Genomic DNA, 72,089 nt, shown 5'->3' with positions numbered 1-72,089 from the left:
GGCGCAGACGCCCACGCCCACGCCGACCGCCTCAGAACCCCGTCGATCTGGATCTACAGAGATGGAGAGGCTTCTGTGGTCTAGTAGGGACTCTAACATCAGCAGTCCTGGCACAAAAACTCGCGCGGACAGGTATCGGACTGAGATTGAAAGACATGCAGAAAACATCACAGCACAGTTAACGCAAAATAAGAGCGTCACGAAATTAAATAAGGGAAGCATAACAAAATCTGTGGAAGCAATCCTTGAGGCCACCCGCAGATTCACTAGCGAGCTGGAGGTACTTGGAGTTGCACACGTGGAACCCGACGTGATGACAGCACGTACACCAGGACCTGCTCTGGATCCAGTCCAATTGAAGAATGATATTATTGCTGGAGTGCAGGTAGAGCTAACCAAAATGCGAGCCGAACAACAGGCAATAAATGACAAGGTTTTAGCGGCAATTAATGAAGACAAAAGAGAGGAGGTTGGGTCAGAAAAAGAGACTTTTGCTACGGTAGTTAGTAGGAAAAACAGAATGAAGTACAGATCAGAAGCTGCGGCTGTGGCTGCGGCTGCCGCTGCGGGCAGAACCATCGAAGAAGACGACTTGACTTCGCCCGCAGTGGGCAGGCCGTACAAGCCGAAACCCAGTCGCACAAATGCACCACCGTCAACAAACTTTGTCGTTGTCTTAGAATCAATTGACCCAAGACAGGAAGGCAAAGATGTCCTCAAAGTAATTAAAGAAAAGGTTGATGTTGTCGACATTGGAGTCGGAATCAAAAGCGTCAGAGAAACTAGAAATAAAAAGGTTATAATCTCTTGTGATTCTAATGAAGACAGGCAGAAACTCAGCACTGCAATAAAGACACAAACAACAAACATTACGGTTGGCATACCAAAAATGCGGAATCCGTCACTGCGGGTCATTGGTGTCATCCCGGAATACGCAAGTGCAAAGATCGAAGACGCAATGATCAAACAAAATATAAGATTGCTGGACGGCATAGCTGATGAGCACAAAACAGTCAGGTATGTACGAACAGTCAAGGGCCGAAACGACTCCGTTAGAAATGCCATTGTGGAAGTCAGTCCTCAAATGTGGGCTGCAATGCAAGGACAAAAGGTACGCATCGGATACCAATCTGTCATGGCTGTCGACCAGTCTCCAGTATTGCAGTGCTTTAAATGTTTCGGGTTTGGGCATCGCGCGTCAGAATGCAAATCTGATGCGAGGTGTGCATACTGCGCAGAGCACCATGACACGCGAAGCTGCAATAACCGCGAAACGGTGTCGCGCTGCGTAAACTGTGTAAACAGGAACTGCAATGAAAGGGACTGCATGCATTCTGCGTTTAGTCAGACCTGCCCAGAGTGGATCAAATGGGACCGTATAGCCCGAGCGGCTATACGTTACTGCTAAGGGCGTCCCAACTGGAGTAAATAACAGGATAAACAATATAAAAGTGGTGCAATGCAACCTTGGACGCGGATATCCTGCAACACATGAACTCATACAATGTGCCAAACAAAATGAATATGATGTTATGTTTATAACTGAACCATTTGTAGGCAACAAAACCACCCTGAGCAGCATTGACGGGTACGATATATACCAACATTCCGACACCAGTAATAGAACAAAGGCTTGTATCGCGATCCGGAAAAAGCTAGGGAACTACATTGGTATCACACAGTATATGACAGCAAATTTCTCTCCCGTACTGCTCACTTTTGGAAATAAGAAAGTACTATTATCTTCGGTATATATCGAACCCGGTGAAGATCCGACCAACACATTAAACCATTTAGAACATGTACTGAGGGTGTACCCGAACATCGAACACATTATTTGTGGAGACATGAATGGGTGGCACACCTCGTGGGGGTCTGTAAGAAATAATGACAGGGGCAAGGACATATACGATCTGATAGTCACTAACGATCTTGCGATCACCAATGTAGGCAACGAGCCTACCTTTGAAAAAGTTACACATGGACAAATCCGATACTCTATAGTGGATCTAACGCTTACTACTATCGGTATTGCGAGAAACATCGAGGAGTGGAAAGTTAATCACGGAATAGTGCCCTCCTCGGATCACCATGGAATAGAGTTTCAAATTAACTTAAATATTGAAAGAAATAATAAGAAAGTCTCACTATCCACGTACAAATACAACACGGAACGAGTTAAATGGGAAAACTTTGTTGAAAAATTAAAGGAGAACATTCAACGCTCTGAAATGGAAAACATAGATATAGATAACCTTAATCCTAATGATATAGACATTTACATCGCAAATTTAACTAAATGTATCACTAAAACTTGCGACAAGGTATTATGTCGCAAGAAGCCACATATTAAGATTCCATGGTGGACCGAGGAGCTCACTAATATGAAAAAGAAAGTGATTCGCTTACATCACCGCCTCCAAGATTTAAAACGCGGCAGGAAAGATCTGACTAATATACTACGGGAGCTTTCTGAAGCTAGAACAGAATATGCCCAACTCATTAGAGCTACATCTAACAATCACTTTCGTGACTTCTGTACAAGTCAGGGCAAAGATGACGTGTGGACAGTTACGAATCGCTTGCTTAAAAGTGCTCCCCAACCACAACCTCCCTCAACCTTAAAAATACATGGAAACACCTACACACTTACCACTCAGGATACCGCCGCTAAACTCGCTGCTAAATTCTTCCCCGATGATACTGCTGCCCAGGATACCGCTCACCACCTGCAACAAAGAAATAACGCACAAGTAATTAATAACATACAAGAAAATAATAATATAATAGATGAACCCCCTTTCACTACACCTGAATTAATCGAAGTCATCAACAGTATGAGTCCAAGGCGCGCGCCAGGAATGGACAGCCTGACTGCTGATATCTGTAAACATGTAATAAATACTTATCCGACACAAATGACCAAACTTTATAACAGATGTCTTCAACTTAACTATTTCCCAATTTGCTGGAAAGTAGCCTATATAAAAACCATACCAAAACCAGGTAAAGACAGTTATACAGACATTTCTGCATATAGACCCATTGGACTAATTAATGTACTAGGAAAAGTTCTTGAAAAACTTATCGCCATTAGATTGACATATTTCATGCGCATTAACAATATCTGTAATCCACGACAATTCGGTTTCAAGGAGCAGTGCTCCACGACTGACGCGCTGAACAGAGCAGTAAATAACATAAAACACTACAAGTCCAAACAAAAGCTAGTTGTCGCCATCTCCCTTGACATAGAGGGGGCTTTTGATCACGCTTGGTGGCCTGCTCTGTTGACCCGTCTGAAAGCTGTTCACTGTCCCAGAAACATATATAATATTATATACAGTTACCTTACTGACAGGAAAGTCGTCCTCAATTACGCAGATGCCACGCACACCAAGGAGCAGTCCCGGGGATGTGTCCAGGGTTCTGTTCTGGGACCCATATTCTGGAACACAATCGTGGACACATTACTGGAATCTCCTTTGCCTGAAGGATGTCACTTGCAGGCATATGCAGATGACATCCTGTTAATCTGTTCTGGAGATAACATAAACCAACTTGAAATAAATACCAACACTATACTAGGAAATATTTACAAATGGGGGGAAGATAATAAATTGAAATTTGGGGCACATAAAACAAAAATGATCACGCCAACTCCAAAAGCCAAAGCATCTAAAATTATAATGAATCACACACCTATCACCTTCAGTGAGCATTTTAAACTGTTAGGAATAATATTAGATCAAAATTTAAATTTCATTAAACATTCAGAATATACAATAAAAAAGGCGCAAAATATTTTCAAAAGGCTATGCATCTTTGTTAAACCTACCTGGGGAGTACATTCAGACAATATAAATGTCATATATAGGCAGGTGATCGAACCAATCGTAACTTATGGTGCGGAGATTTGGTATACTGCAGTAAACTATAAAAAAGTGCAAGAATCTCTAATGAGGCTTCAACGCAGTTTTGCAATTAAAATTATTCACGGATTCAGAACTCTGCCTACCATTGGATCTATTGCGTTGGCAGGATTAACACCATTACCACTTAAGGTCAAAGAGGTCGCATCACGAGAGATTACCAAACGCACCAGAATAACCAAATACTTGCCGGAAGATATATTATACGACAAAAGGGTTCCCGTGGAGGAACTCTTGCATCCTGCCAAGAGAACTAACATCACTATCGCAGAGGTACTCACGCAGGAGGACTTAGACCCGTTCTATTCCGCCGATATGAACAGGATTTTTACGGATGGCAGTAAACACGACGATGCTGTTGGCGCTGCTGTGGTCATATATCACCCTGATGGTCGAGAAACTACGCGAAAATACAAACTCCATAGCAGTTGCACTGTGTTCCAGGCTGAGTGCCTGGCTATTGAACAAGCATGTCAGCTGTGTCTCACGCTTGGCCTGGAACAATCAACAGTATTCTCGGATTCTAAATCAGCCCTCAACGAACTCATGTGTCGCAGTAGTACTAATACCACTATCAATAGTGCACAGAAGGTAATTGCACAAATTATAAATCGTGGACACGAAATCAGGTTTTCCTGGATTAAAGCACATGTCGGATTACTAGGCAACGAAGCTGCTGATGCTGCTGCCAAACATGCGGCTGTGCTACACAAGAAACCTGATTTCCATAAATTTCCTTTATCTTATCATCTTAAAAACCTTCGAGCAGACACTTACTTAGCGCATGACCAAATGTACCAAAGCAGCACCACAGGTTTACATATCAAAGCACAGGCACCCACGCTGCAACACATCAGAGAAATACGCAAACACACACCCTTAACGTTTCAACTTACTCAAATCTTGACAGGTCACGGGTACAATAAAGTCTATTTGCACAGACATAAAATAACTGATGACAATGCTTGTCCATGTGATAGCACAACTCCGCAAACAATTAAGCACCTGTTGGAAAGTTGTCCTAAATACTCCGTTAGACGGCTTGAGCACGAAATCATCTGTAACATGCATAATATTGATCCGTACGATCTTGGACAAGTAATCCAGAAGGAAAGCACGCTGGAAACCTTCATAAAGCATATAAATCACATTGTAAACACTTTAAAGAAATTTAATAACACTTAGTAAAAACAATAATGGACATAAACACATAATAGTAACTTAATAACACTTAGTATAAACAACAATTGGCATCAACACAAAATAGGAATAAATAATAATAGAAAAAACACTGTAACTGAAGACTCATAGGTTGCCCGTATCCTCAGCGGGAACCTTATAAGTAACGTCCAACGGTCGCCCGTACCAATAGCGAGGGCCGTTGGCACTATTTGATGTTAAATATAAAAAAAAAAAAAAAAAAAAACCTAACCTAACCTAACCTAACCTAACCTAACCTAACCTAACCTAACCTAACCTAACCTAACCTAACCTAACCTAACCTAACCTAACCTAACCTAACCTAACCTAACCTAACCTAACCTAACCTAACCTAACCTAACCTAACCTAACCTAACCTAACCTAACCTAACCTAACCTAACCTAACCTAACCTAACCTAACCTAACCTAACCTAACCTAACCTAACCTAACCTAACCTAACCTAACCTAACCTAACCTAACCTAACCTAACCTAACCTAACCTAACCTAACCTAACCTAACCTAACCTAACCTAACCTAACCTAACCTAACCTAACCTAACCTAACCTAACCTAACCTAACCTAACCTAACCTAACCTAACCTAACCTAACCTAACCTAACCTAACCTAACCTAACCTAACCTAACCTAACCTAACCTAACCTAACCTAACCTAACCTAACCTAACCTAACCTAACCTAACCTAACCTAACCTAACCTAACCTAACCTAACCTAACCTAACCTAACCTAACCTAACCTAACCTAACCTAACCTAACCTAACCTAACCTAACCTAACCTAACCTAACCTAACCTAACCTAACCTAACCTAACCTAACCTAACCTAACCTAACCTAACCTAACCTAACCTAACCTAACCTAACCAAGCCTTTCGCAAATACCCTTAACATACCCGTATTCACCCCATTTTCGGAATATATGCTCTCCTAATTTTTCTCCTTCATTTAAGACTATCCCGACCTCCGGCACCCTTCTGGTTCCGGAGATATTCCCATTTTCCTCTTTTCTGCTGAATCTTCTAAAATTTTCAAATTTAAAAAATTCATATCTTTTACCTAATTGTCCTATCTTCTTCTTTTTAGTGTCTATCGGTTCCTTTTAATTGTTTCTTCTTATTTTATAAAAGTTTCTGTACATTTGGATATCTTTTTCTTTCAAAATTTTCAAAATTCACTTTTTGGCCCTTTAAAAACTTAGCTTCAAAAATTTATATCTCCAATCTGGTCTATCCTATATTTTATCTGATTACATTTCCTAATAGGGCTTCATAAGCTCTATCTTTCCTTATATCTGTTTTTCCTTAGCAACGTCTTGTTATCTAATAATTTCAATTTTTCCTACTCTTTTTTCTACATCTTTAAAATTTTCAAACTTCAAAAATTCATTTCTTCTGTCCTATTTATCCTATTTAGATTATCATTGATTTCTATAGTTTAGAAAAATTATCTCTATCAATCCTAATCCCATTTTTGTCCTAAATATCACTGTTAGAATTAAAGTTTAAAAATGAGTTTGGAAAGTTTGGATGTAAATTTGGAGGACCTCGACAACCTCTATTTCTCACCGCCGGAGACACCTGCCCGGCGCGAACAAGCACCATCGCCAGATCGCGATGCAAACTTACATCCAGTTTTAGAGTTGCTCGAGGAACTCGCCGGCGATATTGGATTTGAAACTAAAAACATACTTGACAATCTTGAAACCACAAAAACCCACAGAAGCGTCACAATAGAAAATAAACGTGAAATCAAGACCTCGGCTAAAAATATTGCATCCATCTTCGACAGTTACGCTGCACAGATGCGTACACAAATTCGTAACATCCTGTTACAAACTCCCACCCCTACAGATCAGTCGTCGAAAGGAGTTCAAACCGACCCTGACGACAATCTGCAGGAGCAAGCGAACAACGTCGTGGCGACTGTCCAGGCGGAACTTGACCAGATTCGGGAGGAGCAAAGAGCCCTCAGCGAGCTGGTCAAGACAGCAATCTCCGAAAAGCAATCGGACTGCATCGAAGAGATCAGACGCCCCACTTACAGCGAGCAGCTCCGCAAACCTCCGACCACCAAGCCCAAAACCAACCCCGCACTAGTTGCGACGGTTGAGACCGCAAAATCAACAGCTGAGGCATTGGGCACCTTCAGGCAACAAATATCATTTAAAAACCAAAATTTCGCACCAACAAAATTGAAACCTCTCACTGCCACAAAAATCCGTATCGAGTTTGAAATAAACAGCAGCGTGACGAAACACTGCTCAGGCTTAACAACACCACCATCAAAGCTGAGCCTGCCAGGACCCTCTCGCCGATGGTTATTCTGAAGGGTATTTACAAGGATACCCTGAAGGATGAACTTGTCGGAATAATATCCTCTCAGAACCCATCGGTGAGAGCAACCCTGAGTGATGATAACAGGCTCGAGCTGTGTTTCGTCACAAATAACCGCAACCCCAACCTTTACAACGCGGTTTTCAAGTGTCCACCCTAACATGGCGAGCAATTATGGAACTACAAAGGCTCAATATAGAACACCAGCGTGTACACGCTACCGAGCACTCGCCATTTAAGCAATGTCTTAGCTGCTTGCAGTTTGGACACACACGTGTCCACTGCAAATCAACCATCAAACCATGCTCCCATTGCGCCGACCAAACACACAACTACAAAACCTGCCCCAACCGAAATATAATACCCAAATGTTATAACTGCCACAATCATAACTTAAAATATAAAACCCAGCACGATACCAACCACACGGCAATAAATCTAACCTGTCCCCGTCTCGCTGCAGCAAAATCCAATGTAGAAAGCAGAATTACATACGAGTAAACTAGTAATTAATGGCGTCTTGACAAATAATAGAACAACATACTAAATTATATCACATCGTCTCATACTTGTAATTTCATATCACATCATCCAAATTCCTAAAGTAATACTGTATATTCCGAGAAATTTAAAAAACATACAATCAATTATTATAACAAAAATCTTATTTAAGGATATATGGCCGCCCGTATCTCTGCGGGGACCATATGTCCACATGTACAACCATAAACAAAATCAGATTTTTATATCGTGCATCACTATCTCATAGATAGTGATGACAAATCTGATATCAGAAAATCATAATTACCTATCGCATATGTCACCGCGGACACAGGGTCGCCCGTATCTATAGCGAGGGCCCTGTGTCTTCATCAGACACTTAAAATCCTTTTAAAAAAAAAAAAAAAAACCTAACCTAACCTAACCTAACCTAACCTAACCTAACCTAACCTAACCTAACCTAACCTACCTAAACTAACCTAACCTAACCTAACCTAACCTAACCTAACCTAACCTAACCTAACCTAACCTAACCTAACCTAACCTAACCTAACCTAACCTAACCTAACCTAACCTAACCTAACCTAACCTAACCTAACCTAACCTAACCTAACCTAACCTAACCTAACCTAACCTAACCTAACCTAACCTAACCTAACCTAACCTAACCTAACCTAACCTAACCTAACCTAACCTAACCTAACCTAACCTAACCTAACCTAACCTAACCTAACCTAACCTAACCTAACCTAACCTAACCTAACCTAACCTAACCTAACCTAACCTAACCTAACCTAACCTAACCTAACCTAACCTAACCTAACCTAACCTAACCTAACCTAACCTAACCTAACCTAACCTAACCTAACCTAACCTAACCTAACCTAACCTAACCTAACCTAACCTAACCTAACCTAACCTAACCTAACCTAACCTAACCTAACCTAACCTAACCTAACCTAACCTAACCTAACCTAACCTAACCTAACCTAACCTAACCTAACCTAACCTAACCTAACCTAACCTAACCTAACCTAACCTAACCTAACCTAACCTAACCTAACCTAACCTAACCTAACCTAACCTAACCTAACCTAACCTAACCTAACCTAACCTAACCTAACCTAACCTAACCTAACCTAACCTAACCTAACCTAACTAACCTAACCTAACCTAACCTAACCTAACCTAACCTAACCTAACCTAACCTAACCTAACCTAACCTAACCTAACCTAACCTAACCTAACCTAACCTAACCTAACCTAACCTAACCTAACCTAACCTAACCTAACCTAACCTAACCTAACCTAACCTAACCTAACCTAACCTAACCTAACCTAACCTAACCTAACCAAGCTTTCGCAAATACCCCTAACATACCCCTATTTACCCCATTTTCGGAATATATGCTCTCCTAATTTTGCTCTTTCATTTGAGACTATCCCGACCTCCGGGACTCTTCTGGTTCCAGAGATATCTCCATTTTCCTCTTTTTCAGACTATCTTCAAAAATTTTCAATCTTTAAAAATTCATATCTTTTCCCCTAATTGTCCGATCTTCCTCTTCTTAGTGTCTATCGTCTCTAATCAATTTTCCCTTTCTTATTCTTTTTAGTTTTTGTAATTTTAGCTACCCCCCCCTCACAAAAATTTTCAAAAACCCTTTTTGGCCATTAATTTCTTAACTTTAAAATTTCATTTTCTAATTTTGGTCCACGTAAATTTTGTTTTGTCTTCGATTATTTATAGATCTTAGCTAGCGCTATCTTTTTCAGTATTTGGGCAGACTTGCCGACGTCTCCTTACCGACTAAATAAAATTTTCTTTTCATTTGCAAATTTCAAAATTTTGCTTTTTTACGATTATAATTTACTTTGATTTAGATCTTAATTCATTGTTAGCGTAACTATTGGAAAATTTTAGTATTAAAGTGTAATCTTAAGTTTAAAATATAAAATATCAAAGATGAGCTCTGAAAGCCTCAATCTCAACATGGAGGACTTCGATCAGCTCTACACCTCACCGCTGGGCGCTCATGCTCAGCGAGCACGTTCCCCGTCGCCGGAGCGCGACAATAACATCCATCCGGTGCTAGAGCTGATCGATGAGCTTGCCGGTGATTTGGAGCAAGAATCGCAAATAATCCTCGAAAATCTGGAAACCACACATAATCATCGCAGTGTTACAGTAGAAAATAAGCGACAAATAAAGACCGCAGCGAAAAACGTCACATCAATCTTTGCGAGCTACGCAAGACAAATGCGAGCTCAAATTAGGACCATATTAAATGCGTCACCCACCCCCACTGACCAGTCGTCGAAGGGGATTCAGACAGATCCCGACGACGGACTACAGGACAGAGCTCGGGACGTCGTCGAGTCCGTCCAGCAACAACTTGACCAGATTCGTGAGGAGCAAAAGACTCTTAGCGAACTGGTCAAGAACACCATTGTCAGAACAGAGTCGGGCTGTTCTGCCGAACAAAGTCGCCCTTCCTATAGCGAACAGCTAAAAAAGCCTGCTCCCAATAAACCTAAAAACCACCCTGCTCTGGTAGCAACGGTGGAAAATGCAAACTCAACAGCCGAGGCATTAGGCACTCTCAGAGACAAAATCTCATTCAAAAACAAATCATTTGCTCCATCAAAAATAAAACCTCTTACTAAATCAAAAATACGTATCGAATTCGATAATGAACAGCAGCGTGACGAAACACTGCATAGGCTGACCACCTCGAACATCAAGGCCGAGCCAGCTAGGACACTTTCGCCGATGGTAATTCTGAAGGGGATTTACAAGGATACCCTTAAGGAAGAACTTGTCACCATTATATCCTCTCAGAACCCATCGGTGAAAGAAACCCTCAGCGATGACGCAAAAGCTCGAGCTGTGTTTCGTCACCAGTAACCGCAACGGGAACTTATATAATGCGGTATTTAAGTGCCCGCCAGCGACATGGGGAGCCATTATGGCACTGGGCAGGGTCAATGTCGAACACCAGCGGATCAACGCTACAGAGCACTCCCCATTCAAGCAGTGCCTCGCCTGTCTGCAGTATGGGCACACTCGCGTCCACTGCAGATCAACTATCAAGCCTTGCTCCCACTGTGCTGATATCACTCATTCCTACAAAAATTGCCCACACAAAAATTTAATTCCTAAATGCTACAACTGCCACAACAACAACACGAAATACAATTCCAAGCACGAAACCAATCACACAGCCGTAGACCATAAATGCCCATTAATTACAGCAGCAAAATCTAACATTGAAAGCCGGATAAAGTACGAGTAATAATAATAACTTTATGATTAACATTAAATAAATTTAAATTCATTTTAAATTCATTTTGTAAATTCTTCCTTAAATTACTTCTTTATCATAACACATTTTATGTAAATTTCCGATTAAAAATTTCCTGATAAAAACAAATACTAACTAAATTCAAATAAATTCTGACATAAAGTCGCCCGTATCTATGCGGGGACTTTATTTCACTAGCCCAGCCATATTTCAAAATCAGATTTTCATATCGTGCATCTACTACCTCAGGCAATAGATGTCAAATCTGATATCAAATATCATAAAAGAAATTCGCATATGTCACCAATGGGCACAGGGTCGCCCGTATCATTAGCGAGGGCCCTGTGTCTTCAATTGACACAGCTAACCTTTTAAAAAAAAAAACCTAACCTAACCTAACCTAACCTAACCTAACCTAACCTAACCTAACCTAACCTAACCTAACCTAACCTAACCTAACCTAACCTAACCTAACCTAACCTAACCTAACCTAACCTAACCTAACCTAACCTAACCTAACCTAACCTAACCTAACCTAACCTAACCTAACCTAACCTAACCTAACCTAACCTAACCTAACCTAACCTAACCTAACCTAACCTAACCTAACCTAACCTAACCTAACCTAACCTAACCTAACCTAACCTAACCTAACCTAACCTAACCTAACCTAACCTAACCTAACCTAACCTAACCTAACCTAACCTAACCTAACCTAACCTAACTCAAAACCTAACCTAACTCAAAACCTAACCTAACTCAAAACCTAACCTAACACAAAACCTAACCTAACATAACCTAACCTAACACAAAACCTAACCTAACTCAAAACCTAACCTAACTCAAAACCTAACCTAACTCAAAACCTAACCTAACTCAACTCAAAACCTAACCTAACTCAAAACCTAACCTAACTCAAAACCTAACCTAACTCAAAACCTAACCTAACTCAAAACCTAACCTAACTCAAAACCTAACCTAACTCAAAACCTAACCTAACTCAAAACCTAACCTAACTCAAAACCTAACCTAACTCAAAACCTAACCTAACTCAAAACCTAACCTACCTCAAAACCTAACCTAACTCAGAAAGGGGAGAGAAGACTACCCACTAAACCCTCTGCGGCGTTAGACCCTCCTGCCGGTTCGGGGAGCATCGTGGGGTCGCTAGCATTCTTCCACGGTGCTCCCCCAACCTAACTCAAAACCTAACCTAACTCAAAACCTAACCTAACTCAAAACCTAACCTAACTCAAAACCTAACCTAACTCAAAACCTAACCTAACTCAAAACCTAACCTAACTCAAAACCTAACCTAACTCAAAACCTAACCTAACTCAAAACCTAACCTAACTCAAAACCTAACCTAACTCAAAACCTAACCTAACTCAAAACCTAACCTAACTCAAAACCTAACCTAACTCCGAACCTTACCTAACCTATGTATTGCCCAAATGACGAGGTGGTTTGTGGAAAAATCTTAACAGCGCGTTCTATCATGGGAGTAAGCGCCATCTATCAGATTTTGTAGATTTCTGTTTTTTTTTTTTTTTTTTCATAATAACTATCGGACAAAATTAATGGTACATTTCGATACAAGTGTGAAAAGTAGAAAATTCGCAATGAGTTACGATAAACTATAATTAATACATTAAGATACAAGTGCGAAAAGTAGAAAATTCGCAGCGAATGGTGATAAATTTAAACACGATCGAAGGCAGTATTAAAATCTACATGAGTTGCGAATTACCTTTTCGCATGTGTATTGTACGTTTTACAAAAATAAAATAAAATTTATTTCGTGAAAAAACACGTATACAATTGTTACAAGTGTTGAGCCCTCCTAGTAGGTAGGTATGAAGACACCTGTGTCAGGAAAACTCGATCTTCCTGTTATGGTAAGTACATTTGGTTTTTTTTTTTTTTTTTTTACCCACTCGTTTTATATAAAATGAACTCACTTATTATATAAGATTATCTTACTAACTACTTACGTATGCTTTTACAGTATATAAGCCTTTAAAATTAGCGACATACCTACGTATAGTCCTAGATACTTTGGTGGTCATAATTGTAGCCATTTTTAGGGTTCCGTAGCCAAATGGCAAAAAACGAAACTCTTATAGATTCGTCATGTCCGTCTGCTTGTCCGATTATGTCACAGCCCCTTTTTTCCGAAACTGTAAGAGCTATACTGTTCAAACTTGGTAAGTAGATGTATTCTATAAACCGCATTAAGATTTTTACACAAAAATAGAGAAAAAAAAAAACCATAAATTTTGGGAGTTCCCCATACTTAGAACTGAAACTCAAAAAATCTTTTTTTCATCAAACCCATACGTGTGGGGTATCTACGGATAGAAAAAAAAAAAAAAAAAAAAAAGTCGATAAGTTATGATTAGTTAAATCAAAGCGAACTAGATGGCACTAGTTGGTCTCAATATCAGTGTAAACATTGCCAATATTTTAACTTTCCCGTAGCTTCACAATTCCGAAACATACCTATGTGTTTACTAGTTTTTTTATGTAAACATAACGTATGTGCAAATCAAGTCCAATGTAAATTAAATAACCCTAGTTCGTAGGCAATCTTTAGTTCCTCGCGTCTTCACCAGATGGCATTAGTGGTACTCAATGTTTATACTTTTTCCTACTCCTCTACTGTTATCTGTCATTTATGCATTCATTAACACGAATATAAGAACATCCATAAAAGATTTCAAGAAAAGTCTATATTGTCTATTCCTCATAAAAGCTCTTGTGCTTTTATACGCTATAACGTTACTGCGATTAATGGCTACCAACCTAACAAAACCAAAACGAATACGGTTTTAAACTAAGTGCATTGATGCCAACTTACAAAATATTCATTTGGTTGCATAGTAAAAATAATTACTTCATAAGTCAGAAACACGCATGTGACATCCGTAATATAGCAACACCCATAGAGTACGAAGACCGCTTAGCGTTGCTTGTTAGTCTCCGTAGGCTACGGTGGCCAAAATTGAGAAAAAACTGTCCAAAAAATTCATTTAGCAAGTAGCAAGTACCAGGGCCTCATGAGTTACGAGAAGGTGTCGCTGACTGGCCGGCCGCGGCCCGGGGCGGGCCGGGCGCGTAACAAGGTATGCTCGCGCGTCTTGGCTATATACTTTTGCTGTAATTTGTTTACCTAAATAAAGATTTATTTTTGTTGACTCGTAGGAAAAATATTGTATGCAACGTTGTATAAGTAGGTCAAAAAATTCTCGTGGCGTTTTCCTTTACAATGTTCGCCTACGCCTTCGGCTCCGGCTCACATTGTAACTCACGCCACTCGCCTTTTTTGACCCTTCTTATACAACTGTTGCATAAAATACTATAATTTCAATGTTCCCGAAGCTTTAAAATTATGTAATCTTGCGGTTCGTATTGTTTGTATTTTTATTTAAGCTTAGCAAATATATAGATTACTGTAACCTTGTGTATATATAATTTACCTACGTGCACAGATATGGTGTTAATACGCCTATTATTTACTGACTTTTGAAACCTGTAAAAATACAGAACATCCATGTAACATGTTCCTAAAAATATATTGAATGTACCTAAATAGTTTGATATATAAAAAACGGGCATGTTGGTGCAATTTAACTCTTTACCAAATATCTTGCTAGATGTCACTATACAGTGCCCATAGAAAACGTACATCGCGGTGGTTTTTACTTGCGTTACTACTGCCGCTAAACAGGGGCATTTTTAGGGTTCCGTAGCCAAATGGCAAAAAACGGAACCCTTATAGATTCGTCATGTCCGTCTGTCTGTCCGAACTGTTCAAACTTGGTAAGTAGATGTATTCTATGAACCGCATTAGAATTTTTACACAAAAATAGAAAAAAAGCAATAAATTTTGGGGGTTCCCCATACTTAGAACTGAAACTCAAAAAATCTTTTTTCGTCAAACCCATACGTGTGGGGTATCTACGGATAGGTCTTCAAAAATGATATTGAGGTTTCTAATATAATTTTTTTCTAAACTGAATAGTTTGCGCGAGAGATACTTCCAAAGTGGTAAAATGTGTGTCCAAAGTGGTAAAATGTTGAACGAGATCTAGTAAGTAGATTTTTTTTAATACGTCTTAAATGGTACGGAACCCTTCGTGCGCGAGTCCGACTCGCACTTGGCCGCTTTTTTTTTAATTTACAGCGCTCGAATGTCACCATTAATCTAAGATTAGTGGTTAAAATGTACGTGTGGAACTGTGGATGCGAGATGGGATTGATAGTCCGTCTGGACAGACCCTAAGTTATGTCGAAACATCAAAAACGAATCAAAATAAAAAAAATTCGCGACAGACCCACATAAAATATTTTATCAAATATGTACATGTATTCGAAACTATAAAAGTATTAAATGTTATATTGCACACTACGCAAACCCAAAAAAAAGTACCTACGAAATGAATTGCCAGAGTGGCAGGATAAAAATGGTAGATAATCCAGCACAAACTACACAGCAGGTTGGCTACATATGAAGAATTCAAAACGGAACTCAAACATGTCAATTGACGAAAAAATCAGCGGTCTATTTAACTTTTTTTTTTTTTTTTTTTTTTTTTTTTTCACGCAGGGGTAAATACATTTACGTATCTCACCCCCGGGCTGCGAAAGCCCGTTGGGGATGGGGTGGTATGTGGGACTCGCTCCTCCCATAGCTCCCTCTGCTATCCAGAGGGAGGGGAGGAGAATACCCACTAACTTCCCCTGCGGCGTTACCCTCTCTGCCGTTATAGGGGAGCATCATGGGATCACTAATATTCTACCATGATGCTCCCCCGGCGGTCCCGGCTGATCACCGGGGGCACCCTCGCGCCGAAGGAGGAGGGATTGTGTAACGCTACAACCCCTCCCCAGACGTGTATAGCCTTACCTGCGGGTCCCCACCCCGCGGCTTTACTGGGGAATCAGGGCATTGACAAATTGTCGCCGCCTTATTCCCCTCCGTCTGCGCCGAAGCGGGTGCGCATCAGCGCTCTCTTCACGCGCCCGCTCCGCTGCTTCTTTCTTCAGCATTACTTTTTCGCAAAAGTTGCTGAAGGCCTCCCAGGATCTCTCACTGCTCAACATTTTTGCTACAATGTTATGCAGCGAGAGATCATCCTCATTTAGGGCCCTTTCTAATTCCCATCGTTCTGGGGCCCAGCTGGGGCACTCTACCAGGGTGTGGTAGGCAGTGTCATCATCGTCTCCGCAGTGGTGACAGGTCGGCGAAGGCTCCCGCTTTATATGATGCAGGTAATGACCGAAGCAGCCATGTCCAGTCATTACCTGCACCTGCCTATATGACAAGACCCCCTTTTTTCTGTCTAACCAGCTGTCAAAGGACGGAAGGAGCGCCCCTATGGCGTACGTACCATAGGGCTCGTCCTCCAGCTGGCTCTTCCAGCGATCCCTCTCCCTTTTTTTTGTGGCCTCAAGCCGAGCCTCCAGCTCCTGAGGAGCCAACCGCTCTTCGGCAATTCGGAGCTCCACCCTCTGTTCGTAGCGCTCGGCCAATAATCGAGCATCCAACTCCCATGGCAGGGTACCAGCGAGGGCACATGCCGCTGCGTGTCCGATTGTGGAGTATCCTCTGATTATACGCCGCGCAATAACCCTCTGAGGCCTTCGGAGGAGGGCCCTGGTTTCGTCGTTCAGCCTTCCAGCCCATATCGGCGCCCCATATAGCGCCATGCTGCGAGTAACGTTTGCGTATAGGCGCCGACATGGGGCTTGGGGGCCTCCGACGTTGGGCAGTAGTCGGCTCATCGCCGAAGCAGCTCCAACGATTCGGGGAACCAGGCTAGCGAAATGTTTCCCGAAGTCCCACTTTCGGTCCAAGATGAGGCCCAGATATTTGATGTGGGCCCTTAGAGGGACCGCTTCACCTCCCACCGGGATCACCTCGTTGGGCCGCAATCGCCAACCTCGCCCCCCGAAGACTACAGCGTCCGTCTTAGTGAGTGCCACCGTAAGCCCCAGCAGGTTAATGCGCCCCACCGTGAGCTCAGTTGCTACAGCAGCTCTCCTCAGGGTTTCTTGATATTGCCTTCCCCTCACGGCCACCAGTGTGTCGTCCGCGTAACAGATGGTGACCATGCGGGGAAGTTGCGCCCCTCGAATTGCCCAGTCAAACCCGATATTCCATAGCAGGGGCCCCAGTACCGACCCCTGCGGAACACCGCACTCCATTTTCCTCTCAAAACGTCTCTTACCTGCTTCATAGAGCACTACCCTATCTGAGAGATAGTGCGCTATGGTTTTCCTCAAGTATAGAGGCACACCGTGGTACCGGAGTGCCTCTGTTATGACTCCATAGGGGAGAGAGCCAAAAGCGTTGGCAATGTCGAGGGACACTGCTATGGCTCCCTCCCCTTTCTGCGCTGCTAGGTCGCTGAACTTTTTCAGGGTGCCTACAGCATCTATTGTGGACCGCCCTACCCTGAACCCAAACTGGCGATCACTAATGTTGGGGCCCGTATCCTCCAGATATTTTGTGATGCGCTTCGCGATTATGCGCTCCAGCATCTTCCCCACTTCATCTAGGAGGATAATCGGGCGGTATCCTGAAGGAGAGTCAGCTGGGCGGCTCTCCTTTCGCAGTAGACACAACCTTCCCTCTTTCCAGCATTGAGGGAATCTTCCCTCTTTTAGGCAATCGTCAAAAAGGCCACGCAAACGGACTCCGAGGTGTTTCAATGCCAGAGAAAGGACTTTCCCTGCCACACCGTCTGGCCCCGGAGCCTTCTTGCTGGCCTTCATTCGGAATACTGCTCCCATGAGTTCCTCGTCCGTGATTAAGGGGACATCCTGTTGACCCGCCGGTTCCTCCGCTGGTAGAGCCATGACGGGAGGCACAAAGTCCGGTACCGCCGGGAAGAGGCCCTCTACTACCCTCCTTAGTAGCTCCGGCTCTAGGGAATCCATGGGGGACGCGTGTTTCATTTTGTTCCTGACAGTCTTATAAGGTCGCCCCCATGGATCCTTGTCCAAGGTGCTTAGGAATTCCTCTCGGGCCTCATCTTTCCGTTTGGCTATAGCGGTTCTTAGTTCCCCCTTTGCAGCTACCAGCACCTCCCGGAGTGTCACCTCTTCTGCCGCCGTATGTTGCCGACGTCTGCACCGGGTGAATTTACGGCGTGCGGCATTGGCGGTCACTCGGAGGGCCGCAATTTCCTCCGACCACCAGTAGGCGGTCTATTTAACTGGATTTAGTTGCCATCTTAAAATTATTATAGTCCATCAACGTCCATCCACCACAAAAGTCAAAATTCATATGAAAATATTAACTACATAAGGCGATGGCGCATATTGTTGCTGCCAAATTGGTGCAAACTTGGCTTAGACCAAATATGCAATAAGTAATCGGAAAATTTTGAAGCCAAAGCGAGTGAAAATATTTCATGAATTTGTATTTCATCTGCTTTGATGAATTCGCTTTTGCTGTCTGGACGTCTAAACGTATTCGACGTGTTTCTCCTTTTTCTTGAAAGACGACGAAGGAGGGAGGGTAGGAAATGTAGTTCTATCATAATATATTATAAGATTGCAGTTTTTTAAACATCTGCACACTAGCTTTTGACTGCGACTTCGACTGCGTGGAATTAGTAATTTGAGTAGCTTATTTTTTATTAAACCTGTTTTTTTATTGATTCTTCGTACAAACTCCACTCCCTAAAGTAAAAGGATGGCTAATAATTCTAATAAATCAAAAATACATAAATCATCTTCAAGATAACTGTATGATAATCCTTTTTAGGGTTCCGTAGTCAACTAGGAACCCTTTAGTTTCGCCATGTCCGTCTGTCAGTCTGTCTGTCCGAGGCTTTGCTCCGTGGTCGTTAGTGCTAGAAAGCTGAAATTTGGCATGGATATATAAATCAATAAAGCCGAGAAAGTCGTACAATAAAATCTAAAAATAAATTTTTTTTAGGGTACCTCCCCTACACGTAAAGTGGGGTGAACATTTTTTTTGCTCTAACCCTACTGTGTGGGATATCGTTGGAAAGGTCTCTCAAAACTAATAGGGGTCTTCAACAATTTTTTTTTGATAAAGTGAATAATGTAAAAAAATAATAATATAAATGGAAAAATTACTGCGTTTCTGCTTGTTCAAATGTATTTAATAATATCCTATCTCCTTAAGATTACATAAAGATAGTCTGTTTTTCAAGTGGGCATATTACAAAGCGCTCATGAACAGCAAATGAACCTTCCCCCGGAAGAACTCCAACGAGCGTGAAGAAGCACCAGCCCGGCAGACACACTTCCGCATTTATAATATTAATATGGCTTATGTAGCTGCACCTAATATTACTACACTACCACTATTATTACACACTCAAATGAAATACCGAATGGTAATATGCATTATTGGATCAAGTAAGCACTATACAAGACAAAACACCATATAAACATAGGTACTACTACTGCCACCTAGCGAGCAGTAGCGACACTATTTGTTTTGGAGGTGGTATTTTTCTTGCTAGGCAAGTAAGTATAGTCGAGGTCATAAATTTGCATACAATTATTACTTTATTTCATTAAATTACGGTTAAAAATTAATCTACCTGCGAAATTCGGAGCCCCCAATCACAGCGGCAGCGCCCAAATCGAATCGGCATCTAAATGGGGCTTCCATCCGAACAGGATCAACAACTTCAAACACATTTCCTGATGGCTACATCTCGCGGCGGGTGCCCTCTTCATCTAAACATTCTAAATGTAGTGTACAATACATACCGACCTTACCTGGAAGCGTATTCTAACTGTAATAACAGGTAATATAAACTAATTGTAGGTATGTAATGTCAACCTTCATGTCATGTAAAAATGTTTATTTCGTACCCATGTCGCAACTCGCACATGCATATGGCATGGAGGGATGGTCTTAGGTAATAGAGAAATGTACAACAGAAATATGTTATTTCCTGGAGATTAGGTCTATTTTTTACTATCTAAACACATTTCAAGGTGTTAATTTTATTTATACAAAAAATTAAGTATAACAAAAATAAAATAAAAAAATAATCATTTATTCTGGTAAAAAAAACCTTGCTTTTACAATTTTTTTTTCTTCTGCCAAACTGCAAGACAGTTTGTTGGCAGAGGGAACTCCCTTAAATAGAGATGGGTTAACTTATTGCGTAGTTAATTAATAAGTAAGTACGGTACATCTTATAGCTTATTGTGGTGGTAATTTAATTTTGTTTAATAGAAACGTTTGTTCGTTTTCTAGTTCTCTACTCTACACCATCCCGGAAACAACAAAGTTAAGCCGTTTTCTTTGTGAATACGAAACTGGAACATAAATCGATGTCATTCTGCATCTCAGTGATACAGGGTGAGCCAGTGACACAGGCCCTATTCGTCATCCTTATGAGGGTACCAATCAAAATGTGCTTCTTTTTATGGGATACACATTTTTACAAAAATAAAACAGAAATTGCGATGTCACAAACATTACTGTAGAAAGTGTTTAAACCTTATGTTTTAATTTTCTTCAGAGTTTGACTTAATTCACCGATAGATGGCATTAGTAGTAGAGGTTTTGTAAACTTACGTTTAATTGGGTTGGCAAATTTTAAAATATTTAAAAAAATACTTTTAATATATAATAATATAATTCCATCAAAAACATTTTCATGTAAAATATTTCCAAAAGGAAACCATTAGGCTCACACTGTCAAAAAGTTATCAGATCTCTTGTAGAGCCAAGCTTATAACTCTACAAGCCCTAACTTCACAAATTCTACATCTTAGTCAAAATATGTGGCTTGGCGGTTTCAATACTAGAAGAAGTATTGTATAATAAAAAAATATTAATAGTGAATACATTTTTCACATTACGCCCATGTGACGTTAGCGAAACCGAACGGCGGTTATGATAATTGCATATATTTGGGCACGATATTAAAGTGATGCTGTTGTTGTAGATGCTAGAAATATGTCGTGGGTATTTAATAGTGAGTGTGAGTGCAGTGAGAGCGGCGCCTGTGCTGGGACAAATGGCGGGTGTAGTGGTGTCGAGTGCGAAAGTTGCAGTAAATGTGGCCCCGGCGGCGGCGGAGCGGCCGTGGCCGTCGCGCACACCGCGCCGAGCCGCGAGTGGCAGCAGTAGCAGTGTTAGGGTGGGACCAGATGGTTCACTCGAAGAAATGTTCACTTGATTGAATGTTTTATTTTCCTGTCACTGCATGTTCACACGGCTGCTGGAAAGATTATTCACTTTTTCCTCTTGCTTGTGCGTTTTTCTTATGCGTCAACGGTGGTGGGTACGACAACGGATCGCAAGAAGAAATTTATTTATTTATTCTGTTGCTACATTACTTTACATTGTAAATCTGTTTTTAAATTTGTTTTCTTCGTGGTGCCATAAAGAATATTTACTTACTTACTATTTAGAGCCTCGATTACGTTGCTGTGGGACCTAGCCGAAGAAGATCCTGAATTGTATTGGAATCATTTGCGTATGCATAAAAATACACATTTGAGGAACTTCTACTTCTAGTTGCTCCATTAATAATGAAGGACTGTGGTTCCAAAGGCATTGATAATTTTCTATAATCTTAATATTCTTTAACGTTAATCTGTTCTCTTGAACACCATTTCCTTGCGATTTGTTATGTTCGTCTAGGTACTACCCACAGTATCCGAATGAACATTCATTCTGTATTCACAATGTTAATTTTTTCTTTATTCCGCATGCGAGTGAGAAATGCGAATGAAATTTATGAAAATAGCCAACACTGTTGGATTGTTTCACTAATGAATAAATTTATCACTTTTGGTTCATTTTGTGTTCAGACGTGTCGCTTCGAGTGAAAACCTCAAAATGAACGATCTGATTTCACCTTAAAGTGCGCTCGCCGCTCGCTCGCGTGTGAGGAGGCGGCGCGCAGGCGCGGGCGCGCGCCGGCGGCCGGCGGCGGTCGGCGGCGGCGGCGGCGGCGGCAGTCCGCGGCGCCGCCGACAGCACGCGGCCGCGACGCGCGGCTCCCGCGCCGCACAACTTTCCCGCGACGACGTCAGTCTCGCCGCGAGTGCAACCACAAGTGATCACGTACAGTGCAGTTCACAAGTTGTCTAACAGTTGCTAAAGTTGGTGTTGTGTGTTTACGAGGGGAGTGCGCTTCTGCCTGCGGTGACCGTCTCATCAGCGTCTTACATCTTGTAAGACACATACTTTAATTTATTTGTCACATTAAATCTGATTTTATTGATTTAGCGTTTACATGTAAGAATACATACAAGTTGTCAATTTCGATGGTTTTTAACAGATGATTATATATTATGTATTGTTAGCCAGCGGATATATTGGGACGGTCATTATTTCTAAATAAGTTTTATGGTGAATATAATACGTACATAGAACAGCTATAAAGTATTATAGCATCAGCTACATACGTAGTTCAAAATTAAAAGAAACTACACAAATGTAATGAATATAAGAGTCTCGGTAGGGAGTATCATTTTGTACCATTTTGCGTTGAAACTATAGTCCATGGGGTCCCAGCGCACACATGTTTTTATGCAGAAATCGCGAACCGTCTGGTTGACGTAACTGGTGACCAAAAAGTTGGCGGCTTCCTCGCACAACGTATTAGCATTGTGATACAATTAGGAAATGCCACCAGCAGCCTTGGTACAATGCCTCAAAGGCCTATTTTATTTACTAATTGCAATGTACCTATGTATGTACGGGTCAAATCTTGCAAGTTAAATTTAACCCACTTCCCGACTTCTAATGATGAATGAAAATTTGCATATATATGTAAGTTGGGTGACAATGCAATAAAAAAAAAAAAAAATGTATTCAATATATGCTATTGAGCTGACCTGATGATGGAGACAGGAGGTGGCCATAGGAACTCTGTGGTAAAACAACGCAACCTAATTTGTGTTTTTAGAATTGTCTCGATGAGTATTATTTGCCTGTGGAGAAAAGTACAGTCACCAATAAAAGCTTATACCAAAAATTTTAAATTTGCCAAAAACTTATTAGATTTAAGCTAGTTATAGTAATACCTCTGTATATATTCATTTTGTGTATTGTTATTGTAACTACATAAAGTAAATTAGCTACGCCATTAATTTATTTAATTGAATGTAAGGAGCGCCGCGAGCCGTGGGCGGCGGGCCCCTCGCCGCCGATCATAAATCTCTGATATCCGTACAACGCTCTTTATACCTACATACTCGTGAATAACATTTACTGTGATACTCCCCATTTACGCCCACTGCCGAGTGTGGATCAAAAGAACCATCCCGTCAGCTTTCGTCCGTTAATAATATCTTACGGTATGATACTCATTTTCGGTTATCTCCCTAATAATCCAAAACGCCATTTATCCGAAATAATCTCTCAAAACTATTAAAAAAACATGATAGTCATCGAGATAAACACAATATTTTCAAAAAAACTTAGGTTCCGATAATCAGCGAAAAATTCGTTGAATTATAATTCAATGCAGGCAGGGTTCCAAAGGTGGTAACTAATGAAATTGTTTTAAAGTACCTCTTCACATAATATGTATTTATTAGAAATGTGAAGCACTTGTATTGAAACTGAAAATAGGGGTTCGTACCACAATCAGAAACTGAAAATCCATACCATATGAGTACCATAATCTACCGACTTGTTAATTGACTCTGACAATTTGCTTTACATTTCGTGAGTAGGGTTGGTAAAATTTGGAAACCAGGACAAGACGCGTGAAAACCCCGGATTTTAGAGTCCAGAACCCGGACATGCCAACAGGTTTTTTTAAACAGGTTGTGCGTGTGTCGCGGGCGTCCTATATATAAGGCTTTAAATATTTAAACCCGGACTACAAATGTAGTCCTCCCCGGACGCTCCCCGGACGCCTTCTAAACTATGACAAATCCGGGGAAACCCGGACGGATGGCAACCCTATTCGTGAGTCACACTCCTGTACTCACCTAACAATGATAACTAGCATCTATCGATATCGATATCCTTATCGACTTAAAAATTAAAAAATACAACGGGCCTTCTTCAGCTTAATACTGTAAAGCTTAGTCTGTAGTTGTTTTAATTAAATCCTCTATAATTTGGTTATTTTGAAATGTATTTGATATTTAAATTTGTAACGGCAAGTCAATGTAAGGAATTTATATGTATATAGTGTTAGTGTTAGTCTTTAGAGGTTTCGGTCTCCAGGCCACAGTCGCCGCGATTCTAATAATACAAACGAAGTTTTTAAAAGATTAACCCCGGTGTTTTCCCCCTTGCCTCGTGCATGCCGGAGGTGCGGGGAACTTCATATTATTTTTGGTAAATGACAATGTCACGTCGGTGAAGTGGGACTCGAACGCCAGCAAACTTCTTCTGACAGATTGATTTTGTTGTGGCTTCAGAGTAGAGAGTTTCCGAGTGTGTCAGTACGAGTAAAGTAAACAAGTAGTAGGCATTTAACGAGCATCGGAAAATATTATTATATATTCAATATATTACGTATAACGTACACGTAGACTGATATGTTTAGATTTACGCATTTTACAGTAGTAGTAGTAGTTACGACTGGTTACAAGCAATAATCAATAAACTGGCTCGTCGTTAATCCAATCTAGCAGAATTACCTACAAAATAGCGTTTCCGTTCCATTCATTTAGTATGATATGTTTTCCCGCGGCACGTGTTTGTTGTTTTTGCCAAATGCAATAAAAACGCTAACGATTCTCGCAAACAGCGAGTGATACGGGTGCGTCGCGCGTCGCGCCGCGCTGGGCGCCGGGCGCCGGGCGCCGGGCCCAGCTGCGCTCATACAGAAGCCCTCACGAACAAAAGCTTTGTCCGATTTGCGCGCTGGCAATATTTCATCGAATTGTTTAATTCAGTTGCTTAAAAAGCTTTATCGTGTGCGAGCCGGTTCGTTAATCTCGCGTGTGTTATTAGCACTGGCTTTTTTATCAATTTTAATTTTCACAATACGTATAATATAATAGCGGTTGTACCACTCTATAAAAGTATATTTATAATTGATAAAACTTATATTGAGAATTGATAAAACTTATCTTTGATGATTTTGACAAACAGAACTATTCAACTATTTGGACAGGACTTTTTGGCAAGTAACGCAAATATGTCACGGCGGCCGGTAAAACGTCCCACTTTGTCACTTGCCATAAGGACGAGATTTGCTTGTATCTTTATATTGTGTGCCCTTACAGGGTGTCATGTACATACCGTCTATGCTTGTAACACCTTACTGTATTATGAACATGGCTACAATGAAATAAAGAATAAACAATACGAATAACCTGTCAAGGCGTCCTTATGGCAAGCGACAAAGTGGAACGTTTTGCCGGCCGCGGTTACATGTATACCCATAAGAAAGGACTTTTATAAATAAAATAAATAAATAAATATTATAGGACATTATTACACAAATTATACGCGATTATTAGACTATATTGCGTCAGGACTGTGTTAAAGGGTGGTGCAAAAGTGAGTTTCCTCGGATTTTCCTTAACCGATCCGTTTTTAGGGTTACGTAACCAAATGATAAAAAACGGAACCCTTATGGATTCGTCATGTCTGTCTGTTTGTCCGTCCGTATGTCACAGCCACTTTTTTCCGAAACTATGAGAACTAATACCTACTGTTGAAACTTTGTAAGTAGATGTAATCTGTGAATCGCATGAAGATTTTCACACAAAAATAGAAAAAAAAAAAATCTTTATACTTAGAACAGAAACACAATTTTTTTTTTATCATCAGACCCATACGTGTGGGGACAGGTCTTCAAAAATTATATTTAGGTTACTAATATAATTTTTTTCCAAACTGAATAGTTTGCGCGAGAGACGCTTCCAAATTGGTAAAATGTGTGCCCCCCCCCCTGTAACTTCTAAAATAAGGGAATGATAAAATAAATAAAAATATTAATAGTCCTCCACATCGATTTCGATGACGGCGACCTCAGCAATCAAGGGTTTTTCCTCTCATGAGCTCTTATGTGGCTGGCCAGGCCAAACTTGCTCTTAAACACCCTTTCACATTCACAACAGTATAGTTGACCGGCCGCGTTGTATGTATACACATAGGAGGGCTTAGGTCTGTCCTTGCGTAGTTGGCGTTTTACGTCTAATGTAGCGAGGCGGTTTGGCCGCTTTTTTCACTCTTTTATTTAGCTTCACGGCGTATATTTGTATATATTATTTTGATGTGCTTCAACTCTTGTAACCTACATTTTAACTACTTCAATATCTGCTTGCCATACTATAATTCCGTAAATCTGATGACAATGCAATAACATGCTAACACGGAGCTGATCTGATGATGTACTCGGAAGTAGCCGGAGGAATTATTTGATGGAAAAACATAAACACATTGAGTTTAGGTTCATTAGGAAGATCTCGAGAAGTACTTGACAGACATGCAAAGGAGAGAAAGTACAGTCGGCATTAAAAGTATGTATCAAAAATATTTTTGACGGTCACTAGTTTATTTTTCAGCAAGGCCCAATACACATATTGCACAGTGGTAAGTACGTTTAGTGGTACGTACCACTAAACGTTAGCGATACACCCATAACGATAATATCGTATATTACTATACAGCCACTTGGGCATCAAAATGTTCAAAGGATACTTAACTTTATACACTGATATATAATAACTGATTTAATATGGACATCTAGTTCAGTTTATCATTTTATATACATTAGTATGATTATGTACTTAAATAATCAAAATATTTGATAAAAATAATTTGATTTGTTCTCAAAGTTGGATACTTAACTTTATTTATTTATTTAAACTTTATTGCACAAAATACAAAAAAAAAATGTACAAAAGGCGAACTTAATGCCTAATAGCATTTCCTACCAGTCAACCATCGGGCTAAACAAAGACATGCAAAAATGGTGCAAACAGAAAGAAAGATGACATTTATTAGAACTATCGAAAACAACTGAAAAACTTGATACAATACATATAAAATACACAAATAAAATTACTAAAATATATATAATATAAATAATATACTACTAAACATTATACACATAATCAATTATATGTAATGAATAATGATGGACGCTACTCGAACTCTTGTTTCAGCAGATACTTAATGTAGCGATTTGTTAGATGAGTTTCCCAAACGCAGTTATTCCTTCAACCGCTCGAAAGCTAACTTGCTCGGGGCTTGTCTTATGTCTTATATTGAGAGGGAGCGAATTTTAGAGACGGCTTGCCTGGACAGCAAAGGAGTTAGACATAAACCCAGTGCGGTGAGAAAGAATCGGGCTGTAACGACGGATCGTGAAGATTGATCGTACTATCGTATCACACACTAGCGTCTCCCGAGCGTCGGCGTCTAGTCAACTCTATGGCTGCTGCTCGACGCAACGTTGGCACGACTGCGCAGCGACGCTATTTTCCATAGCGTTGACTAGACACCGACGCTCAAAAGGTGCTAGTGTGGGGTGGCCCTTACCCACACCTACTTAGTAGAATCGGGCGAATCGGCCGGCATTGCGATGTGATCTCATTTGAATTACAAAACCGCCGCGGACGGGAAAAATGTTACATTTTATACGCGCGCAATCGAAATACGACCAAGTACCTTCATTATTTATTTAACAGGTTTCAATCTGTATTACTTAGTGTTATCTAAAAGTTATGAATGAATAATGGTATCTGGCGCCGCCGGAGTACGGTTCGGCCGATTCAATTAAGTGTAAGTAACGCAGGATACTGGTAAATACAATTACATGATTATTGAAGGTCATGACTCTGAAACAATTTGAAGGTGTTCGGAAAAGATCCCTTTATCGACTCGAAAAGAGCTGATAATCAACCACTTTTGAAACCGATAAGCTAAACTCATAGGGCCCCTAAATTTTTCGTAATAATATTAGACGTTAAATTGCAGTTACATTACTTCTGAATAACTACGAGTATTTGGTGCAATACCTAGGTATAATCCAGGAGAAAAATCACACAAGATTCCATATTAAAGTTGCACGCTTTATCACTCGGCTTATTGGCTTACCGCGCCATACATCAACATAGCACTCTCAATAATAAAAAGCGGACCACGCCTCACTTTATCATGCTACAGGTAATTGATCTTCGCATGGGATCCCTTCTTGGCTTAGGTTACCAGCAATTGTGTTTGGCAAATTTAATAATGAACCTGAGAGCTCTCCTCGGAGAAAGGGCGGCGCGGCAGTAAATAGGCGGCGACGGAGGCTCACGCTCGCACGCTCGCGGGTAAACTAAAAGGTTCCAAATTAATGGAACTGAACACCACAATTTCATTCAGGCATAATTTTTCTTTAAAAGAAACGATTGTAGGTAATATTTTAGGCATTTGTATAGGTTTTTATCATGAGTTCAAATCAGAATCAGAACTTTATTTTGCTTCATAATGGTTGCATGCAACGTTTTGCATACTATACCATTTCATATGAACATAAAAACAATATACAGATTAATAACAAAAATCGGACAAATGCGAGTCGGACTCGCCCACCGAGGGTTCTGTACAGATTTAACTTATATTTTTTTTTACAGTGTACAGATTTAACTATCAAAGTTACAAGAAATCAAACTATAAATGGACTTGTAAACCGCTCAAGTAGACCTAATATTATGTGGTACGAAAGTGCCTACAAATACCGATGCATATGTAAGTGTGCGTAATGCACGCACACTTACATAGCTAGTTTCGGATACAAATTAGAGATAGCGCTTCGAAATTAGTTTCCTTATTTTACTAAATTGATGTTATTTTGTCCCTGTCCTGACGTTGTAGTTTATCTTAGGAACGTTACTCGGTCAACGTCGAATCCTTAAGAATGTTGACAATGATATTTGTTTGATATCATTGTCAACATTCTTAAGGATCCGACGTATCGACGTAGGAAGGTATTTCAGGGACGACATGTGGTGATGATGATATGAAGCATTTGTTTGATGCTTCATATCATCATCACCACATGTCGTCCCTGAAATACCTACAAATATGACGAATTATCAATCAAGCGAGAATTGTTGTCGGAATAGCAATATAAGATCCCGGTAATTCGCAATGTCCTCTTTGATGGAGTTCTAATATATGTATAAGTTTTCTCGGGTTTCCTCCTATCTTCCTTCAATCTTTTCTTCCATTATCTTTTGTCTTGTCATACTTGAGTGGTAATATCTGAGCTGTGACCAGGTTTGCTGGTAATATTACTTTCATAATATGAGGTTGTTACGGTGAATAAATTGAATAAATGTGACAGATGTCATCAAAATATACCTCGGCCGGCGGCGGCGACGGGCCGTGTGTCGTCGGGTGTCGGTCTGTCACTAATCCGTTATCATTGGCCGGTGGGCTGTGTATCGCAACAGCACCTTATCGAGTTAGTTGAGGTAAAGGGGGTGGGGAGGGGGAGAGGGTAATGCAATCAGGTGAGCGCCGAAACGGACGCCGGCAGCGCTTCCGGCTTGTCTGCTTCCGGTCGCTGCTAATTCTTTGGAACCCCTCCCCTCTCACCACCCGGCACCCTCTTCAAGTACCTCCATTGAAAATAGATTAAGTTGCCAATTGATTGTTCAAATACGATATAAATTTTTGAGGGTTCCGTTGATTTGGTTAGATATATATCTTGTATGTTTATGACAAACACTTGCCCTATCAAAAGTAATAAGACAACTAACAATAAAATGCAAAAGTACCTAATAAATACGAAAAACTCTTCGTGAAATGTGAACATAACGAATGTACTAGGTACAACTGAAAAAGCGCTGGTGGCCTAGCGGTGAGAGCGTGCGACTTGCAATCCGGAGGTCGAGAGTCCAAAGTGTTCGAACCCCGGCTCCCATGAGCCGTGGCAAACATGCCGGGACAACGCGAGGAAGATGATTATGATGACAACTGAATACCTTAAGTAGGTACATTATTAAAGCTATCGTCAATGTTATAATACTATATAAATGTTTTGTTCCTGTAAATTAACGATGATCAGTCAATCGGCCCGATTCGAACATTAATATAGGTACGTCAAAAAATTTGCTCTAGAAATGATGTGGATGGGATACATCAGTGTCAAAACTGGTCACTGGTCGCTGGTCACCACCCGTGCGCACTTGTCAGCAGCTGAAGTAGTTAAAGGGCCGAGTGTTCAAAATTATTTGCACATTACTTTAATGAACTTTATTTCTCAAAGAAATTTACATTTCGCTTAATAAGAAAAATTAATACTTCCGTTTTAAGAGAGCCATGTAAACTACTAGCCTAGCCATGTTCACTTTGCCAATACGCAACTTTGGCATAACCCTTTTATTTAAACCCTCGACACAAATAATAATATAGCATATCATATCATTTATTCAATAATAGTCATACATTGTGATTTATATTTATATAATTCACTCAATTCACTTAATAACGTAAGAATAATATAGAACAGCGCCATCTACTGAGTTACAAAATACACTATAAATCGAATTTTCGAAAGAAGTAATCTTGTCGAAACTTGAAACTAAATCGGCAAAGCTATTTTAGAGATAAGTAAATGGGAACATTCAATAAGCGTACAGGTTTTTTAAGAGTTGAAAAACGGGCACCCCAGAAGTGTCAAGCATTCCAAACTTATTTGTAATCGACGAATTAAAAAATTGCTGTCTGTGTCTATAAGACCCTGACTAACCTAGTGGAGTGACGGGACGGCAGGTCACGGCCAGGCGGCCAGGGGCGCAGCCATCCATCTCGCGCCATCAGCATTCATGAATGCAAATACAAGCAAAACTCGCGCGTGTAATGTAGCGAATGATTCTGCGTCGCCAGCAACCGAACTATTCTGGAAATAGCTGACCGCCAGCCTTGACGCTTTAGGCATTTTACAGGCAAATTACACTTTATTAAAACAATAATTTGTGGCGGCTGTGTCTGTCTGGGTAAAAAACAATAATGTGCAATAGTCCCTTTAAAAATTATGATTGAATGCAACACAATTCTTTATAGACATTTTCAAACAGCTTGGGAACGGTAAGAGATCCATTCATGCTATATCAATACAATTTTGCTAGATTGTGCGTTTTGAGGTTATGATTGTATGGAGATAACTGTGTCATGGAACCCAAGCTGTTTGAAAAATACTATAATGCTCACTTAAGCATAAAAACCATACACTCCTTTTTTTGGGCAGTCGTGTAAAAAACAAGCAGTGAATACTCTTTTAACTAACGGCTTAACTTTGTAAGTTTCCTACAAATGAAAAGGTTTTGAACCATGTTTAAGAGGAAAGGGGCGGCCGCTGCTCCACACAAACGTAGTCCACATTTTCCTCTCTGGATATTGACATTATGGAAAATATTTTTAATTAATTTGATGTATATTAACTATAGCTATGTCCCTACGTTTGAATTTTTAGATTTTTTGATTATTGTAAAAATTAGAAGCGAAAAACCGGTTTCATGCAAATTTTTAAATTCTCCTTACTCATATAATATTAAAATTTTGGAAAAAAATCAAACGTAGGGGCATAGCTGTGGTAGATATACAACAAATTGTGTCAAAATATTTTCAATAATATTCATATTCAGAGAGGAAATGAGGATTACGTTTGTATGAAAAGGAAAGGCGATTTGCGCGGGCCCTCCGCTTCCGTATACCCGATATTAATTGAGCAGAATGTTCATGTAAATGTATCAACTGTGGAAGTGAGGCCGAGACAATATGTAGAGTTGAGTTTATACTCGTTATTCTAGTTCTATGAGAAGTACTTCTCTCGATCTCGTTAGGATTGCCTCGATTAGCAGTTTTTGACAGTGAAAATAACTGTGCAATAGACAATAGCCACTCGTATCAGAAATAAAGTTTGCTAGAAAATATGTTACCCATGCACCAGCCGGCATCGCAATATCTATTCGTATGCTCTTGAATGCTCTTGTCTTGGCGTTATGTATCATACTAATTAATGGGCTCAATTGACATTGGTGACGTAAATTATACCTTTTATAAAATGTAATCTAGTGCTTAAATGTAAAATAAATTTCAAACTTTTTTTGTCGGGCTGTTAGTAAATGGAACACGCAATAAAAACAGTAAAATTGCCTTTCAAGGATGCTAATTAGATAGTCACGCTCCGCCGCCGCCGGCTGCTGCTGACACTCCCATTCCGAAACGAAGCCCCGTCCTCTCGAACCTCAGCTATTACAATATTTACAACGCCGCTCAGGACCACGACCGACCAATAAAAAACAAATTCAAAGATCTGTCGAACACAAAGTCTGACACGAAAGAATTCCAAGTTGGAGATTACGAATGGGAATTATCCAGCGAGACTGCGGATGACACGGCGCGGGTGGGGGAGGGGGCTGCAGGCCATTCAGCCGGCCTCCCGCCGAGTACCACAGCACAGCTGACATGACATTTCATTTTTATACACCAAGGAACCGGAAAGGTAGTTAACAAGTTGTTATTGCAGTCCCGATTTATTGTGTATATCTTTTGCCAACGCGAAATTTGGAGGTGTGTACTCGGAGTCTGCTTGGTGTCCCCTTTGTCACCGGTCGCAGTTAAAGCAGCCATCAGGGCGTAAGGAATATAAAATTTAGGGGAAAATACAATACTGGACACATGCGATAACGGTACCTATCAAGTTTCATCTTCGGCTGACGGGGATTCATGTTACGTTATTATTACTCTAGCGGCTGACACGTTTTTATTGTTGATAGCATCTGCAGAGTGACACTCAAACAACCATCTGGAGCCAAGACAGTTTCTAAATGCAAAGAAGTTGTTAGACAGTGATTGTTCTGTGATAGGTAGTCGTTAAATTATATAGGTACCTAATAAACAACTCAGAGATATATAAACATGAACATAATTTATTTAAAAATACGTATTGCATTCATATAAACAAGGACTAATGTGTCGTGTCCAATGCGCGCAACGACATAGACGCATTGATGATTAATTAATTTAATTAATTGCGAAATTAGCGCGGCTCGGCCGCAGCTAGCGAAGTGACGCGATGAGTGCCTTCGAGCAGAGTGCACCTATCGTGAACGAGCTCCTCGCCTTTCTGCAACGGAAGCTGCTACTGGAAGGAGTGATGGACACGGTGTCTGCTGTCCATATCTGTTCGTCGAGTTTTTCTGTCGAAGACATCTGTGCAGCAAAGAAGGTCCCTCGGGATCGCTTGTTGAAGGAAATCGTGGCCCTAAAAACATGATTAGCGGATGTCATTACGAAGTTTGAAGCGGCCCAGGTCACTATAACAGAGTTACGCAACGAAGCCATCAGTTTGCGAAACAGTGCCCTTACTCGGTCGGAGCGCGATGATCGGCATGCTACGAGCGCCGAGTCGGTCAGTTTGCGAGTTGCTGACACTGTCAAATGTGTCGCATCAGCCGTGTTGCCGCCCGCGAGCCTCCCGCGCGCGCGCCTTCCCCCCGCCTCCTCCAAATCACGTCATCGTGTTTACGCGGATGTCGTCGCCAGTCCGAAAGTCGCATTGAATCGGGTTAGTGTACAGTGGATGAGGAGTTCACACTGGTATCAAGAAAGAAGAAGGCGCGCACGGCGCCTCGTAAGACTCAGTGTGGATCGCGCCACTACGTGCATTTCAACTCTTTTGTTGTGCGCGTGCCGCGACCGCTGCAGGGGACCATCGAATGCGCCGACTTCTGGCCTAAGGGTGATGTCGTGTTTCGGAGGTTCCGGGGCAAACTGCCGAATCCGACACAAGAGCAGCCGATTCAACGGAGCCACGCTGTTTTGTTGCCTAAATAGTGTTTAGTTGTAATTTTATAAAATGTATATGTATGTTAGTCTGTAAGGTATTTGTAATATGGGCCTTGTTGCCTGAATCAAATTTTAAATAAATAAATAAATATTCTATATTTCGTGGGAAATAGTTTTACCTCGAATAAATACGCTGCCCTAAGGTGCCAGGTGTGTGCTTCCTGCCGACTCTGTTGAACTAGTTAGATCTTAAAATCCCGATGCATTTATATTTGGTATTACAAACTTTCAAGACGGAATTTTGTTCCAAAACCCTCCATTTTCGCTGTCGGGTCGTCAAGTGAGCTCGTATTAGGAGGCGACGCATATAATATTAGTAATATTAAAGCGTGTATTTGGATAACCAATCGAGTCGTATTCAAAGTGGCACGCGTGTGAATATTGGATTAGTTTGTGTAAGGCGTGAAATTAGTTCGCAAGTACACAATCAGCCGATAACGACCGTCGTCGCGGCGCGAGCGACACGTTACATGTTACCTACGTAATTATTACTTACAGGCTTTAATAGGGGGAAACTATTCCTTTGCGAAATCGTAAATTAGTTATTTTAAATGTAGGTACTTTTGTCGTAAAGAACTGCCAGCTATTAATTTTGAAATTAAGGTATTTTACAACTAATAAAAAATATATGTTTAAAAATATAAATATAATTTAAAATTGGATTCTGTTTCATTTTAATTCGAATAATAGGCTCAGTCACTCACTTTTACGACAAGAGGTCCCAGCTGACCTTTAAACCTGGAGCCCAGTTACCTATCACAACCTCGAAACATGTTTGTCCTATATTTCATTCACTGTCGGTTTTCCAGAAAGGTCACAAATGTAACATAATCTTATGGCTTCTACAGAATGCCTTTTTCAAAATGTTGAATATCTAAATGAGAACTTATCTAAACCAGAACTTATCGTTATCGTATCTCATTCTTCGAATCGGGCCGGAAATGTTTTTTTTTTGATATCAATGATATCTAAAGTATAAAAGCTATGTAATTGAAATTGTCTATGTTTAATAAGTCTACTATTGACATCATATCCCAAGAATATCGTTTATTTGGTATAATCCAAACCCAAGTCATGAGGGTTCGACGAAACGCTTGGAGAAAAGGTACGTAGTGTCCTTGCGTTTCACTTAGCTCGTCAGATATGGATTAGATATGTCAGTATCAAAAGTGATGTTTCTTCAAACAAAAACGTCACTTTTGACACTGACATATCCAATCTATATAGTATCTTTAGGAAATTTTTGACGTATCTTAACACTTTGAGTGCCGGGAACCCGCTGGGCGGGTTCTCTGTTCGTAGTCGTTTTACTCTACAAATCGGGAAAACGCTGGGATACGGCTCCGAGCGTAGCGCTACGAAAACGTTGGCAGTGAATGCGTTAAAGTTCGAATCGGTCCGCATGTAATTATCTCGTAGAAGATGGTCGTTGTAGAGAAGCTACGAGGAGCTCCGTAGACTTTCTAAGCGGTTTGCAGGAGTAACTTGAAAAATGTATTCACTGTTCATTACTTTTTGTTATGTAGATACAATAGTTTTCGTAGCAACGAAACGGCCAAGCCACATATTTTGACTAAGGTGTAGGGTTTGTAATGTGAAGTTAGGGCTTGTACCTATAGAGTTAGAAGCTTGGCTCTACAAGAGATCTGATAACTTTTTTTACAAAGCGAGCCTTATGGTTTCGTCTTGGCAACATTTAACATGCAAATGTTTTGGTGGGATCGTATCTTCAGCAAATGTTGGACGTATCTTAAAGTTCGAATCGGGCCGATAGCAGGCTATGATTTGGCTACGATGCGTAGCAACTCCTTGACACATTCACCGCTGAGCTGCGGTCGTAGCGCTACGCCGTAGCCGATTACATAGGTTTCTCTCTCTCTCTTTAAGAAATATGAGGAACGAAAATTATTAATTTCACTCGTGACCCATGACTTGATCCCGGCCATCTCTTCCGCCCCTGTACTTATGTATATATACATGAGTGCGAATGATACGTATATGTAGTACCAAATACACCCTTATCAATATGACGTTAACATTCTAAGATCATGTATATTTTAGGACAACATACGTGTACTCGTAAAAATATTGCTTCTTCCCTAGCAGCATGTGTCCGGGGCCGACTCGACTAATAACGAATGCAGCGGCGAACGACAAACGGCAGAAGGAAATGACATTCCAATTATAAAAACCTTAGCTGGATCTATTATTGATTTAATACTCGCCGTGCATATCGCCATTATCGCCCAGGATTAGTTTTTAGTTTGAGAGAGATGAATCGCAAGAAACGTCACAAATCAATATTAAATTAAGTTGAAAATGTTGTTTGTGGAATGCGTCTCCGGAAGTTAGATTTCGATTTAACAACTTGTTATAATTTTGAACAGGTTTGACCCTTGACCTTTTGAACCTTGACGATCGTCTTGGTAATTGCTCACTGTACGGTTTAAGAGGAGTTTCCTCCCGCGGACGCTCCGGCTGTGGACTGAGCTTCCTGCCGAGGTTTTCCTGAGGGTCTATAGTATGGGGCTCTTCAAAAAAGGAGTGTACAGGTTTTTAAAGGGTCGGCAACGCGCATGTAACACCTCTGGAATTGCAGGCGTCCAAAGGGATGTTTGTTTGCCACCGTCGTGGTATAAAAAAAATGGTACGCATCTCACGTACTTCATTACGCATATCAATCAGCGTGAGCGATCTTCAAAGTCGCATCAAAATAAGATCAAAACTGTAACAAAATCGTGAAATTAGAATTGGGTTCCGCGGCGCGGGCCTCGCCTCGCTCCGCGCGCCATGAATAATACATCAGCGCGGTCGCGGTCGCGGCCTCGCGGCGCGGGAATAGCGAGCCCGCGCGTTCACGGCCAGTTAGATATCACTTGATGCTGGAGGCTGGCGGGTTGGCTAACATCTTGCGACTAGAATCAATTTGGCTGTGAGGTATACTTCGATTTTAAGAGCGCGAGATTTGTACTGAACCGTCAAATCCGCGCCAGCTTTCGTGTTGATTCACGCTACTAACTAGGTAAAGCTCCTCTTGGATGTACTCGTATTAGATGTGTAAAATTTAAAAATACTCATTTATAAAATGACTATTGACATATATGAATATTGACAAATTATTCTGTTTGATCATATTATTCATATTCATATTCCTTTATTGATAAAATTGCAAATTTTACAAGTCAAAAGGTAATACAATATATAATTAGGTCTATGTCAATTAAGAGTACAATTAAGATAATAAATAATAATAATCAAATTCAATTACAGTAAAATAAAAACAGTATAAAAATAATCAAAACAATTCAAATATCCAATAAATTAAATTAAATTATTATTATAATATTCTGACATGTCAAAATTATCAAATTAAATAATATAAAATATAACAATATAAAATATTAATAATCAACACAATTCATACATCCAATAAATTAAATTAAATTAAATTAAAATTCAAATCATTATATTCTGACATGTCATAAAAGGCATTTGTAGTCAGCCATTTTTTTAATCGATTGTAAAATATCAGGTCATTTTCAATAATCTTTATGTTGCCGGGTAGTTCATTATAGATACCTGGCCCCGCAACATATACCGTTTTGTTGGATTTCGCAAGTCGACAACATGTCGAGTCCAACATATTTTTACAACATAGTTACAATCATATTGGCGACCGGTCTGTCCTAGTGGGTAGTGACCCTGCCTATGAAATTCAAATTTCAAAAATTTATTCTGCAACTAGGCCTCAAGGGCTCTTTTACATGACTTTTATTTGGGGCCGACGGTCCCGGGTTCGAAGGGCACTACTTTTGTGCGATGAACACAGATATTTCCTCCTATGTCATGGGTGTTTTCTATGCATATAAGTGTATTTATCTATATACGTGTGTATGTCTATCGTCGCCTAGTAACCTTTCTGCATACACACACAAACACACACATACACACATACACACACACACACATACTCATGTTTAGATTTATAAGTTAAATTTCTCAGTATTAATGATACTAAAGTTTTTCAATTTTCATCTAAAATTATATAAATAAAACATCTCCTGCAACTAAATTTTTGGGGAGGAGCGCTGTTTACCCTAAAGTACAGGTTATACCTATTTAGGAAGCAGAGTTTCTAATTTAAGGAAATCTATGTAATAATTTGATGTTTATGAATTTGAATTTGGTGCTTGAAGACCTTCGGTCCATTCAGCCCTTGTTAGAACTTTAACTTTAAAATTCTTACGGAACACAAACTTGGGTTGCATCTTATCGCAGCCCATATTCGTTATCCTTTCCATGAAATTGTCACATTCCATGTTTGTGTGTTTAGTCTTTGGCTTGCTATCGCTCCATAGGCCTGTTAGAGCCAGCCTGTGTAGCGATTTCCGCGCCTCAGATTGTATCACCAGATGTAGCGGCGGGAGGTCTGGATAATATAAGATATAAGATAGCCTTTAAGTACTAGCTGGTGTGGTGAAAAATAATGAACAGCGTTATACCTATTACTTCTTGTAATTATGTTAGAGTGGGATGATACCCAAGCTTGATCTTATGATGATAATGATTGCTACAACAAATATTTTATTGCATACTTTAAATTATAAGAAACACTTGCAAACCGCTATCCATCATGCATAGCATACTAACATGCTGTGGCCTAGATTCAATTCACTAATATGAGTAACAATTGTGAAAGCCAGAGTCAACATTAGAACGTCCAAAGCTCCGCGTTCCGAGCCGACTTCACGAGACGGCAAATAACTGTTCAGGTGCCGGTCTCTACAGGAATCCGTCCACGGCCACTTAAGGGACGAGCGGTACCGGGAATGCCGAGCAAGTACGAAGTGACAGGGATAGGAGGAAACGGATTCCTCTAGCGGGACAAGAGCCAGCGAGTCGTATGGTTAAAGTAATAGTTCCTGTTATTTTTACCCGAATAAGGCAAAGAAAAAGGAGGGTTATGAGTTCACCGTAACACTAAAGAACGAAAATGCGGTGTTAAGCTACCGGCTAGTAGGAAAACATATAGCTTTCGGTCATACAAACGTAGATTACTGATATTATATATTTGTTTTTCTTTTAACAAGATTATTAATGAACTATCCGTAATGCCTGCCACCCCCCGAATGGCTCAAATCTTTTTTCGTTTAGTAAGGCGATAATTATTAAATTCAAATCGATGACTGAGGCCAGTTATCTACAAAAAGACTGTGAAGGTTCCAAACCTTCACAGTATATAGTACATACATTGATATGTATGTATGTTCATCTGTTCCCTATAACTTCTAAAGTACTAATTATAATTTGATATATGAGGTGTCATTCGAATCGTTTTGATTGTCCGCTGGTTATAGGCTATACGACGTCACATAAAAACTCAACACGGCGCCCTCGAAAGTTCGTAAAGCGACGAACGAAAAACATAATTTTAAGTAGTGATGACATGTTATATATAATTTGGAAGGGCTTAATTAGCATATTTCAAATATTGTTCGTTTTTTCCCCCGGCTTTGCGTACATAAATTAATAATACTCGATAAAGGTCTGGATTCTATCCACGCGTAACCCGACTACGGTGAAACAAAAAGGGTTATGGAAAAGAAAGGCACGGCAGTGCCCCTGCCAAGTCGAGCAAAAAAGCGGCATGACCGTACCATCCGTTTCTCGAAGCAGTTTTGATAGAAAAAAATTTTTTGGGTTTCAGTTCTAAGTATGGGGAACCCCCAAAATTTATTGTTTTTTTTTTTCTATTTTTGTGTGAAAATCTTAATGCGGTTCGCAGAAGACATCTACTTACCAAGTTTCAACAGTATAGTTCTTATAGTTTCGGAAAAAAGTGGCTGTGACATAAACGGACAGACAGACGGATATGACGAATCCATAAGGGTTCCGTTATTTGTCATTTGGCTACGGAGCCCTAGAAATGACCAATCACGGCCGCTGCGCTCCCATAGAAAACACCAAACGGTTGAACTTCGCGCGTTTACGTATTTTGTACAACATTTTTGTATACTGAGATACTTACCAATTTTCCTTAATTATTTAAGTTTTGTAGTAAACATTTTCGTAGTTTCGAATTCAACTATGATGAATACTAATAATTTGTGTACAAAAAGTAATGATATCCCATCCAATACATAAATGTGAAATAAGATTCAAGTTCAAATGCAGAATATGCGTCGCGTCGTTGTTGACTTCGCCGGCAAAAATGTTCAGGTTGTGTCTTGGCTAGTTTTTATACCAACAAACTAAATAAGAGAAAAGTAACAGACAAATCGTGAGATTTAATTATTTCCCAAGTGAATTAGAACTTCCTTTACCGGTGAAGTCAACAACGACGCATATTTCTAACATTGAACTTGGCTTTCATTTCACATTTATGTTTTGAATGGGATTAACACTAGTTTTTGACACTCCTTTTTATGAACCTCAATTGGCACTGGGTTAATTCACGACCGAATGATTAGGAGCCTTTGCCAGCGGTCACGCGTCCTTTTATCCCCGTGTTACTTTTACCTTCGCCGCGGTGAACTGTTCTATCTGCCATAACGAGCAGCCTCAGCTGACTCGGGTCGTGACAATCGCTCACCACGAGTCCATCGAGACCAATTCTGATTTAACAATTTGTTAAGGTTTTGAATTTGTTATTGAAATCAAAAAATCTAAATCAAAAATAGTTTATTGATATAATGAAACATATAATTAAAAAAAGGTTGAGTAAACTTATTTTAGTTAAATACTGCTAAATGTTGTTTCGAGATATAGAAATTGCCCTTGACATCGGCACTAGGCTAGGCTATGCCTGTCTCGCAGGATGACACTTTTCCTAGTTTGCCAGATTTTCATGGATGAGGCGCTAAAGAATTCACTACTATCAGCTAAATGAACAACACTCATGCTAGTCATGCAACACTATGCAGTCTACTACTAAGTATCCTACAATCCCATCGAAAACATTTTCATATAAAATGTTGCCAAGACAAAACCATAAGGCTCGCACTGTCAAAAAGTTATCAGATCTCTTGTAGAGCCAAGCTTCTAACTCTACAAGCCCTAATTTCACAAACTATACACCTTAGTCAAAATATATGGCTTGGCCGTTTCGCTGACCGTCACGTGGGCGTAAGGTGAAGATATTCACTATTCATTATGTTTTACTATACAATAGTTCTTGTACTAACAAAACGGCCAAGTGTTACGTCAAGGAGTGAGCGAATTTGTTCTGTCCACCTCATTGGGCTCCTGCGTCTCGGCTTATCGCGTCCGATTTTACCAATGATTACCAACTTTTCCAGGTTATCACTGGCTTTCCTGGCAATGAGCAATGGCAATGAGTATAACAAATAGTTAAATCTGTTTCAGCCTCCACAGGCCGCAGCCCGCACCGCACCGGCGGCCCGCGGTCCATGCTGTACTTTATCATATCATATCATATCCTATCATTTATTCCATTGAATCATGTTCATTTGTACATTTTGGTCTTAAATATAGTCAAGTAGGTAGATGATACCCTGCTAGGGTGTACAATTTAGGACTTAAAATTATAAATTATAATTTACATACTAATAAAATATAATTTATTTACTTTACGCACTCGTAAGGCTTTATTGATTCAGGTTCAGGAGGAAAGTTCGCGTGATGTTCGCGACCCGCACTCGCCACTTGATAAACTAACTTCACCTACAAGATTTTGTTACTTTAGGGGAACTTGCGTTCACGTGAGGTTTCCCTTTAACGGGCGATGGTTTATTGCTGTAGTCCTACTTTACAAGTTTTCCCGTTATATTTATGGAATAAAGGCGCGAAAAACAATTCTGCTTTACACAGAACGTCAGTAAATTGATTTATAATGAAGCGAGGCGTGGGAGGCGAGCGGGGGAGGGGAGACATTGTCGTCGGTGAGCGTTACGGCCTCTTGACACTTGTTTCACTCAGCGAAATTGTATCGTAAGTAGTATTGCTGGATGTTAGGAGTGATTGCGTTCTCTCGTACAATAAACAGGCTGAATGAGCGCAGTAACAACAAGCCACAATATGTCACGGAGCGGCGTGCGACGGCGTGCGGCGGCGTGTAGCAGCCGTATATCGGCATTATACGAGATAACGAGATAGGAGTGAGTCGAGTATGCTCGCTCGCTCTTGTCGCTTTTATCGATGATTGTTTTGTGTCGCAACTCGCAATAATGGCATGGTTATAAATATACGTAGATACGGAAAACAGTGATTTATTTATTCAGTATCTTAATTAAATTACAATGTCTAATCTGGTGCGTCTTCTTAAGTATTTTAAATACTTGTGTTAAGAGAACACCGCTCTTCCACGTGTAGTAACTAGAAGTAAAAATTATATAATAAAAGGTTTATATATTAATCAATTGAAACATTTCATTAAACGCACTGAAAGCGTCTGTAAAAGCTTTAGAAAACCGTAAACATAAACACTCGTATTACAGTGCAACTTTAAGTGGCGTACCTATGTTCGGACTTAAACGTAATTATTAGATTTAGGAGTACGAGCTCTGGGGCGGACCGCTCAATTTAAAGACGGTTCTCTACATTCACTCTACATACAGTGCTAAACACCACATCGTTCCCGTTCACATCTCGACTATCGTTTTTCACCTAGATATGCAATTTCATCGAAACCGTTACTGTAAACTTTAAGTTACTTTAATCTACGTATGTATGTATGTATGTAATGTACTCGTACTACTTTTAAGTTACGTTAATACTTTAACCGTTACTGTTAATTCGATACTTTGTTTTTTACGAGATTAAGGTTTTCTCTGCTATCTTTTTACACTAAGTTCGTTTGCCAGCATTACGTAACTGACCGAGCGAAAGCAAAGGTTTCCATTTCAGCTTGGGTAAAAATCCTTTCGTATGTCCAGATGTTCTCGTTTACAGGTCGCAATTTCTCATCGTATTCTCTTGAAACTTGGTGAGTGGGTCTGATAATTAGATATTTTTACAGCTAGGTCTACAGCTCACAGAGCCACTAATTACGATGCGTAGAGAACCTTCGTGTATTAGCGCACTAATTGCGAGATGCTCATACGGCTCAACATACGGCGTGTGAAGTGTCAACACAAACACTCAAGAGAGCATAAGCGTTGCCAGCTTAGGGATGTCTCTCCCCAGCTACTGTGTGGCGTTGTCCTGTTCACTGACAGATTGTGAACCTTATTGCAAAAGCATAAGGTTTAAGGAAGGTTAATAATGTTGCTGCTACTAGGTACATCAAATATGCGCAAGCAAGGCAGTGGCACTGGTGCTACTGTCATCGCCTTCCGCATTTCCAGCCCGCGCTGACCAATGTAAGTGATATCTAGTTAAATATAGTTGTTGTTAATTTCAAAAGCACAATTTATTCTGGTCGTGTAATGAAGTGTTGGGAGTAGGGCAGTGTCGGAACGGCGGTGATTAGCGCGGGTCAGTCGCCTCGCGCGGCAGCTGATGAATAAATCTGGCTTCGGAACTACGTCGCTCCGAAATGTTGACACATTTACTGTCACCGTTTTGATAGGGCTACAGTCGTAGTTTATCCCAGCTTTTTCCCGCTTTGTAGAGGAAAGCGACTACTTAATGTGTTAAGGCGACTGGTAATCTCGGTGACCTTGACCATACATGGAGAAAATTTAACGCCGGTTAAAAAATAAAAGATTCCAGAAAAATATTGCGTGTATTTTTAATACAATCGCGAATTAAACCGAGGCGTAGGTATTACTGCTATGAAATGGAACTATTTTAAAAGAAATTTTCAATTTAGGCTTGACTAACAGTGTTCATTTTTTTTCGAGTGGTAATATATTGCATGCATATATATAGGGCATCACTTGTGACAGTTGTGAAGACGCGTCCATTTTGAATAAAAACAAAATATTGATACATTGTGTGCTGCGTATCCTATAAGCAAAACAAAATCGTATTTATTTACTAAAACATGTGAAAGTTATTTCACTATGGCCTATACTTACTTCCCTGGCAATATGTGCTTGTGGCCCGGACCTAGAGAATAAACCGGATAGTGTAAGTACATTGACCAAAAAGTGTGTCCACATGAGAAGCCAAAGTGGGCCGTTGCATCTCTTTCTAATTAGGATGACCATAAGTCATATGTATGTGGGATATTAGGAAAACATAGAATATATAGGTTGCGCTATGATCTTTTCTCATTCGTGCATAGTCAGAGAAAATCTTACTGTCTTTTCGCTGTGCTAGTATTATGGCTTCTGAAAAGGGACGGATATAGTTTTTGTTCTTCTGTAAAAAGCTTCACAAAACCTTACCTAATTTAATCCCAAAGCTGTTACTAATTGAAGTACCGGACCGCCACCATGTTCGATCGTGAGGAAGGAGACAGATATGCTGACAGGACCAGGGTCGCGGTCTACTACGCCCGTTTAATATAGTTTTTAACTAGGGCGCTTATTACTGGAGCATGGACATTAGAGAGAAATATATTATCTTTTCCTTACGATAGATATCTTTCCTTGTACCAAAAAGGTACATTATAGTGGAAGAGCGGTGTCTCTTGACACAAGTATTTCGTTACTTAAAAAGAGATACCAACCTGCAGACTGTAAACTTTTTGTTGTTACTGAATAAAATGTATTTATTTTTTTACGAGTATTTTTATACTTTATACGAGTAAAAGAGAAGGATTCCCGCAATTTGCGAACTTCGGTGTTTACAGTAGGCCATCTGTGTGGGAAGAGAACGGAACGGAACTGCAGTTCTCAGTATTTTTTTTAAAACTAATAAATTCCCAGTAACGTAATGGTTCCCAAAAATCAGTAAATTGCGATAAACTAATTTTTAGGGTTCCGTACCCAAAGGGTGAAACGGAACCCTATTACTGAGACTCCGCTGTCCGTCCGTCCGTTTCTGACACAGTTTCTGATGTCCATAACTATAACACTAGAAATAAAAATAAGCTTTCTATCAGAAAGTTTTGTGCCCGCAAAGTACAAAAGTCATTAGTTGGGCAATGCATTCATTTTTATAACAAGTTACCTGACGATGCTTTAAGATTACCCTTGCCAGCTCTTAATAATAACTTAAAAAAGTCATTGATGTTGAAGGCTTATTACAGAGTCGAGGACTACTTGACAGACAAACATGCATGGTCCAAACCAGAATCTGTAAAAACAAGTAGCAATTAAAATCATTATATTATGTGTGGAGTTATTTATTTATTTAATCTTTATTGCACTAAAGAAAAAATCTTACAGTACAAAAGGCGGACTTAATGCCACGAGGCATTCTCTACCAATCAACCTTAAGGCAGCAGAGAGATTGTGAGCGGTAAGCAAATCAAACAAAAATACATAATATGTTATATTATAATAACATATACATACAAATATAATATACACATATACTATATATACAATTTAAAAAAGACGGTACATATGAAGCTAATAAATAAATATAAATTAAGAATTTTTCATTCTGCTAGCAAAGAAGGCACGTAATGATTTTTTGAAAGCTAACTTATTTGGCGCATTTTTGGTGTTAAAAGGAAGTCCATTCCAAAGACGCGCCACCTGCACGGTGAACGAATTTGACATGAACCCGGTTCGGTGAAGAGGGAAGGACAGAGACATATTGCCAGAAGAGCGAAGTAGACCGGGTAACGTCATAATATTGAAAGAAGGATTAGAGATATTCAGGATATTTTGAAAAGATGTGTCCCGTCGAGTTTCTTGCCGGTCCATATTGGGATACCCTCCTCCAATTGAGGGGGGATTTAAATCTTCTCGGGTCAGAGGTGTAGGGTTAGAGCCGGTGTAGCTTTATTTTACGTTCACAAGCGCATTGTAATATGCCTAATTGAATAATACAATATCTTTATCTGTATCTCATGAACCGCGATAGTTAGCCAGTTGAATTTCTGTTGTTGCTATAACAACAAATACTAAAAACAGAATAAAACAATTATTTAAGTGATTTTTAATTAATGGTACGGAACCTGGTGCGCGAGTCCGACTCTCACTTGGCCGTTTTTTTATTATCAATGTTTTTTTTCACTATAACAATAAGTATACAGGCAAATCAAGATAAGTTGGCAGTGATTTTGATAGCCCAGACGGTGCCCGTCAATCGGTCAAAGTCAATACAATAAAGTGAAGCGATGTTACCGTGTGATGAAATGTTGATATATCAATCACGTGTGCTGTCACAAATTTGCCCAGTGGCGAGATGACGTCATAAAAGTAAGCCGAATCGCACCTGCGGTTAATTCGTCACGTCGGATGACAGCTTGCGAGGGAACTGCCAGAACGCCAATTCCGGGAATACAGGCAATGTTACCGGATATCCTATAACTTTTATCAGTATGGGAAGCAGAAAGATGAAGTGGATGTACTTATTTAGGATTTCATAGTTCTCGGACTTTTAACGTTCAGTATCTAAATTTTTTCTCGCGTTCCCGGATTCCCCGGGTACCCGACAATGGTAAAATGTACTGTCCATTCGCTTCAAGTTGGGCGACCATTAGACGATAACGTCACAGGTTCCAGTAATAGTACTGTCGACATTTTTTTTTTTTTTATACTACGTCGGTGGCAAACAAGCATACGGCCTGCCTGATGGTAAGCAGTCTGCGTAGCCTATTGTTAGCGTTTATTTTTGTAATTAGAATATAACTCCAATAACAATATTATTTATTGAATATAGCGTCATTTTCGCCTTAATAACATTTATTGTACTATCTGGCAACACCACCTGTCACTTCATTGGCGGTCGCTCCTGATTGGTTAGTTAACGGCCAATCATGATGCACTGAAAGGGTAGTCGGTAAAATGGCGGGACGGTAGTCAATAAAAAGGCGAAGTGGTCGTTCATGAGGCATTCAGTTACGGTGCGCCAAGCAGTTAACAACCATACTACGAAGATAGTGCTGCCAGATAATTAAGGTAGGATGTAATTGTTCAAATCAAATGTGGAATTAAGTATCTTTAAATTAATTACATTTGTTATGAGAATAAATAATTTCGATTAATTTGGTGTTCCCCTTTCACTATGTACACCTGCAACTCCAGAGGAGTTACATGCGCGTTGCCGACCCTAACCCCACCCCCCTCGTTGAGCTCTGGCAACCTTACTCACCGGCAGGAACACAACACTATGAGTAGGGTCAAGTGTTATTTGGCTGTGGTTTTCTGTAAGGTGGAGGTACTTCCCCAGTTGGGCTCTACTCTAGATCTGGAATGACATCTGCTGTGCTGTGCCCTACCACACAAGGCGAGATGACATTCACATTGCCCATATCTCTCTTTTGGACATAAACAATTTCGTACTTAACCTTTTAATGCTCACTTTATTTAATAATTTTTGTGATTGTATTGAATGTAAGTGATTAAAATAACTGATAAGCTGAAATTAGTAGCCGAGTGGATGAGGCGTAAGAGGGGGTGGTGCGGGGAAGCGGGCCGGGAGGCAACGGCCTACTTGAAACGAACGGGTGGTACACCCAGTCGCAAAAATGCACTACTTTATTTTATCACAAAGTATGCCTATTGCTGTTTGGCCATGTCACGGTATTAGTAGGAAACAAATAAAATTATATTAATTTTTAACAAGCAGAACCGTCTGCGAACGATGCTACGAGTATTAAGCTAAGAATAAATTTAAAAGTGGAAAAATTACATCGTTAATGGTGAATTTCCAATATGAGTTGGAACTCCGGTAGCCGTCTAAGAAGTTTAACATTCTTACGGTAGATGTCGCTAGGGTCCCCTAGACCCATATGGTGGAAAATTTGCTGCCTATGAATGAGGTTTTGGTGGCTCAGATGGCAGAGCGCTGGAGTATCGATCCAGAGGCCGTGAGTTCAAGTCTCACCCAAGACAGTAATTTTTCGACTTTTAAATTTAAATCAAATTAATTTATGAATATATTATGATTTGCGTTATTTTACTACTTAAAATAACGCATATATATGTATATACATACATTACAATATACCGGGTGGCCGAGTGGCTGAGGCATTTGTCGCAAATGCAGAGTACGCTGGTTCAATCTCTGCCCTAGGCACTGGAGGCGGTGACTTTTCTTTCTTAAGTATATGTATGACATATTTTTCAGTTTATACTGCAGTTTTACAAAAAACCGCAGACAAATAATACTGGACCCTACTCATTGTGTGTTCCTGCCGGTGAGTAAGGTTGCCAGAGCCCAACGAGGGTGTGGAGTCCATTAGGCTACGGTGACGGCTTACCATCAGGCGGGCCGTATGCTTGTTTACCACCAACATAGTGTTAAAAAAAACAATATTTAATGAAATATGTACCCTGTTGATGAAGCCTAGAAGTTTCAAAGCCTTAGTTGTATATGTATATTAGACGCATGAGATGAATGTATTCGTAAGTATCTATATATTGTCTAGCAAGAAATACATGGCGTTGCTCATTTCTTACAAAAAGTGTTTTCGTACAAATACAATGTATTTGTACAAAAACATGAGCTCAATGCTACGAAGTTAGTGATGCGTGTATCATTAATATGTCGCCCACATTCGGCTGAAGGAAGGCTCCGTACAATCGTACGCACGCATCAGGGTACATACTTACTGTTGCTTATTTATGCGATTCATGTCCCCGGAACCGAGAACAAATCAGAAGCTATTTGTATAAAAGGCTGTCACGGGAGTCATGAGCATTGAGCGGGCTCTCGTGTCAATTGCAGTGGGAGGGGGCGGGAGAGGGGGGGTTTGCCAAACAATGTGTGCGAGACGCAATCACAGCGGCTTGTCCGCGCCGCCGCCGCCGCCGTACGCGATCCACGCCGATATCGAGCCCGCAACAATGACTAGGTGTTCAGCAAAATCCACATCGATATAGTAGTAGTAGATTAATCTTCCAGCCGGGAAATTGGGCTTAATATAAAACGCGGGCCGGTGGAAAGAGCGATCAGGGTGATTAATTATCGCAGTGCAGTACACAATGCCCGTGGCGAGTTACCGTCGATTACGGCCGGACGTCATTACACGCCTGAACACGACCCCCCCCCCCCCTCTCCCTCGCCTCGCTGATGAGGGGAGGGGCTTTTTGCATTTGCAGAGGATTCGGGCGCGGCTTTGAGCGCGGCCGGCAATCTCCGGCCGCGGGCGGTCAAAGAAAACTTTACAGCGTTTATAATGAAGCGGCGACGCAATTACGCGTCGTGTTTGATGCCGCCGCGCTGCTCCGGCCGGCTCCGAGTTCATCTCGCTGACACTGACAATTGTAACATTTTCGCTATCGGATTTGTTGTGTTCCATTGTGCGTAATGTCTCAGCTTGATCGTCTTCCTTCGTCTTCTTCGTAGCGCCGGGAGAAAATCGCATTAATGGTTAAACACTTAATAACTAAATTTGTTTTTTTTACTAAATCATCTTCCTCGCGTTGTCCCGGGATTTTTGCCATGGATCATAGGAGCCTGAGGTCCGCTTGGCAACTAATTCTAAAATTGGCGTGGGCACTAATTTTTACGAAAGCGACTGCCATCTGAACTTCCAATCCAGAGGGTATAATAGGCCTTATTGTAATTAGTCTGGTTTCCTCACGACGTTTTTCTTCGCCTAAAAGCGACTGGTAAATATAAAATGATTTTTCGTACATCATTTCCGAAAAACTCATTGGCACGAGCCGTGGTTTAAACCCGCGACCTCCGGATCGAAAGTCGCACGCTAGGCCACCAGCGCTTATCTTCCTAAATAATCGCTTATATTTTAAAAGGTGTTACACATGTATCCACGTTCTGTCATATGCTGCAAAATGGAAGAAATTGCTACATCAAGCTGTTACAGGAAATTGAATATCCTTTATGGGACTAAAAACGCGAAAAAAAAACCAGTCAAATGACGGCAGCAATGGCAGCATGTCATTGTAAAGACTTTTTCTGGAAATCCTATTTAAAAGTTTAAATTGTATGTTTCGACAGTGCGAAGTTCTACTAATGAAAAGAACTACAAGTTTCGTTTTAAAACTGCGCGCTACAAAGAGAAATTCTGTGCCAATTTGAATGTCGATGATCTGAATTTTCTGCAGACGTCAAATTACAGTACATGTCTCAAAATACACTAAGAAATGCCTCGTAGCATCCCGTAATACGATTCAAACCACCATTTGATTGAAAATATAGAGAGTAACCTACTTAAATTAGGTGCGGTACCTACCTACGTCTTACGTGATTTACCTAACGAGTTGTTTTCGCTAAGCGACATACGAGACAACGTGACGCAAACGCAAAGTGTGATGTTACGAACATACTCGTTACGAACGTACAAGTGCGATCGTGTGTGGAATACTGTTCGCATCTGTGGGATGGTTCAGCAAAATACCAGCTTGAGGCGCTCGAGTCAGTTGAGAGGAGAGCCAAGAGAATCATTAATGATGACGATCTGACGAATGCTCGACTCCAAAGTCTGGAGCATCGTCGCAAGGTTGCCAGCCTAACGATCTTTTACAGGATACATTTCGGAGAGTGTGCCGAGGAACTGCACAACCTTATTCCTCCGTCCCCATTTCACCATCGGACTACCAGACAATCGGCACTCCGGCACCGCTTCATGGTAGGTATTCCACAAATACGCACGAAGCGTTTTGCTTCAACATTTCTTATGCGAACTGCCAAGGAGTGGAATGCCCTGCCCGAGTCTGTGTTTCCGCATGAGTACAATCTGGGTCTCTTCAAGGCTAGGGTAAATAGGTATCTCATAGGTAAGCGTGCTCCACCGTAGACCGCATCATCACTAACCATCAGGTGAGATCGTGGTCAAACGCTTGCCTATCGTTATAAAAAAAAAAAAAAAAAATACTCGTATCAAAGACATTTGTCCTTGTCACTTGTCATATGATATAATATATAATGTACGTGTCGCGTCGCTTTCATCACTCAGTTTGGGGAAGGTAGCTACCTAAACAAAATAGAAGCACGAATTGTATATTGTCTGTGAATAAGGAGTAGATGTGCGGGTGTGCGGGTGACGCACTTGCAAGTTGCGGCGGGGACGTCACGCAGCCCGCATTCAGCTGCTGACAAACTCAGGCGAAGGTGTTTTAGTGCATTTGCGGCGGCGTCATGATGGTTCAGGCTACATGCGTTGGGTGAATTTGCAACGCTTGTGGAAGAGGCGCATTCCAAATCAGTTCCCTATTTAGACTAGATGATTTATTTCATGAAAGACAATTACATAATAATTTTGCATTGATGTCAAAATATAAGAATTTCTATCATGATCGTCAAAATAGAATAAAAATTAAAATAATAACAATCTATTTCAATTTTTAAAGTGTGTGTTGCAACGTGGTATACCGAGCTTTAAACTTTTGTGTTTTTTTTTTAAATTGAAAATTTTACAAAATATACAATACCTTAATCTAATGTTTCACCAAACTGTGAAGCAGTTTGTTGGCGGTGCGCTCTTAAACAGTTTAAACTAAATAAGTACACCAAATATCAAGTAACAAGTCAAGTTAAGTAGCATTAGGAACGTAGGAACATACATATACGTATCTTAAATCTATCTTGCGAGACAGCATCACACTTCTGTTGCACTTGTACTGACTGACTTTATTTCTGAATGAGTAGGATTGGTTGGCTCCCTCTCATTTGTATACTATCAACCTTCCTACTATTCTAAATACATTATTATTACCTTGCTCCTTGAGCTCATTTTGCAATCTTCTAGTTCATTTACGACGATCGGTTTGGCCTAGTGGGTAGTGACCCTGCCTACGAAGCTGATGGTCCTGGGTTCAAATCCTGATAAGACTGGTAAGAAAGTATTTATTCGTGTGATGAGTGATGAGCATGGATATTTGTTCCTGAGTCATGGGTGTTTTCTATGTATTTAAGTATTTATAAATATTTATACATTATATCCTTGTCTAAGTACCCTCAACACAAGCCTTATTTAGCTTACTGTGGGACTTAATCAATTTGTGTAATAATGTCCTTTTTTTTATATTTTAATAGCCTATCTTGGGTCCCACTGCTGGGTAAAGGCCTCCCCTTTTTTCCGCCACTCATCACGGTAATAATGTCCTATAATATTTATTTATTTATTATTTATTTCATTATTTATGCATGTTATATTAAAAAAATCATAAAGGCATATAAATTGTTTCCATCAATAAATAGCGCCATGGTGGAGTGTACTCGGTCCCATGGCGCTCTAGCAAACGGCAAAGACGTTTGAAGTCGATGCCAAGCCAAATAGTTACAATACTGGTTATATCAGTATATAAAGGGTCGTCAACGCGCATGTAACACCTCTGGAGTTGCAGGCGTCCATAGGCTGCGGTGACTGCTTACCATCAGGCGGGCCGTATGCTTGTTTGCCACCGTCGTGGTATAAAAAAAAACATCGTCGACCCTGGAACCTGCATTTCATTTAAAACACCCCGTAGAGTAAGGCTCCTTCCACCCTGCCCCCTCACAAAGCTCTTACAAATAAAGTATTTATTTAGTATCACAAAACTATAATAATTTGCTCACACAATAATATCCTGAGACAAAATTAAGGTACAATTTTCCCTAAAGCCTAAAACTCAAACAATCTGGAAAGACCGACATTAGTAGACAGCATCAATCAGTTATATGAATTGCGTGTCTGTTGTTGCAGGTGTGTGGTCGCTAGCGGGTGGCGACATGTGGCGCTAGCATGGCGGGGTGCTGCGGGGGCGCGGGGTGCGGGGCGCGGCGCGGTGCGTCCCCGCGCGCCTGTCTGGCCGCCTGCGCGCTCGTGCTGCTCTACAACCTGCTGGGCGGCTTCCTGTTCCTGGCGCTCGAGGGGGGCGAGGAGAGCGCGGTGGCGGCGGTGGCCACGGGCCGCAGCGGCGCGGCAGCGCTGCGCGCGCGTACCGTCGAGCGCCTCTGGGCTCTCACTGAGGACCTCAATATCCTGTACAAGGATAACTGGACTCGCCTCGCGGCGCGAGAGTTGCTCGAGTTCCAGCGCGGGCTGGCGGGCCCGCCGCCGCCGCCGCGCGCCGTCACCGACCCTTTCCGGTGGACCTTCTCGACGAGTTTCCTGTACGCGCTCACGCTTATTACTACCATTGGTAAGTAAAGTGTTTTTCTTCGATGCACCCAAAAAGCTATTGTTATTTATCAGGGCTAGTCAGTTAGGTAGCCGTTTATCTCAGTTGTTTTCTGTGGCTTTAGTTATTAAGTCTTGCTGAATAGTCTGACAACTTAAAAATATTTGTTAACTATGAAAATTATGCCTACTCAATTTCAAGACACAATCTTCTACCTTTATCATTAAGGCGCTCATGTAATGATCTGGTATTTTTATTCAAAGTAATTAATAATCTTGTAGATGCTCCTGAACTTCTACATAATATAGGTTTTCGAGTGCCTCGTAGAACAGAACGTAGCTGTCGGAGTAAAATGCTGTTCAGTGTTGGAATATGTCGAACAAAATATGCACAGCAATCATACATTAAACGCGCATGCAGGTTGTATAATGAAAAGTGTATGAACGCGGATATATTTGGCAGTTCGTTAGGGTTATTTAAGAAAAAGGTTTATTCTTTATTATATGAGTGTGAAAATTGGGTTTAGCTATCACATTATTTGTTATCTTTTATAGTTGTTATACTCGGATAGCAATTCATAGTATTAAGTTTATTATAAAATGTTTTACATATAGGAAACTACAGGTCTATATCATAAGAAATTCTAGCTGTAGCTTATTTCCTTATATGTTGTATAAGACTGTTTGTTTATAAATAGATAAAAAACTTTGAATGCGGTCCATTTTCTCCTCCGGATTGAAAAGTCACTTTTTCTAAAATATTGCCTTAGCCCAGCGCCGGCAACAACTTGAGAATTGAACTTAGAGAAATTTCTAGAATAGAGAATAGATTGTGGAATGGGTTGTTGTGGTTTCAGCATATAAGTATTATATCTATAATAGTCGTTAGCTTTTAAGCTGGCCTTTTACGAATAACTCTTTATCTATTGTAAGTAAAACCGCACGTGCTACTTATCTGCATAAAAAAGGGTTCGGTCTTTTCAACCGGTTATTGAATTACTATTAAGCGTTTCTGATCCCTCTCCATTGTGCGGGTGTCCCTGCGCCAAGCTGGGGTTGCCGGGGGGCGCCATGGTGGAGTGTACTCGGTCCCATGGCGCTCTAGCAAACGGCAAAGACGTTTGAAGTCGGTGCCAAGCCAAATAGTTACAATACTGGTTAAATCAGTATATAGAGAACCAGTGTTCTTTAATTATTATCAAACTACACCAGGGTTGGCATTCGATTTGACGGTGTGTTGACGCTTTTAAAATTTTGTCTTTTTAAGTTGGTTTTACTTTTTTTTAAAGATTAATTTATGCAGGTGGTACTTACCACGTGAGGTTTTACTTACAATAGACAAAGAATAATCCGTAAAGGGCCAGCTTGAAAGCTAACCACTACATATGATGTGTGGTATCCACAGGTCACGGCGACGTGGCGCCGACGTCGGCGGCGGGGCGCGCGTGCGCGGTGCTGTACGCCGTGGTGGGCATTCCGCTCGTGATGCTGTACCTTGCCACGTTGGGCGCCGCGCTGGCCCGGGCCGCGCGCCGCCTCTACGCGCGTCTCACTCCAGCGCCGCCCGCCGACTTAGTCAAAGACGGTGACGAAAAGCGTACCCCGTTTCAAGCGGCGTTAAACCTGGACGGGCTCGGCGCCGGCGCGAGGATATGCGCTGCGCGCGCCCGCCGCGTTCCCGCCGCGCTCAGCGTGGCGTTACTTGCGTTATACGTCGCGCTCGGAGCTGCGTTGTTTGCACGCACCGAGCGGTGGTCGCTCCTCGACGGATGCTACTTCTCGTTCTCGAGCCTGGCGACGATCGGGTTCGGCGCACTGCGGCCGGGGCGCGCGGCGGCGGCGCGGGCGGCCGCGGGCGAGGCGGGCGCCGCCGCCGCGCTGGACGCGGCCGTGGGCGCGTGCGCGGCCTATATACTGGTCGGCGTGGCCGTGGTCGCGGCCGCGTTCGACCTGCTGCAGGAGGAGTTGCGGGCCGCGCTGCGCGGCGCCGGTACGCGGTGTGGCGCGCGACGCACGGTGCATTCGGCGGAGCGGTGCGTGGCGCCCTCCTGACCCGCGCCCGCGCCCGCCGCGCCGCCGGACCGACGCCCGCAGGTCACCTTCAAGGTGGAGGCGCTGCCGGCGCGCTTCAGCTCGCTGCCGCGGCGGCGCTCGGGCGGCGGTGAAGCGGGCTTCACGCGCGGCGGGCCGGGCCGGCGCTCGGCGGGTGCGGGCGGCGAGAGCTGCGTCGAGTACTTTGTGCCGCGCTCGTTGAGCGAGTTTAACCTGAGTGCGATGAGTGGTGAACTGTACGAGTTGAGTGCGCTGTCGGGGCGGCGGCCGGCGCCGGCGCCGGCCCCGGCGGCTAAGGGGCGTGACAAAATGGTCACGTTTGAGGAGGCGGCCGCGCCGCAGCACGACGTGTTCATGTGACGACGCGGGGGGACGGGGCTCGTGGGGATATTTGTTATACAATAAATATTACATTTTACACAGTAACTTGTTTCTTTTACCTTGATAAAACGTTGATCGTACATGAGACATAATTTTTTAATTATGTCTCATGTACCATCATCTTTCAATTATAGACACTCCTGGATAAAAGGAGGAAGTAAATATTCATGGAAGGTATTGTTTACCTCGGTAAGTGGAGCCCGCTTATAGCAACTCACTCGGACCAGATAGTGGAACGACCATTAGGCAGATTGCGGCTCTCGCCCTCGCCGAAACCAATCAACACCGCCTCCGACACGACACGATAATTACTGAGATCGCTATTCAGCCGCCCGATGAATAGCGTGTTTTGACGACCCAGATTTCTATTAGGCGATTCAATGATTAATGATTCCCGCAACTGGAAAATTCCCATCTAAATTAAATACTCCGCTTGAAAAATTACTGGTAAAAGTGTGTCGCTGAAATGTGTCATTTAGTATTTCCACAATGAGGCGCGCTGAATGCGCCGCGCGCTATTCAAGAAACGGGGTCGCTAAATAAGTGAGGGCGCTGCAAAGCAGTCATTCCGACACTGGTGTTTAGACGCGCGACGCGAGCGACCCGCTGACACACTCCGCGTGATTCAGGACGCAGCACGCAACAGTTGGCCTATTATACTGCACTGTAACTTGTTACAGTTACTAGATTATATAATGGCCACTTTATGTACCTATAGTTTAGTTGATATAGGTACATTGGCAGAATCACCAGCTGCCGTTAGACTAGGGCAGGGATTCCCAATCTTTTTTAATTGGCGTCGCGCTTGCACAATTAAAATGTAATCTCGGCTCCCTAAAGTTAGGCTATTGTAAATAGATAAGTAACATGGTGAGGAGGATTGTTTCACAGCGCCCCTGTTTACTGTCTACGGCGATTGTCTATGTACAAAGCCTATCGTAAGTTTGTTTTTCACCGTTCAATTTGATAGCGATCTTGCTCTACCGTCTTGTGGTAACTGGATTTTAAATCACTAAATCTAGTTTGTAACTGCAAAATGCACGATCAACGAAACTGATTTCTTGACACTTCTTAACTTGTCATATTAAGTGTCACGTTGACTAAGATACGAACTAGGAAGTACGGAAATCAAATTCCTTTACAGATGTAGTGAATAATCCTTTCCCACTGTATTTTGACGGAAACGTACGAATGTATCGTGATATTTTAGTCAGTCTCAGTGCCGAGCTTGACTGATCTAGCATGAGAAATACGAACGATTTTGAGAAAATAAGATGGGAAAGGATTATTCACTACATCTGTACTGTAGGTACTACGATTCATTCATCTATGCAGCATCTAATGATGCAATGTAAAGTAAATATTATAACTAAAAATTAATAAAGAAATGAGAATATACATTATATAAATCTGACTGATTGCTATATACCTACATAAAATATTTAGATGTACTTTCTTACGTGAGCTGTGTCACCTATAACTCTACACATAATACAATGATTTTAATTCTTACTTTTTTTTAGTTTCTGGTTTGGGCCATGCATGTTTGTCTGTCAAGTAGTCCTCGACTTTGTCGTTATCTGAGTACCCACAACACAAGCCTTGTCGTGGCTTACCGTGGGAATTATTGTTAGTAATTTTGAGTAAAAATGTCCCTATAATATTTATATTCATGTATATTTAAATGTGCACCTTAAAATAAATAAATATTATAAGACATTAGTACACAAATTGACTAAGTCCCACAGTAAGTTCAATAAGGCTTGTGTTGAGGGTACTTAGACAACGATATATATAATATATAAATATTTATAAATACTTAAATACATAGAAAACACCCATGACTCAGGAACAAATATCCATGCTCATCACACGAATAAATGCCCTTACCAGGATTTGAACCCGGGACCATCGGCTTCGTAGGCAGGGTCACTACCCACTAGGCCAGACTGGTCGTCAAAACCATGCATTGGGATTTGGGATAACTTAGCGGGGTATCATATTGCTTACCGTTGCTACGGTAGAAAGTGTTTCTACTTCAGAAGATGTTAACCATTTTCAAAATGACCCCGGTTTCGAAGTTATCCCGATGCCCCTTACTACACATTGTGCGCGTTATCATTATCCCACCCTACGCTCGTCTCACGTGAACGCGACGCAACAGTTGGGCTACAGCTCACTCCGAGCATAACTCTCCCGCTATCAATTCCCGCAGCTCTAGTGAGTTGCCAAACTTTAGCAATAACTTCATTCGTTCGAGCAAACTATTGCATATTATAAGAATAGAACGTATTCTAATACGTCTGTTGTTATGGCGCAGTTGGATTAGTTCCCAAGAGGTAACTTTATCAGGAAGTATTAAGATTAATTCCGTTTTCTTGCATTATTTTCTTTTATATACAAAGTATAAAAACGGGTCCCAGATGGGTCATGCTCGGAACTATGTATGTATGTATAAACTCTTTATTGTACAAAAGAAAAAATATAAATATGGCACAGGATAAGCAGTACAAAGGCGAACTTATCCCTTTAAGGGATTTCTTCCAGTCAAAGTCAAAGTCAAAATATTCTTTATTCAAATAGGCCTAGCAACAAGCACTTTTAAATCGTCAAATTTTACAAATATCATCTTAATCTAAATATCAGAGCAATTTATTGATGCAGTTATTATTGTTCTAAAAAAAAACATTGTACTATTATAGATATGGTAAACTTAATAATAAGAATTTCACAAAAGGATCGTCAAACATCAAAATTGTATAAAAATACTAGTCTAGAGCCTTTCTAGAATAAAATCTAAATGTCAAATAATACGGTATATATATACATTGAATTATCAATTTCATCATTAATAACATAACAATAAATAATTCATTCTTTACAATCACACTTAATCCCACGGTGTTTCATCATTCATGTAGTCTTGTGTGCTATAATAGGCTTTAGAGATTAGCAGTTAACCTTTGAGTAGATGAGAATTGATGAAGAATGGTAGACAAATATAGCACTGAGTACAATAGACTATATATGATATAACTATGATGTATGTATAGGTATTATTCCTGTTCCTTTAAGGCTAAGATAGGTATATAGGCACATTTCACAAAGTTCAATAGGTAATGTCGAAAGGTTTGTTATTGTATTCATAAACTTTTCCAATTTTATTGTGACTCTAAAATGAGTCAGAAAATATCACACACATAGGCAGGAATCATTCCATATTAGCTTACAAGTTGTTAAAAACTTATAACACAACTTTGACCCCATTTAGGTTTTAATTTCCAAAGGAGCGTTCATAGTAGAGCTCGATAACATGTTGTTTCAGACAAGATACTCCCTTCAAACGGCTAGTCTGGGGATGAGCGCTATTTCAGACAAGATACTCCATTCAAACGGCTAGTCTGGGGATGAGCGCTGTTCAGACAAGACAAGATATACTCCATTCAAACGGCTAGTCTGGGGATGAGCGCTGTTTCAGACAAGATAGTCCATTCAAACGGCTAGTCTGGGGATGAGCGCTGTTTCAGACAAGATAGTCCATTCAAACGGCTAGTCTGGGGATGAGCGCTGTTCAGACAAGACAAGATATACTCCATTCAAACGGCTAGTCTGGGGATGAGCGCTGTTCAGACAAGACAACTTATATACTCCATTCAAACGGCTAGTCTGGGGATGAGCGCTGTTTCAGACAAGATAGTCCATTCAAACGGCTAGTCTGGGGATGAGCGCTGTTCAGACAAGACAAGATATACTCCATTCAAACGGCTAGTCTGGGAATGAGCGCTGTTCAGACAAGACAAGATATACTCCATTCAAACGGCTAGTCTGGGGATGAGCGCTGTTTCAGACAAGATACTCCATTCAAACGGCTAGTCTGGGGATGAGCGCTGTTCAGACAAGATACTCCATTCAAACGGCTAGTCTGGGGATGAGCGCTGTTTCAGACAGGATACTCCATTCAAACGGCTAGTCTGGGGATGAGCGTTGTTTCAGACAAGATACTCCCTTCAAACGGCTAGTCTGGGGATGTGCGCTGTTTCAGACAAGACTTATTTATTTATTAATTGAACAATGTATGCAAGTTTACGGTACTAGACCAAAGCACTTACATATTACACTATATTAAACTATATTATATTAAGCCTTATTTCATACAAGACAAGATACTCCCTTCAAACGGCTAGTCTGGGGATGAGTACTGATTCAGACAAGATACTCCCTTCAAACGGCTAGTCTGGGGATGAGTACTGATTCAGACAAGATACTCCCTTCAAACGGCTAGTCTGGGGATGAGTGCTGTTTCAGACAAGATACTCCCTTCAAACGGCTAGTCTGGGGATGAGTGCTGTTTCAGACAAGATACTCCCTTCAAACGGCTAGTCTGGGGATGAGTGCTGTTTCAGACAAGATACTCCCTTCAAACGGCTAGTCTGGGGATGAGTGCTGTTTCAGACAAGATACTCCCTTCAAACGGCTAGTCTGGGGATGAGTACTGATTCAGACAAGATACTCCCTTCAAACGGCTAGTCTGGGGATGAGTACTGATTCAGACAAGATACTCCCTTCAAACGGCTAGTCTGGGGATGAGTGCTGTTTCAGACAAGATACTCCCTTCAAACGGCTAGTCTGGGGATGAGTACTGATTCAGACAAGATACTCCCTTCAAACGGCTAGTCTGGGGATGAGTACTGATTCAGACAAGATACTCCCTTCAAACGGCTAGTCTGGGGATGAGTACTGATTCAGACAAGATACTCCCTTCAAACGGCTAGTCTGGGGATGAGTACTGATTCAGACAAGATACTCCCTTCAAACGGCTAGTCTGGGGATGAGTACTGTTTCAGACAAGATACTCCCTTCAAACGGCTAGTCTGGGGATGAGTACTGATTCAGACAAGATACTCCCTTCAAACGGCTAGTCTGGGGATGAGTGCTGTTTCAGACAAGATACTCCCTTCAAACGGCTAGTCTGGGGATGAGTACTGTTTCAGACAAGATACTCCCTTCAAACGGCTAGTCTGGGGATGAGTACTGTTTCAGACAAGATACTCCCTTCAAACGGCTAGTCTGGGGATGAGTACTGATTCAGACAAGATACTCCCTTCAAACGGCTAGTCTGGGGATGAGTGCTGTTTCAGACAAGATACTCCCTTCAAACGGCTAGTCTGGGGATGAGTACTGTTTCAGACAAGATACTCCCTTCAAACGGCTAGTCTGGGGATGAGTACTGTTTCAGACAAGATACTCCCTTCAAACGGCTAGTCTGGGGATGAGTGCTGTTTCAGACAAGATACTCCCTTCAAACGGCTAGTCTGGGGATGAGTACTGTTTCAGACAAGATACTCCCTTCAAACGGCTAGTCTGGGGATGAGTACTGTTTCAGACAAGATACGTCTGGGAATGTACGCTATCAGTATTGTGCTACTTGCTGGTACTACAGTCGTACGGTCAAGATTACGTGGTGATCTATAAATAAACAAGTAAATTATGTAATTGTAAAAACAAAAAGCCCGACTGCTACATATGTATATTAGTCTTTAGAAACCCATATTTTGAGCTACTTTTGACCCCTATTCACAACTTAAAATCTAAGATTTAACCTACACACATGAAATTCGGCACATTTATTCAAGCCCCTTACATTGTCTAAAACACATAATTTCATAAACGTAGCTCAAACAGTTATTGGTAAATTAACGTTTAAAAACCGTTATTTTTGTGACTGACTTATATAAAATCAGTATCAACTTAATATATATAGATCAAAAACCTTTCCGAAAATTTGTCATCAAGGTAGATTAATAGGTGTATATAGAGCAAAAAATCCGCAAACTAAAAATTATTTGATAACTCGATGGAAACATAACCATATATTGATACTCTAATTTATCAAAAATCTAACCCACTTCCAGATGACCTAGAAACTTGATATTTGGCACCAGAGTAGGCTATTAGGTGTCGAACGAATATGCGCAACTTGCTATTGCGAGGCAAAATGCCGCCTGATGTGGTGAAATGTACGAAGTGTAACATTGTGATTAGTGAAGTGCTGGCATTTGTTAGTAATAAGATAAACGTGATGAACGAGGATAGCATACGTTTAATTTAAGAATATGCGTCGTGGTTGACTTGCCGATAAAAGAATTGAGATCTATACGTGTGCCAAGTTCTGTGCTGTGTAGCGGTTTTACCAAATTTAATACGAGAAGCTGAAATGCTTGTATTTAAGAAACATTTATCGGAATTTTTAGTACAAAATGCTTTTTGCTCTGTAAATGAATATTTTGACCATATTTAGCCGCATATTTATTAAATTTAGTATAATGTAGTATAAATTAGATTAATTTTATTTATGAATAATAGATTTGCATGCCCATAAGCTGGCTGAATACACTGTTCTTTGAAATGTATTTGGCAATATCTACTTGACTGTAAATAAATGATTTGATTTGATTTACGTATAGGCTATTATATTTGTCTATGTTACTTTTCTAAAATTTATTTGTAAAAACTAGTCAAGTCAAATCCTTTATAATTTCAGGATTTTCTTTACAACACAGAACTTGGCACCCATATAGATCTCAATTCTTTTGTCGGCAAGTCAACAACGACGCATATTCTTAATGTTGAACTTGGCTCTCATTTCACATGTATGTCCTTGTTGGTCTGTTTAAAGCGACTGTTTTATATAATTAGAGGGAAGCATGCGGTCGCTTCTCAATACTCTCTGAACTCACGTTGCCCTCAAACGTTAATTGCAGAGCTCTGAATACCTCAAGACGTTTCATCCGAAATACGGAGCTCAAGGCAGTCAACTACGGGCTGAATTATTAAGCATGCTTACGAATGTGGAGGTTGCGCAGCATCTCCAGGGGTTACACGCTTACACGACTGTCAGATGTGGTTCTATTTTGCACGAATTCCAATTCAAATATTTATAAATGCCACAGAATATACGAGTCTTATCGCTAAAACCGTAAAAAAAGAGAGTAAAATGAAGTACAGAAATATTAAACTTTAATATGTGTAAGAACATTAAAATAAGAAGGGAAAGGTCACATGATACGAAGCGACGATATAAGTGAACAGATAATGGAAGCTCCCTCCTTCCCTAATGATAAAGAGTTTATGAATGAACGTCGAGTTGTGATTGGAGATTAAAGTATTTGCTTTAAGAATAAATTAAGTACTATAAAAGCTGTACTCGTATAAGCTGCTATTGTATTTCCGAAAATGTAAGGATAGGCTGCGCATGAATTTGTCTATCTTAACTTTTGAAATAAGACATATTAGAATTAACATCTCAGTATGACTCATTGACATTGGACCGAAACGCGTTAAGAGTTTTGGCTACTTCAGAATTTGGTAAACACGTCTGAGTTTACCAAATCCCAAAATAACCGAATTGAATTAAATACTTAGAACGGGCCACGTTATTTGGCCTTACCCTTACGTTAGACTTCAAGAGTGACTCGCTCTAAATCTAAATATAGATACTGTCTGACAACGCACAGCCTAACCCATTAATAGTCCTATTATTAATGGGTTAGGTTATCTTTAAGGCTCGATTCGAACGTTAAGATACGTCAAATATTATGTCTACATACGATATGGGTCGGATATTACAGTGTCAATATTGACGTTTCTTCAAACATAAACGTTACTTTTGACACTGACATATCCGTGTGTAGGCTATACATTCATCAGAATATGATCTAGAGATCCCACTAAGAAAAGTTTTTATTTATTTATTTTATCCCTGAGGGGTGAACATTTTTGACAACTTCTACGTGGTTGAAGTCGCGGGCGGGCGGGGCGTAATGAAACACTTTTGTGTGTGTGGTACGCGACACGGCTCCGGCGGCGGCGGCTCGCCGGGCGCCGGGGCGGGACCCGCGAGTAGTGTTTGCTGCGACTTCGTATTAATTACCGGTTTGATTCGCCCCCCTTCCTTCCCCTCTCCTTCCCCAGAGACCCTCGCCGCACGGTTCCACAAACCGAAATATTCGGGATTACACGCGCCATCTGATGTAGGTGCGAGATAACCCTTTGATGGGAACTTGGGTATACACGACTACACGTAGTGAATAAGACCCAAGTTTCTTACTTCCTGCCAAAGGTTTACGCTATATAGGAGAAGAGTTCACGTTCAGGGGATTGTTGTTAGACGACGCGCGGCAAAGTTCACTGCTTTGGTACGCTAAGCGGGCGAGGTGTTCAAAATGAACTGCAAACGCTCTTCTATTCCTAACAAAATAGTTTTGTTACCTACGCACTATATTTATCTTTTTATCTTCTCCTTTCTCGTTCCCTCATTGCTGAGAATCGTGACCACATATAATTTGTCTCCATTTTATGCGGCCATAAGCGATGTTGACTGCACGGTGCAGACTGCCGCCGCTAGCCGAACTTTTCAATAGCGTTCAACCATCACATACGAGCCCCGTCCCAAGCACGTTTGCCATTTATTCAGCCTAAAACTATACTGGATGATCAATCCAAAACGGTCAGTATGGAGAAGTCAGAAACTATGAGAGATAACCACATCTGTTCTTAGGAATCATGGCTTCGATTTAAAATTTAATAAGTAATAATGACATTCAATCTTTTTTATATTTACTTATTTACTTTCAGGATCAATTATGGAAACGTTCGATTCCCTGTTATGTATCAGAGAATAAAAAAAAGACTGTCATTACTATTAAATTTAAAATTGAGGCCATGTTTCCTCCGAACAGATGTCGCTATCTCTCATAGTTTCTGACTTCTCCATACTGACCGTTTTGTATTGATCAGTCTGTATATGTATTTCTTGAATCATACGTCGGAGGCCGCACAATATGTCCGAATAATCAGAGGGCTCGCTCATGGCATGTTGTGGAGTCGCAAGCCGAGTGGAAATGTTGAGCTCTCTTAGAATGGAGACGCTCTATTTATTTATTTATCAAAGCACAGGTTACAATATACAAACGAAACGAAGATAAATCAAATCAAATCAAAAACCAATTATTTCGAACAAGGTCCATATTGTATTAATAACTTACTAATACTTAAATCTAGGGTTATAAAAACCCCTTATATGGTATAATAAATAAAAGTTAGTTACTGGATGAGTCAGTATATGTGTATCAATCTGTGCAATGCGGTAACCACCGTACGCCGCATATACCATTGTGTCCACACTGACAATTTGTAAACCTTATTGCAAAGGCATAAGGTCCACCAATGATCAATCATGAGTACTGCTTGTACAGTTTGTCCGAACTTTTATTTACCCTGAAATACATTTTTCCTGAACCCTAAACTTTAGTCAAGTTGATCCTCGTGGAACCCATAAGGTTTGCTTACGAATGTTTGGATTGTTGTTCAGAAATCCTCAAAAGTTTACGGTCTCGGAAAATGGCTTTTAGGGGAAACATAAAAGCATTTATATAAAGGGTGTTAAGTTTAATCCAAATAGGACAGTTCAAAAAACGGAAGCTATAAAAAATAGTTAAACTTGTTCAGGCTGGTTTTGAATAAGTATGTAAATATTATTGAAAATCTTACAAAGAATTGTACGAAATATTCCAACTAATCGAAGGCACTGCTTAGGTAATATTCAATTCAATCAATGATAAAATTTGTCAGTTTTCATCCTATCCATATACGCCATATAATTTTTTCCATTTTTTTTTACAGCTTTGACTAGGTTAAATTCCAGTCAGAACTTATGGTTTTTGAATAATAATTGTTCTCTTAAAATGCATGGCGGTTCCTAAGAACATAATTTTTCGCTTTATGTGGAGACCACTCTGTATACAAGATAAAAGCTATACATTAACTTGAAAGCAATGATTCCACCGTTACGAGTATTAGGTAAGTAGGTACGAGCACGCTAAAAGACGCCCACACGGTGTGTGCCTGCCGCGGGCTGTGTACATATTTTCACGTTATTCCAGTGACATGGATGTTACTAATGTAGCTCATAGTTACCTACGAATAAGTTCATAAAATAATGTGGCAGCTCACTTATTCATTTTATTTATTTATTGAAAACACGTTTACATTACATTACAGTTTGTAACTAATGCGCCATGAAAGTTAAGTACATTTACAGTATTATTATACATTTATAAGACTAACTTTTTACAGTTGAACAACTATCATCCATTCTCTCACAAAACCTCAGATATTCACTGCACACAGCCGTCCATCGGCACGCAAACATATCACAGTCAGTAGCTGATGTCAAGAGCGCATTCAACAGTGTGAGAGCACGAAGAAGTGGCGAGTTCCTGCGTGACACAGTGCGAGCCGCCGGCACTGCCAATAAGTCGCGTCGGCGGGGCCTGAGAGCTATTCTGGGAACATCAGGGACAAACAGTCGTACCAATCTGTACACCAGCTCTGACTGTCTGACTCGCCTCGCAGGACCCGCAAAGATGTAGTCAATAAAGAAAAGTTACGCCTGACCTCTAACAAGTTGTAACTGAGGGTAATTATATTGTATATTTATACATAGCTTGGCTTAAATTGCATAGCATTCAAACTTAAAAACTGTTTATCGTACGATGCAAAATAATAGCATATCAATATAAAATCAACATGAAACTATTAATTGCTCTTTATTTAGATAACTAGAGATTGTGAATGTCGCAAAAAGGAAAGGAATTGCTGTACTTAGTGTCTGTATTGGCATAATACGTCTAACAACGCGGCTTACGTGGTCGATGACTCGCGAATGCGACGCGGCGCGGCGCGGCGGCCCAGCAGCATTCGGAAATCACCCACGTAGGACACTTCCATAGGTATCACAGGATTTAATTCACCCGCTCCGCGCTGCTTCACGTTCGCGAGTTATTCGCTCAGGTAAGACACTGCCTAAGTATTAGGAGGTCGGTTCAAATCTGATTTTGACATTATCGCCCTGTGCATCTCGCTAATATTTTATCTTATTCTTCTTCCTCCCGCTGTGCTGCCCTGCTTGACAACAAATTCCAAGAATTAGCGTAGGCACGAGATTTTACGAAAGGAACTGCCATCTGACCTTCCAACCCAGAGGGTGAACTAGGCTTGAATGGGATTAGTCCGGTTTCCTCACTATGTTTTTCGTCACCGGAAACCGACTGGATCAAATGATATTTCGTACATAAGTCCCGAAAAACTCATTGTATTGGTACGAGTCGGAGTCTAATTTAAACCGGCGACTAACGGATTGAAAATCGCATGTCGATTGAAAGTTGTATGCCGCTAGGCTCGCTCATATTTTATGTATAATATGTTTAAATAAGATTTATAAAGTTGAAATGTTCTATTTAGAAACTGTAGAACGTAGTAAAAAGTGTACAGCGGTAGTTCTGAGAGGGCGGGCGTGTTTCGTGGATTATACGCCGTCGGTGACACGGACACGGCCGACCGTTTATAATCCGACCTAATCAAAGGCTCGACTGTCTACCCGCGTCAAACGCGCACAAACCAATCGAATTACTGCTCGACAACTTTGTCACGACGATTAATAGAGGGCAAGAAGAGGTTTTCTTCATAACAAGTTTATTTTGATCTCTCAGATCTTCAAAGCTATCTTATATCGAACATTCAGTCACACCTAGCTCGAAGCCATCTGATGCACTTTAAAGTGAGTCGAGTGAGAAGCACTTGACTGCGAGCGATGTCAACATTTTGTCAATTTGAAAAGTTAGGTCTTTTAATTGTGCTTCTGTTTATCATACATATTATATTGGTATGAGATTCTTAATCGTTTTTCTTCATCAGTATTCGTAATAGGTAAGTAAGCATTCATCGATAAGATATAAGGTTTTAGCTTTTTAGTTTAGCTTACATACGAATATATGTCTCACAAAAAGCTTATCGCAAGATGTTTCCGACTGCCCATTTGTCACGATACGATCGGCAACATTTGGATTTGGACGGATCTTTTCTTTACTACAATGAACGCCAATGTAAATATGTAGGTCATTTCGTATCGAAATTTGTATCCAAAATGACTTACAGTTTTTACTCCCGAGTGTAAAAAATACATTGATAATGTCCGAGTTATCTGCGGTACCGAGAGCGACCCTCCGGTACCAAATGCAGCAATAGATTTAAGTAGTGCGGAATACCACCGGAAGAAGCGAGACAACCCTAAATAATGCCAGGACAACGGTCAGAGGTATTTGCTATATTTTGTTTTAAGCCAAATTCTTAACAAATACAGTTCAAAATGCTCAAACGGCTTCAGTTGTATAGGACTATTGGGCCGTTGGGAGCGGAACGACCGCGGACCCTCGTCGGCCGAGGAATGTACTTATTGGACTTGTCACTAAAACAAAGAGCATCCACTGGCTGACTTCTGTAGGTGTACATCTACAGTTAACAGGCCTGTAAACCCTTTTTTGTGCTATTCGATATTTAGAGACTGTATACATATCTAATAAATTATCTAATATTTAATTGATTCCATATTTGTAATTATTGGTTATTTTTATCGCTTGTAAAGACATGTAAATGTACCCCCGTGGCCTATTCGCTGAATAAATATTTGAGTCTTGAGTTTTTGAGTTTTGTGTGATGTGCCTAAAGTAGCTAAGTACGTACCTAAGCGAGGTAAGGTTACACAAGTAAGTCCGTGAGTATAAGAGTGTCTTTGGACGCGGATGGACAGTGGTTTGGTAAATAAAAAGGTAACTTAACAAATATCATAATGAAAGTCGAATAGGGGATAAGGAGCCTGATTCAGATTTAAGAATTTGTTGCGGTTTTGATCTTATTTTGAGATGACAATGAAGATGGCTTACGCTGATTGGTGCAAGCGAAATGAAGTTAAAGTCGACAATCACCAAGACGATCGCCAAGGTCGAAGTAAAACTAGTTCAAAACCATAACAAATTGTTAAATAAGAATCGATCAAGCTCAGCAAAAAACTCAAAAAAAATCATCTCTGCTATCATATTTGCTGGTCTTTTCTTTAATTATACTTGACCAGTATAAGATAATTACAGTTATTGAGGGTGGAGGTAAAGAGAACAATCTCTTATGGGAGAACTGGCAGCTGTAAACAATAGTTCTAAATCTCTCCGGTGGCGCTAGGGTAGCGCAAGGACATGACATGAACTTAGACGTTATTGACGGAATGAAGTGTTTATCAAAGTCAAAAAATTGTACGCGATGTATTGTGGCGCCAACTATTTAAGGTTTTTTGATGGATACTTTTCATACACATAGATTGTTCCTCTTACCTCCATAGTTACAGTTTTATCGTGTGTCAAGCGTCACTCTCTTACTTATTAATTGCTATAAGGCCACCAGGCCGCTATTATAAAAGCCGATCATGTCAGGCAAATCAATCTGTAACTAGATAATTCAGTTTGCCCACTAGTATCCGAGATTAACCCTAATTGAGTTAGAAGAATATGACAGCCTTAAGAGAAGTACAGTCGGTGATAAAAGTTTGTATCGAATGTTTTTTTGAACTATTTTGAATTTGTTGTCAAACTTTTTTATTCGTTGGATTTCGATAAAATTTGGTGAATAGATAGAGCTCTCTATCTATTATGTACAATATAAGCGTACGAGTAATTTTACATACGGAACGGAAAATTATTATTTTTTTGACAAATTGAGGACCTCGTATGTGGAGCTATTCAAAACAGCCAAATTTTTATCCTAATCTAACGAAAAAAAAACGATATCAAAATAGAAATCAGTCCTTTTGCAAAAAGTAATTATTGATACCATAACGAATCACTGCGCACGTATCTCGATGGACCTTAAACCTTTCTCACAAGGTTTGCGTCTTGTCAATGAGCAGTGTGGTGTAAGTGCGACCGCAGCGCCGCGCCGCACGGCACTCCAGCCGCAAAGTGCTCGCGTCCGCGGCCTAATTGTGTTACTCACTTTACCTACACTTTATTACAACTAGCTTTCGACCTCCGTGGCAAGGCCTTTACTCAACAAGTTTCCGATTGTCGTTGGGAATATACGACGATAGAAGTTAATTCATGCAACCAATGCAATACAATCTTACATCAAGTTGATTTTTGGACTGTATACTTAAAAGTACTAAGATGTGACGTCACGTTACGGTATATGAAATTCTTTATTGCCTACATTTAAAGAACAGGAGCTACTCTTCTATATGTATAGGTTCTAAGATACGTATAGTCGTATAATTCAAGAACGGCAGCACTTTGGCAAAATCCTGGTGTTGGCTGTAAAAAATAAACAATAGAAAATTTCCTATTACGAGTATTCTGTTTCACCATAGCTTATTTTCTTTTACGAGTAACAGAGCGAGTTTCCAGTATTTACATTTATAGTTATCGTCATACCTAATGTGATCCGCTTTTTCATCATGTCATTGAATTATATCACCGATTTAGCACACATCCACACATGGCCGCGCGCCGCGTACGCGTGCGGACGCCGATAACCGTGGGGAGCGGAAAATTGAACGCCACGCAAATGGATCGTCCATGGAGATTAATGTTGCTACATCGCTAGTAAGTTATTACTGTGAAGCTGCCGAAATACGTTTTGTAGGTCTTTTTCAAGGTAAATATTTTTGGTTGTAAGTAATATCAATAAATTTTGTTACATAGATAGTATAACCAAGATTTTTGGATAAGTACCAATAACACCCTGAAATAGATGTCATATCGATATCGACATATCCTAAAGAAAAAGTGACCAAACCACACAACGTCACATCTATGACGCTATTGTATGCGAAACAAAGAATCGGGGCAATACTTGAATCAGTGAATCATAGCGGTCATGAATGTCGCGGGCCGCGGTCGAGTGATCTACTACCCGCCCCGGTCTCCCCTCACATGGCGGCTATTCATATTGCTTTAGTAACGTCTCACAACATGACATAGAATCACAGTGTACTCAGGTTGCACACAATAATTAGGCACCTGAAAGAGTAGAAATCAGTAATTACTAGAAATAAATACTTACTAGTTTTTTAAGATCTAGGAGGCAAACGAGCAGACGAATCGTCTGATGGAAAGCCATTACCGTCGCCCATAGACACCCGCAACACCAGAGAAGTTGTAAGTGCATTGCCGGCCTTTGCGATGAGAACACGCTCTTAGCTCTTTTTTTAAGGTTGTGACTGTCAATATTCAAATGATACATGCTGGGGTGCGGTAAGCGCTTAAGCCACTGAATCGTTTTAGATTTTTTTGCATGAAGACAGTTTGAGGCTCGAGGAAAGACAGGAAGTTTATATCATCATCATCGTTATTCCACGTAAACAAAGTCGCGAGCTAAAGCTAGTGTATTCGTGGATATAGCAAGTGAAGTACACCTCGTCCCACTCAGCCCGCCCTTCGCTCTAACGTTTTTTTATTTTATTTTTTTTGTCAACAAAGCAGAACAGAACACATAGATCCTTTAGTCCCTTATATCCTATCCTTCGCACCTTTATCAACTTACCAAAATCATCACGTTGTTGATAAGGTTGATTTCAAATTCAATATTTATGGAAATAGCACCTTATTGACAAGTGATAATAAGTACACTTTTGGTTTTGGATGGCACATATGAGCCATTTATCGCCTACTGCAGAGCATAGACCTCTCTTCCAATACGCCACTTTTCCCGGTCCTGAGCTAATCCCATACAGAAGTAGCCCACAATCTTCCGTATGTCGTCCACACGAGCCAACGGACGCCAGGTTGCTCCTTTCAGCCGAAAACGGGGCACCCTTTACCACGGATGCTGCTGCACTCTATCTGTTTACAAAAGATTTATATGTTGATCAAACACGTTTTAAAAGTGGAATCGAGCCCGAGCCACAGTAATATACGGCTCAGGTTAGCACGGGCGCCATTTCTTTACAAATCGCCCGGAGATTTATTTCCTGAACAACGGAACTACGCGACAAATGCTCACACTGTTTTTAAAGGTTTCTGTAGAATACCGCCGCAAATATCTTTACTCGTGTAGTAAGTTATAGTCCTGGAGCCGCTCCAGGGCACCTAAAGTATCAAAAGCGGCCAAGTGCGAGTCGGACTCGCCCATGCAGGGTTCCGTACCATTACACATTGACGTATTTAAAAAAACTACTTACTAGATCTCATTCAAACCAGTTTTCGGTGGAAGTTTGCATGGTAATGTATATCATATATATTTTTTAGATTTTTCATTCTGTTATTTTAGAAGTTACAGGGGGGGGAGACACACATTTTACCACTTTGGAAGTGAGTCTTACCGTGCTAAAAAAGCCTGGTTATGTATTAAACTGTGCAGCTGTTGCAAGACATACCTAGTTCATAAAGACGAGTACATAAATCGTTTGAAAATCTGTACGAGTAACCCGACTTCTTAAGATTTTTTGTCTATGGGACAAAAACTTCCAATTAGGACAAAATCTTGTCCTAATAAGAATGAAATCGGCTCAGTAGTTTACATCGAATGGAAATGATACCTCCGTAATGGGATTAAAACAGAAACGTTCTGACCGTTAGAACGCATTCACCTTACAAATTTCCTGACACCGTTTTGAAATAATTTACTGCAATCCCTTTGTGGCCGTCGAGAATGTATGAGACCATTCGGCTC

At 40.7% G+C, this 72,089-nt stretch overlaps 2 protein-coding genes and 1 long non-coding RNA gene across 4 annotated transcripts; 2 read left to right on the top strand and 1 right to left on the bottom strand.

Annotated features, from left to right (window-relative positions):
• The first annotated feature begins 5,873 nt into the window (after positions 1–5,873).
• On the top strand, positions 5,874–8,453 carry LOC133529150 (uncharacterized). Its single transcript, XM_061866789.1, has 2 exons — positions 5,874–6,045; positions 6,643–8,453. The coding sequence occupies exon 2, from the start codon at positions 6,658–6,660 to the stop codon at positions 7,474–7,476; it is 819 nt and encodes a 272-aa protein (XP_061722773.1). The 5' UTR covers positions 5,874–6,045; positions 6,643–6,657; the 3' UTR covers positions 7,477–8,453.
• Positions 8,454–11,873: 3,420 nt separating this feature from the next.
• Positions 11,874–12,705, bottom strand: LOC133529061 (uncharacterized). Of its 2 annotated transcripts, XR_009801092.1 has the most exons (4): positions 12,537–12,705; positions 12,200–12,352; positions 12,110–12,160; positions 11,874–12,060 (listed from the first exon to the last, which is right to left on the bottom strand). It is a non-coding gene; the product is annotated as an uncharacterized LOC133529061 (long non-coding RNA). The 2 variants fall into 2 exon arrangements; XR_009801093.1 differs by lacking the exon at positions 11,874–12,060 and having other exon boundaries at positions 12,087–12,160.
• A 9,569-nt stretch (positions 12,706–22,274) lies between these two features.
• LOC133529063 (TWiK family of potassium channels protein 7-like) lies at positions 22,275–55,161 on the top strand. Its single transcript, XM_061866678.1, has 3 exons — positions 22,275–22,479; positions 52,689–53,127; positions 54,511–55,161. The coding sequence occupies exons 2-3, from the start codon at positions 52,728–52,730 to the stop codon at positions 55,155–55,157; spliced, it is 1,047 nt and encodes a 348-aa protein (XP_061722662.1). The 5' UTR covers positions 22,275–22,479; positions 52,689–52,727; the 3' UTR covers positions 55,158–55,161.
• The last annotated feature ends 16,928 nt before the right edge of the window (positions 55,162–72,089 follow it).

Source organism: Cydia pomonella, chromosome 20, assembly GCF_033807575.1.
Source record: "Cydia pomonella isolate Wapato2018A chromosome 20, ilCydPomo1, whole genome shotgun sequence".
NCBI lineage: Eukaryota > Metazoa > Arthropoda > Insecta > Lepidoptera > Tortricidae > Cydia > Cydia pomonella.
Note: the sequence above shows the minus strand (reverse complement) of the source record. Positions and strands in the feature narration are given on the sequence as shown.

Bases quoted from the DNA above. Each gene is read 5' to 3' on its own strand.
- LOC133529063 (XM_061866678.1), top strand. From the start codon at position 52,728: ATGGCGGGGTGCTGCGGGGGCGCGGGGTGCGGGGCGCGGCGCGGTGCG. The intron at 53,128-54,510 runs GTAAGTAAAGTG...TGGTATCCACAG, and splicing joins CACGCTTATTACTACCATTG to GTCACGGCGACGTGGCGCCG.
- LOC133529150 (XM_061866789.1), top strand. From the start codon at position 6,658: ATGAGTTTGGAAAGTTTGGATGTAAATTTGGAGGACCTCGACAACCTC.